The 70,371-nt window shown below is 33.5% G+C and overlaps 1 protein-coding gene across 1 annotated transcript; it reads left to right on the top strand.

Moving 5' to 3' along the window:
- Positions 1 to 12,449: 12,449 nt before the first annotated feature.
- On the top strand, positions 12,450 to 41,303 carry LOC115879176 (probable cysteine protease RDL5). The gene is given in 7 exon segments (XM_030895868.1): positions 12,450 to 12,642; positions 17,232 to 17,573; positions 23,700 to 23,994; positions 30,715 to 31,049; positions 35,102 to 35,437; positions 39,133 to 39,424; positions 40,970 to 41,303. Coding segments are annotated over 7 exon segments (2,004 nt in total). The 5' UTR covers positions 12,450 to 12,567; the 3' UTR covers positions 41,299 to 41,303.
- The last annotated feature ends 29,068 nt before the right edge of the window (positions 41,304 to 70,371 follow it).

Here is a 70,371-nt window from a genome sequence, read left to right as displayed (position 1 = left end):
CAGTACGTAGTCAACCTCCGATTGTTTGATCGGGTTAAAATGCACAATGTGATATCTATTCTTCCTAAATCTATGGTGGGAACAATTGCTTGTTGGCCTGAAGGGTTTATGCTCAAAGATATCCAAATGGAAATTTCAAATTTGACAAGCGTTCCTTTGAAAAATTACTTTTCCTATTTCGTAGAGCTGATAGTGTGGTATATGAAAAACCTATTAGGCAGAAACCTGTCCTTGGAAGTGAAGAAAATGAATTTGTCTTAATTGGTTCTTTTATAGAAAATTCAATATACATATCTACAAGTCATAGTAATATAAATCAAAGAACTAGGTACTTCTTTATTTTTCTTGATAAAATAATAAATACTTAGGGACCTATTAAACTATTGTGGGTAAATTAAATAAAAGTAAACTGCCAAATAATAAATAAAATTTAAATAAAGTTTATAAAATAATGTCGATTTTGAAAATAGCTACTAAATGTCACTAGCAAGTTGTCATGCCATTTTATTGAAAAATCGCTATTTACTAAAAATCTGAACCAGATAGGTATAGGAAATCCTAATATAGTTTGAAAGAGCATTTAAATCTGCTTCGAATTATTTAAAAAAATACATAGTGTTGTGTTTGAAATAACGAAGTTTTAATGTAAAATAAATATTTAAAATAGACCAGCAATTTTTGATACCACTGTATACATTTAAGGAAGCGATACAATTTTTTAGTAAAGTTTATTTCTCTGGCCTCAAAGTCAGCACAAGAATTAACTCTGAAAAGTAATGTACAGGGTGTTGTACACTTTTTTATTATAGCATGCATATTTAAACATCTTTAAATATCTCAAAAACCAAAGCATTTAAATATATTAAACCCTTATAATAAATGCCTTATTTTATGCCCAAGAATCCAAAAATGAAATAAAATACTGGGTTTTCCATAAGAAAAAATATAACTTTGGTATGGATCTTAGTTCTGACACGTCCTGTACATTTGAAAATAATTTTAAATTATGCACATTGCCTCTCTACATATACCCATAAAAACTTATTTCTACATCTTTCCATTTTCGTATAATCAACCGAGGCGAATGAGCGGTACATTTATGAAATCAGAAATCAGAAAAAAATGAGCTATTTAATACACGTTTAACATACAGGGTGCCATATAAAAAACAAACAGTTGATATCAATAACTGTGACATTTGACATCACACTAAAAATGTATCAATACTTTTTGTCTGCAAATGTTAATTTTAACATTAAAATTTAAAATAGTTCATTCAAATAATTGTTTTATTGGTTATAATGAATTTTATCACTATATCTTGTATCCTATTAATGGCAAGAAGGTGTATTACTCCTGGATTAATCATATTAATCTAATAAATAACCAAAAATACATTACTGTTCAATATGAAAATTAAATAACTGGTTGTATAATAAATCTTACACGAAAAAAGAATACCTATCTGTTCGACAAAATTGATAGCAAACAATGATAGCAAATCTAAGATAAGATAATACGATTTCTTATAGAAATAAACTGATTAAAACAATGCTTTTATATGATTCATTAGAGATAAGTCCGCAGTTTTCCCTGAAATTGTTTATAATATTGTTACGGATTCCGTGGGTCCACTAATTTAAACTCACGATAAAATACTTAACGAATTATACACACAATAAAACTAACTATTTAAAAAATTCCTGCACCAAATTGTCCGATTCGTAATAATTTAAAGCGCGGTATATTCAAACTTCAAAAACTGCCAACTGCTAAAGCGCGGGCCTTTATACACCCTCTGGCGAGTTTTTCTGGAACGTTCTAAAGAATTCTGTAATTTTCTTTTACTTTCTGGCGAATTCGCCAGGTTCCTCAATGCACGTTGCGGTTATGTAGCAGTAATGCAGTTATGCAACCAGTAATACAGTTTAGCGCTACATACACCTTGACATTGCCCCCTTCTCAAATTTGATCGTCGCGATCAAGGTTTCCTGTCCGGTATCTCTTCAATCGATCCAGATGTACTACTTTCATCTTACTTCTAGGGCTGCGTTGAATCCGGTACACAACATCATTTATCTTCTTGATGACTGTATAAGGACCTTCCCATGCTGGAGTTAACTTTGGGGACTTTTCTTTCTTGCGCTGTGGGTTATACAACCATACCCTATCGTCCTGTTGAAATCCCGTAGAATTAGATCTGAGGTCGTAACGAGCTTTCATCCGGTCACTGGCTAGCGCAATCTTCCTTCTAACGGCCTTATGAATGTCCAATAATATTCGATAAGGACAGTCCAACACTATCCTGTTCCACTTCTTCCTCAGATCGAGTACTTGGTCTTTGTCTAGCTGCGCAAATCTTACAACGTTGACACCATTTCTTAACATCTTCGAAATAATCCACCCAGTAAAAACGGTCTCTCAGCTTGTTCAAAGTCTTGTTTACTCCAAGATGGGCTCCAGTTTTACCACCGTAAATTTCTTCCAATACCTGGGTAACTGTCTTCCTTCGTACCAGTAACTGAGTTGTTACTGTTCGGCCATCCGCACTTTCCCACGTGCGCTTTAATAATCCATTCTCAATCACCAGTAAATTCCACTGAGCCCAGAGAGCTTTGAAAACCAGCCCTCTGTCCACAATATCCTGCCACGATGGTCTCTCGCCGTTACTCTCCTTGAGCCGTAGTATTGCTCCGATGTCTGGATCTTTCATTTGATGTTTCCTCAATTGTATCGTCGTCCATTGTTCATCAGTTCTCAGTTTAAAATTCCTTACTCTGATAGTGCTTTCGAGATGTTGCATTTTCTTGTCCAGGTTAGCCCGTCGTCGATCTGGCTCGGTGTCGATAATTTGTACCCGTCCTACACGGCACCCAGAGGTTTTCTCTATTTTCCCGAACACAGTCTTCTTGGTATCACCAGGTATCATCACAATTTTCGATGATCTTGCTTCCATATTTCCTGGTCTCTTCTTTTTAGATACTGCAAATTTTTCATTTCCGATTTTGAGGGTGTTTCTATGGTGATCGAACGAAAAACCATATTGACTGATCACATCCATACCCATGATAAAATCATCTTCAATGTCTGCCATGCACTAAAACGCTATGCCGAAACTTTAAATTCCCTTACTCCAGTTCCACGAAAGCCTCTCCCTGTACAACGGCCATTTCCCCCGTAACTGTACGTAAATACACTCTTCTTCTAAGAGGTATCATCTTCAATCCTTGCACTGAGTTAGTTCGCACCAACGATACCACACAGCGCCTGTATCCACAGTCATTCGAGTACTTCTACCATTGACCTTCCCGTTGATCACCAAACTGTCAGCGGTTTTTCCTAGACTCCTAATGGAAAACATCCTAGAGGCTCTATTTTCTTCAGCCAATACTCGCTCATTACTATTTATTTTCTGGTGCCTATGTTCTCTGAAGGGTAAACGGAATCGCATTTCAACGCGGCGATCCCGTTTGATGTGGCCATTCCTACCACATCTCTAGCAACTTATGTCCTGGGATGTTCCGATGTGCCGATGTTCTCTTAATGATGAACGGAATGGCATTTGGATGCGACAATCCCGTTGGATATGGCCATTCCTGCCACATCTATAGCACCTAATATCCTGGGATCTTCTCTGATTCTCTGTCTGGTTGTTGTTGACTCTCTTGTTCACTAGTAACTCACATACTTTATCGAATTTCTTATACATCTCCTCCAGACCACTGTGAGTACTTTCGGGCTGTTCCTCGACCGTTACCGATCTTATCTTCTGTCTAGGGATGGCGCCAAAAGCAGCTTCAATTTCCAGCGCCCTGGCCAGTGCTTCGCTGCTGGTAGAACACCGGGATATTTGCAGCGCCCTCTGTAACTCGTTGTTCTTTAATCCACTAATAAAGCACTGAGCAGCGAGTTCCTCCATAAATCCTTCCGGTGCTTCAGGATACGCTAGGTGTACCAGCCGACGTAAGTCTGCTTCGAATTCCTGCAGACTCTCTCTGGACCTCTGCAGGTGTGTCTTGATCTGGGCCTGGTAAAGTTGACGTCGATGTTGGTCGCCATATCTTCTGTCCAGTGCAGCGACCAAAGTCTCATACTCCTGCTGTTGGGCTGCAGGAATAGTTTGCAGCAGTTCCAGGGCAGGGCCATGCAGCGCGATGACAAGTGCCGCTGCTTTCTCCTGATCGGTCCATCCGTTGGCAGCGGCGCGGCGGCTGCTTCAAATTGGCGGTGGTACATTGTCTAGGTGGTTTGTCCATTGTAAGTCGGTGCCTTAAGATTCGCAGTTCCTTGAACGCCAGGTGTTCTTACTTGTGCCTTGGTCTTCTGTAGGTCCATCTCTAATTTTTCCATTTTCTGCTGAAGGCGTTCCTCAAGATCTTCTACGGCTTCTTGAAGGTGATTTTCCTGCCATTTTTCCAGGTCTTCAAAATTCTTCTGTAGTCGAAATTCCTGATTTTCCAAAGTTTTCTTAAGACGATCCTGATCTTCAAATTTTTCTTTCTGGCGATGCACTTCTAAATCTTCAACAATTTTCTCCAACCGTTCTTGTCTAATTTCTTGATTTTCTAAAATTTTCTGAATACGGTCCTGTTCTTCTTGCCTTTCTTTTTGACGTGGCTCCTCCAAACGAATTTCCAAATTGCCTAATATTTTCTCAAGCCTGTCCTGTTCCTCTTGTTTTTCTTGTTGTCGTTGAATTTTCAAATCTTCAAAAATTTTCTCATGCCGGTCCTGTTCTTCTTGACGGCGTAATTTTTCTTCTTCTTTTTCTTCTGCTTTCTCTCTTCTCATATTCTCCATAAAATCGCCCAATAACTAAATAATAAAATTTGCTTACTTCCTCCATTTTCTTCGCTTGGTCCCTTGTACCACAGAATATCTAGCTACGCAACAGAAAAATACTCGAAATGAAAGAGCTAAAATTGCACAAATAAAATACTAGATGGCGCGACAATATCATAATCAGAATATAATTGGAAATTTTCAACTTTCGGGTTTGGATCGTCTGCACGTCGACGGCCTTGAAGCTTGGCTAAATATGCACAGTTGCTAGATTCAAAAAGACTTTAATTGACATCCCATTCTTTTTCTGGTGTATATTAGTTTCTTTCTATTCTTCGTTTCTTGTCAGATACACTTATATTAATTATTTGTTTGGCTTTTAAAATAGTTTTAAGTTTAAGTATATTATTAGGGAATGTTTTATTTATGCTCACAAAATACATTTTTAATATACACTACTTTAATAGATATGTTAACTAAGAAAATAACTTTAATTACCTTTAAAATTAATAATATACAGGGCGATTGATAGTGAAATTTATTAATGCTGAAACGTTAGTTAATAATAATGAAAATAATTTATTAAAATGCACTACAAAAAATGTTAATTGACTAAAAAAATACTATAATAACAAATTTCTTCTGTTTGCCGTTTGCCACGTTATTTATATAGTTATATATTATTCCATTTTAAAAAGTGACACAGTTACAAATAATAATATATTAGTGTGCGAACACAGTGCAAGCAGGTTTGCCGCTTTCTGGTAGCCAGCGCCAATCTGGGTACCTATTCTTGACATCGTTCGCAACTTTGCGTATACGCATCACGTGTATTGTTATAAACAGGGTATCCCAGAAATAAGTGCAAGTATTTTAAAGGGTGGTAGATCTCGATAAAAGAAACATATTTTCTCTTTATCGTTTTTCAAATAAGTCCAAAATAACGGAGTTATTTTACTTTGAAAATTTCCAAAAAAAATGATTTTTTGCTCAAATTTTGAGAACCTTCTTCATGTGCCTTCTCCTCATCGGAGGTTGGCGACCATCAATTGGAATTCCTCCCTGTCTTGAGCCAAACGGATAATTGCACTTGCCTCTCCTATATTAAACCATGGCACTGGCGCAAATTCCGCATGCAGGAAAACCGTTTACGCCCGATGCCTCGTCGTCCTTCAATCTTTCCCTCAACGATCAGCTGTAGGAAACTATATTTGTTATTTCGAAAAATATGACCAAAATATGCTGCTTTTCGTCGTTTTATTGTAGTCAATAGTTCTTGGTCCTTACATATTCTTTCCAATACTTCGAGATTTGTTTGAGAACCACTGGATCTTTTCTGGATTTTCTTTCTTATAAATTTAATCTACTACCTATGTTGCCATATTATCAAGAAATTATTTTTTTAAATAAAAACTAAAAAAAATTGCAAAAAAATTCCAAAAATATTTTCAAAAAATTCCGAATTTTCAAAAAAAAATATTTAGAAAAAAACCTCATAGGCGTGTTTCTGGGGTTGAACTATACTACCAGTTAAGTTAAAATACTTGCACGTATTTCTGGGACACCCTGTATATGGTTACATAGTAGCGCCGCGCCGCGCCGCCTCGCGCTTATAACCTTGAAAAATTAAAGCGTGTTATCAAATCGGCTAGTTCACAGTGAAAGCAGGTAGGAGCCGTCAACCAGCGTTCATCGGCGTTCTCGCTTTTACCGGAACGAAAATTTATTTATTTCTGCTTTTGCAGGCGCCGACGGCGCACAGAGGGTATTAAGAACTAAAAGTTGGCCAAAATTATGTTTTATGATTTTTTTGCTTTTTTGCTAGTAATATTAATTATTAGAGGAGAGGGTGCTAATATGGAACCTCATTTTGTTTTTCCTACACAATATTTTTTCCTCTATTCTGAAACCCTTTCCACCGATCAAATAGGGCCATTCTGTGCAAAACCAAGCAATTGGATGAGGATGCTAGAACAAGAAAGTAATTTGTATATTATAGACGATATTTGAGCGAGGATGGGTGTTATAGGGTAAAGACTATTTCCTTTAAGAATCTATTTAAATCAATGTTTTTTTTGGCAGTGGCAAATATTGGCAAGATTTTTGTACATATTCCAAAGCTGGAGACTTTAAGCATTGAACGGATACTAATTTCCATGCGGAATATTGCCGAATAGTCTTACACCTTATAAAAATGCCTCTGATTTTTTAAATATAAAACATTATAAAGAAATAGATAGAAGGAAACGTTTCAAAATAAAAATATGGCATAAAACAGAACAGAGCCAACAAACAAAGCTGGCTCTGTATCCATCATGACAGTTATTATGAACAATTTGCAAAAAAAGCACTACAAACAATTCCACTATTTTTATAATCTTAGAAATATTCAGAATACACTCAAGATAATTCATACTTTTAACTGAAATATATTATTTATTTGATAGTCAACTTACGACTTAAAAAAGCTAATAACTAATAAACGTGCTTACATTTATATTTATAGATTTGTGTTCAGTTAAGATAAAAAATGAAAATAAAAAAATATCACTTTTGGCCAGGTTTATAGGACCAAATACACCTATGTGTGGCCTCGGGCGGGAGGCGAGGCGCGGCCTTTGAATATGGTTTGATTAGGTTAGGTTAGTTAATCAGGTAAATTCCTCTTAATTATCTACTTCCGAATCCTTCTCTCTCCGAAATAGCCATATACAATACACGTGATGCATATACGCAAAGTTACGCATCTGTGTATTGTTATATGGCTTTTTAGGAGATGCGAGATGCGAGCGATATTTGAAGATGCGAGTGGTCAAGAATAGGTCCCCAGAGACGGCGCTGGTTGCCGGAAAGCAGAAACCTGCCTCCACTATGTTCGTACCCTTAGTTCGGCATAAAAGTTGTTGTCGCGACACCGTACAATAAATTAAAATTCGTAAAATAAATTAAAATTATTGATTAAACAAATCTTTATAAAGAAACGCAAGTATAGGAAATGATATAATATTGTACTATATTATGGTACCACTCGATATGCTTCATAATATTGCAATGTCACCGAAGATCCGTAGTATACCAAATTTAAGCACAATCGAACGCCAGGAAATAGTATCGTAATATGATACTATATTAAGGTAGGTACCACTTTATATGCATCATAGTACCATCATATTACAATTTCATCGAAGACGTAGTATACCAAGTTTAAGCCCAATCGAACGCCAGGAAATGGTATCGTAATATGCTACTACATTATGGTACCTCTTGATATGCTTCATGGTACCATAATATTGCAATGCCATCAAAAATACGCAAGTATAATCAAATATGAGTCCAAATCGAACGTCAGGACGTGGTATCGTAATATGGTACTATATTAAGCTACCACTTATATGCATCATAGTACCATCATATTACAATGTCACCAAAGATACTTACTATACAAAGTTTAAGCCCAATCGAACGCCAGGAGATGGTATCGTATATGGTATTATTATGGTACCTCTTGATATGCCTCATGGTACCATAATATTGCAATGTCATCAAAAATACGCAAGTATATATCAAATATGAGCCCAATTAAACGTCAGGAGCTGGTATCATAATATGGTACTATAGAAGGTACCACTTTATATGCATCATAGTACCATCATATTACAACGTCAACAAAGATACGTAGTATACCAAGTTTAAGCCCAATCGAACGCCAGGAAATGGTATCGTAATATGGTACTACATTATGGTACCTCTTGATATGGTACCATAATATTGCAATGTCATCAAAAATACGCAAGTATAATCAATTATGAGCCCAATCGAACGTCAGGAAGTGGTATCGTAATATGGTACTCTATTAAGGTACCACTTATATGCATCATAGTACCATCATATTACAATGTCACCGAAGATACTTACTATTCAAAGTTTAAGCCCAATCGAACGCCAGAAGATGGTATCGTATATTGTACTATTATGGTACCTCTTGATATGCCTTATGTGGTACAATAATATTGCAATGTCATCAAAAATACACAAGTATATATCGAATATGAGCCCAATTAAACGTCAGGAAGTGGTATCATAATATGGTACTATAGAAGGAACCACTTTATATGCTCCATGGCACCATAATAATAATGTCTCTGAAGATACGTAATAATGTCTCTGAAGATACGTAGTATACCAAGTTTAAGCCCAATCGAATACCATGTATCGTAATATGGTGCCATATTACGGTATCACTTGATATGCTTCGTGGTACCATAATATTGCAATGTCATGAAAACTACGCAAGTATATATCAAATACCGAAAATTTACATATAAAATGACAGCGATTTTCATTTCATAGCCATCGCTAACGCCGTTTTTTCTCGATCGGTATGAACGGTATGAACCTTTGGTATGAACACAATCAAACGTCAGGAAGTGGTGTCTTGGTGGTGTCATAATAGTAGAACAATACTTATTATATTGTCGCCGAATTATAATCAAAATTCAGGATTTAATTACAATCAAAAGTCAGGAACTGATTGTAATTCAGCTCGAAAGATTTAACTCCAACTAACATGGCAAGTTAAATACTTAAACGTATGAAAAAAGAGTTCTGATCAATTTTAATATGTTTAAATGATGTAGCAAATTTGCAGGTAGGTTTTATCAGGAAGTATTACAATATAAATTACACAATGGCAACACTGCATAAAATTCTTTTACATTTCGTTTGTAGAAAACTGTTTTCTTTTAAATTTATTGCCCTCTATTATGTAGTAGCGAAACTACCGCATCAAAATATCTTATTTGGAGACAGGCTTTAAAAGCCTGTCTTCTTTTGATACCTATGATTTTATACATGTAACGAGGCTTCTGTTGCGTAGCTATATATTCTGTGCTTGTACCAACCATAAAAATACTCTAATTCGGTCTAAAAATCTTCCAATCCACTTAATTTCTTCTTAAAATCCTCTTGAATCGCACTTCTGACACCAATTGTTACGGATTCCGTGGGTCCACTAATTTAAACTCATGATAAAATACTTAACGAATTTATTATCTCACTTTATACACACAATAACTAACTATTTAAAAAATTCGTTCACCAAATTGTCCGATTCGTAATAATTTAAAGCGCGGTATATTATGGGTATATTTAAACTTGAAAAACTGCCAACTGCCAAAGCGTGGGCCTTTATATACCCCCTGGCGAGTGTTTCTGGAACGTTCTAAAGAATTCTGTAATTTTCTTTTACTTTCTGGTGAATTCGCCAGGTTCCTCAATGCACGTTGCGGTTATGGAGCAGTAATGCAGTTACGCAACCAGTAATACAGTTTAGCGTTTTTTATATACACCTTAACAATATTTAAAATTAAAAATAGGTGTGTATTAATAATATTAATTTAATATATCCTAAAACTACCGATATTTTATAACTCAAGAACGGCAGGACCAATTTTAATGATCTCTGATTTGTTGCATTTGTCTCCACCTCGAATAGCTATTAAAATATTAGAATAGCTATTAAAATATTGGAAAAATTTGTGGGAAAAAAATACACAGAAATTTAATTCCTAAATAAATCAGGTTTGGAACTGCCGCAATTGACGGCTCACATCACGCCCTCTTATAGCTTATTTGTAATAATTGTTTGTAATAAAAAGTTTACCAACAGTCAGTAAAGAAACACTCTTAGAGAAAGTTATTTCATATGGATTTGAAAGTTACATCAATAGAGTAAAAATTATTTTAAGTCTATTTCACTAGTCTGAAAAAGTAGCAAAATAAGCGTTCGGCATTTAACGTTTTATGTAAAACTGGTTAGGTGTTATTACACCAAATGAAGAAGGATATTAAAGATAATGGATTATACCATATCCCTATCGTAGCACGTTTTTAGATAACTTCTTTATTTTTAAGATTTCGATGGTCAAACATCAACCAAATATTCCTTATGTTTGGACTAAATTTTCTCGAAAATAGACATAATTTAAAATTCCTTTACAATACGGAAATATACTGCAGTTTCGTGATTACAGTGATATATAATTTATATCGTTTTGTAACAAATTGCTCGCTATTTTATGGCAAATGTTGAAGCTCGTCAAACCTTAATCAAGCCTTAATCAAAACACGTGTGTTTGGAATTCTGAGCGTGGCTTAACATGACAGGATTGGGCTAAGCCTTAGGCAGATTTCTGAAATATAATACATATTTTCCTTCGACCACACACCAGACCCCAGAAAACAAAAATTAGAGACATAGAAAGCAATTGTAGCATATCTCCATATGGGCTACCATAAGGTAGCAACTTGTCACCACTGCTATACATATACATTCTTTATCCAAAAAATCCTATATGGGTATTTCGCCAATGCAAGACAATCTACAAAATAAAACAGTTATTTTTTGTAAACACTTCTGCGTTAATACCAAACGGAAACTACTTGTCAGAAGTTAGGTTTACAGATATAAAAATTTGCCTAACGAACAAAAAAATGCTTAACGTTTCGGAAAGTTTATCTCTTTCCATCGTCGGAAGCAAAAAAAATATAAAGAATAAAGAAAAAAATATGTTTAAAATATTTCAATTCAATAACTACTACTATATTTAAATTCGAGAACACTTTAGTTATTTTAATTAATTTAAGTATACAGGGTCGTTCATAAAGTCGTAGCACATCAAAGTTTCATTTTTTAAATAGAACCCCCTGTATATTATTGCATATTTCGGTTCTTCCTTCAATTCTAAGCAAAAATCGAAATACACATAATGTACTTCAAACGAACCGTTTCCGAGTTATTGACTTTTGAAAATATCACTTAAACAATTTGATTTAATTAATTTCGATATGTTTAGTTTCATTTAACTGTGTCATTCTGCCGAAACTGTGCTACTTAATAATATTTGACATTAGTTCCCAAGTTAGCATTTATAGATGTATAAAATGAGAGTATATGAAGTGTGGAAATTACAAAATTTTCGTTTAACATTTCAATTCTTCAATTTATGTACATTGTGTATTACGATTATTGCTTAAAATTGAAGAAAGAATTGAAATATGCAATAATATACAGAGGGTTTCATTTAAAAAAAATAAAGTTTGATGTGACACAACTTTATGACCGACCTTGTATACTTAAATTTATTACCCGCTAATAGATATTTATACTCTATAACTTTTATATTTAACTTTTTGCGGTACCTCCTATATTTTACCTAATAATTAATCGACCGTTTCCATAGATAACAGCGACCCTGTATAGTAGTACCAATAGATCCCCCATTTTTATTGACAAGAACATCTAGAAAAGGCATACACATACAGTTAAATAAAGGCAATATAATATATAATAAAATGTGTTAATAAGCCTAGTGGTTTGGCTTCCAGAAGCACAGATAATGAAAAATACTCCAAAAAGGGACATTTCACCTCCAAATATCCTTAGCTAATCCAAAATAATCAGATTCGCATCGACTTCTGAATTAAAAATCTTTTAGTAAACAAGTCGTGTGAAAAACCATATCACGTTTCATATTATGCTTAATGTTTTTTCAATAATTTTCAGAGAAAAATATGACAAAACACTTCAGATTTGTAGTAAGACAAAAATAAGTATATGAAAAAAAAATTCTCTGAAAGATTACAAGAAAATGATAGAATTAAGGATTGATTTGGAGATATGATCATATATTAAATATAAATACGTTAGACGTGGGTTCTATTAGTTTGTTCTAATTAATTTTTATTGAAGTGAACACAAACAAAAGTCGAAATTATATCCAGAAAATGAATTTATTCATATATGGTTGTTTGCTTGTCCTTGCAGTGTCAGCAGATGATGATACCTGGTCAAATTTTAAGGTAAATTAAGTTAATTTTTTTAAATGTCTCTCATAGCTTTGAATAAAAATATCTACTAAAGGTGAGTTTATATGCATCCATCAAGCAGCATCCGTCTTTCCGTCACTCCAATCATGTTCAAGTATTAGCTGTCATTTTTGAAGTAAGCCAATAAAATTGCATAAAATCAACGACGGATGATGCGTGACGGATGCATGTAAACCCGCACTTAGGAAGAAGCATATCAACCTATGAATAAAAAGATTAAGAAAGGAGTATAATGCTATCCATGTATTCATGCGTGGTAGACGGAGGTAGCGCCCTAGGGTGGGGATCCTTGACAGTTTTGTTTGACACATTTGAATTTAATTTAAAATTATGTGGATTTGTCAGTCTTTACTGATCTTATTTTATGTTATTTAGTATTTATTGAACTACTGATAGTTGTATAAAGGTAGTAAATCTGGCAGAAATTAAATTAACAGTGACACTATTGCGATTTATCAAAAAAAGACTGTAAAATAGTTGGTTGTATAGCGTACGCTAGATCTCGGTCAAAAATCGAGGGAAATAATGGAATAACTTTCCGCTAGTAGATGACTATATAATATACTCGTACATGCGTGTAGTAAACCGATCATGTATGAAATTCACTAATTATATAGTGAGTTTCCTACGATGTTCTCTATGGGCATCTCTGAAACTACTGGAGATAGAGAGTCGATTAAATGGGGAAAGAATTGCAGTTTTGAAGGGTCATAAATATGCGCCTTTCAGATTTTTGAAAAAGTTCATGGCTTACTAGATATTTCGAAAAAAACAAATTTTGGCTATTTTAAAAATTGTCCCTAATTCCATTATAATCTATTTTAGACAAAATGCGTTCAGATAAAAGTTGTAGATAATCACATTCCTAATGAGTTCGTATTCTCCGATTTTTTCTAAAGCCTGTCATTTTTGACATATGACACAAACATATGTTTTTTTAAATGGAAACCATAGTTGGTCATGACTTCATAAAAAGCGCCATTTTTTAAGCTTTTCAGCGATATAAGCTATACTATGTTTTTTCACAAAATTATTGAGTTATAGCCAATTCATATCTTTCTTGAAGAATTTCACTTAGTTAGCCATGGAAACAAGTTCAATCGTCGTTGCTCTCAGAAATGTGAAATTGTCACATTAAATCTTTCTAAATTAAAATAAACAAAAATTGTAAATAAAAATTTTTCAAATGAAGAAAAGCGTGTAGGATTATTGGTTCAAATTTTTTGGGCCATACAGTTTCGAGGATACGTTGACCGATAAAAGTTACTTACGTTTTTTAGAGAACGGTTTTCAATTTTGTTATGACTTATAACTTATAAAAAGACAAAATATATTATTAAACGGCTCTTTACAATTTACATTACACAAACTAAAACTTAAAAAAATTATATCACTACATACACTTTATGTTATTTTAGAAAATGTTCAAAAAATCCACAATTGTTTTGAGTACATAAATGCATCTTTTTAAAACTGAATTTCTAGCTATTCTCACAGAACGACCGGTCGCCAGTCGACTTAATTAAACTTCTCCTGTTCCGCCTCTTCGAGTGCCTCTCTTAATTCATAAGTTCTTTTGTAAACGTTGTTGTTAACCATACCACATAAAAAAAATCTAAAATGGATAGGTCAGATGACCGAGGAGACCCATGCAATTGGTCCACCTATTTCTATCCCTGAGTCTACATAATTATGATATAAATAATTTTTAACACTTCTTTCATTGTGGGGGGGTTTGGTGTGTCATAATGAAAATCATATTGGCGCCACTCTATTAATGCGCGAGTATCTAAATTTATCTTTTCTAACATGTCTTGAAAACCGTTCTCTAAAAACGTAAGTAACGTTCACCGGTCAACGTATCCTCGAAATTGTATGGCCAAGAAAAGTTGAACCAATAATCCTACACGCTTTTCTTCATTTGAAAAACTCTTTAAAAAACTTTAATTTACAAAGATTGGATGTGACAATTTCACATTACTGAGAGCAACGACGATTGAACTTGTTTCCATGGCTAACTAAGTGAAATTAGTCACGAAAGATAAGAATTGGCTATAACTCAGTAATTTTGTGAAAGAAACATATTATAGCTTATATCGCTGGAAAGCTTAAAAAAATAGCGCTTTTTATGAAGTCATGGCCAACTATGGTTTCCATTGAAAAAAACATATGTTTGTGTCATATGTCAAAAATGACATGCTTTAGAAAAAATTGGAGAACACAATCTCATTAGGGATGTGATTATCTACAACTTTTATCTGAAAACTTTTTGTCTAAAATAGATCATAATAGTCAATTTTTAAAATAGTCAAAATTTGTTTTTTTCGAAATATCTAGTAAGCCATGAACTTTTTCAAAAATCTGAAAGACGCATATTTATGACCCCACAAAACTGCAATTCTTTCCCCATTTAACTGACTCTCTATCCCCAGTAGTTTCCGAGATACCCATAGAGAACATCATAGGAAACTCACCCTGTATATTTTTTTGAATTTTTGCTTTTACTACTTGTCAAAGATTAGATGTCAAAGAATTTAGATACGTCAATTTGACTTATCCGCTTCAGTAGCGTATCGGATGTTTGTGTTAATAAATAATTATTATAAATTATCTATTTTTATTAGGCTTAAATATTTTTATAACAATTTTAATAACTACCAACATTTATTCACAACGTAAAATAAAACAACAAATTATTGAGTCTACGCCATTGCGAGCGAAACTAAACTAAGCCAAGCGAAGATAAGATTTGTAAAAATCAGCTCCCATACTTTTAAATTCATCAGCGGCCACTTAAGCGAAACTAAACGAAAATATATGAACGAAGATTCGAATCGTAGTTTAGTTTCGCTCGTTTTAGTTCGTGACAGGTTCCAGCGAATTTTTCGCAGCGGTTAGTTCTATGATAGCAGAGATACAGTACGAAAACGCAGCTAACTTAGCTGACTACTGAGCGAAAATCGTTCCGAGTGGTCGATGAAACTTATTTTCGTTTAGTTACCGTTTGTTTTTATATTCTTAGCTTAGTTTAGTTTCACTCGCAGTGGCCGCTCGTCTTTATACAGATGGTGCACTTATTTCATCTTGCTGATAAACGCCGCTCTGAACTTGGACATTTAAGGCAGACTAGACTAAAAACGGTAACTAAACGAAAATAAGTTTCATCGGCCACTGGGAATGATTTTCGCTCATTAGTCAGCTAAGTTAGCTGCGTTTTCGTATTGTGTCTCTGCTATCATAGAACTAATCGCTGCGAAAAATTCGCTCGAACCTGTAACGAACTAAAACGAGCGAAACTAAACTACGATTCGAATCTTCGTTCATATATTTTCGTTTAGTTTCGCTCAAGTGACCGCTGATACATTTAAAAGTATGGGAGCTGATTTTTACAAATCTTATCTTCGCTTGGCTTAGTTTAGTTACGCTCGCAGTGGCCGCTCGCCTTTAATAAGGCTATGGCGTTGTCAGACTTCGTTTTTTTCCCGAATGCATTGTTGCCTTTTGTAAAAAAATGTATTCCCAATTGAAATAATATTTAATCTGTGGAACAGCTTGTAACGATTTGTCATACGTATACGCTTTAAATAGGTTCATATGTTTCTCCGTCTTACCGATAACTAATCTGTGTTAATCTGTGACAATGACTGACAGATTTCGTCGATTCCATTTCTAAAGCCTCGTCTATACGTGTCGTTTTACCTGTCACGTATGACGGATTAAAAACTAGCGTATACAGAGGGTACGATTTTGATTTGTTTTGTAGCTACAGGGTGTTAGTCTTAATATTCTTTGGATTTATTATAATTTCCTTCCTAATACTTTGAGCGATTCGAATGCAATTTTGAGGGTAAAAGTTACAATAAGTGCTACATATTTTAATGCTAAAAAAGTGGAGATAAATTCATCAGGAACGTGCATATGGGTTATCACTGGAATATGTTTAAAAAAAGCATGTGCGCCACTGATTTTTTTCTTTTGATATAAAAATGGAGACTAAAATTGACTAAATGTCAAGAGAAAACTTTTAATCGGCATTAAACTGCTTACACTATTTCGCTAACAAGATAAAAAAAAAGTCAGTGGCGTACATGCTTTTTTTAAAAAATTATTCCAGTGATAACCCATATGCACGTCCCTGGTAAATATGTCGACACTTTTTTAACATTAAAATATAAAGCACTTCTAGTAACTCTTACCCTCAAAATCTCATTCGAAACGCTAAAAGTACTTGGAAGAAAATTATAATAAATCGAAAAAATATTCAGACTAACACCCTGTAGCTACGAAACAAACCAGAATCGGACCTATGTTGATATGAAAAATAAACCTTATTTTTACATGAGGAATCTCCCCACGAGAGATGGCACATGTTTTTTGAAACACCCTGTATATTGGAAGTTTTAACTGCTGTTTTAAGTTTTAACATTTATAGCAATGTGTTTAGGGAAGTTGAATAGAAGGAAACGTGAAATTTTACTATAAAATTTTATGTATAGTACAGTAAAAATAAAAAACAATTGTAGTTTTGTTTTCAAGCCATAAAATATGTTAATTTTTTCTAGGTAAAATATAGCAAAACGTACAACCTTACCGAAGCAACTCTCAGAAAAAGCATCTTTGAAGCCAATTTACTGAAGATTCAAGAGCACAATAAGAAGTACGATCAAGGCTTGGTAACCTACAAATTGGGCATCAATAAATTTGCAGACTTAACAGCTGACGAGTTTTCTGCCAGACTTGCCACGAATATCATTAGTTTGGAAAGCCTATCACTTCCTAACGGTACTTTGTACACACCTAATGAGAATTTGAGTGTTCCAGAGTCCATTGATTGGAGAACGAAAGGAGCTGTGACAGGTGTCAAAAATCAAGGTCTTTGTGGTGGTTGCTGGGCTTTTAGTGCGGTAAATATTACAATGTTTTTTGTTTTAAATAGTAAATGACAACTGGTTGTTTACTTCTTCTTGTTTTGCTAGTGCAGATCCATTAATGGATGTTTGCAATAACATTTTCCATTGCCTTTCTGTTCCGGGCGGTGTGTATTAACGACTGTACATCGTGTAGCCCTCTCCACTGTTTAATATTCCTCAGCCAAGAAATCTTCTTCCTTCCGATAACCCTCCGGCCTTCGATCAACAAATGTAAGAATTGATATTTGGGGTTTCGCATTAGGTGCCCCAAGTATGCAGTTTTTTTCTTTTTAATCATTTCAAACAATTCACACTCTTTGTCAACACGTCTGAGAACTTCTTCATTTGTCAACCTAGCCGTCCGAGGTATCTTCAGGATTCTGCGATACATCTCGAAAGCCTCCAATTTGTTGATGGTAGCTGCTTTCAATGTTCAACCTTCCATACCATAAAGAAGCACCGACCACACAACACTTTACGAATCTTAATTTATGATTAAGGTCAAAATCAGAACAGACAAGTACTACTCGAAACCTAAAGAATGCCTACCGAGCTTGTTCGATGCGACATTTAATTTCCTTGTCTGATGTCCAATCTTCGGAGAGCCAGATGCCCAAGTACTTAAGTTTATCTACTCTTTCTATGGGTCTTGTGTTAAATTTTGGGATGAAGTTTATAAACACATCTGGATTTCTGGATATTATCCTAAATTTGGTATTCTTGATATTGATGTTTAAACCCATTGCTTTGCTCTGTTCTCCTACCTTGTTGACCAGTTGTTATAGGTCGTGTATAGTGTGCAATTAAGACCGTATCGTCGGCGTAGCGGATATTATTAATCCGGTTGTAATTTCCTGGTATTATTAATTTAAACAAAAGCTTTTATTCAATATTTCTAAGGTCTGTAACTGCGTTCGTATTTATTAGAAATTTCTTGTTAAGTGAGGCCAGACATTTAGATAGGCATTCTTAACACTGCCACATGCCGGATACTGGTTGCAGTCAGGGGAGGAAACATCCCCAAAGGGGCGACCATGACGGTCTTTCTGCCGAGGAGCAAGTGGAAAGGCAATACCTACCTGTTGAGTCTTAATCAGGCTCAGAACTTTAATGTAAGGATATCGAGTTGGCGAGTTATCCCCTCAAGGTTCGTGGTCAGATTTTAGGAGATAATATAGAAAGAGGGATATATGCTTTATTATAAACTTGAGACAACACCGGTATCAGGTCTAAGGAGAGACCAAGTTAAGGAGATAGAGACAATGAAGACAGATCCTCCAAAGCTCCTCGACTGTGAAGGTCACGAAGAGCCAAACCCCAACCGTGAAAGGGTGTATATCCTCGTATAGGAGGTAGATGCCGACTCCTCGTAGGATGAACATTGTTGTCAACAGTGTTGTTGAAACAATAACTGTTGATAGATGAGATTGGGAAATACCCTGTCTCCCCTGCAACAGGAAGATCTCCATGTATGATGAGTTCTAGACTGTATGATGAGTTATAACTCAAGAAAGAGGAACACAATAGATCTTTAAGATCGCGGTGATTCACCCCTCTTTCATTCATTCTAGATTCTGACAGTGCCACATTATATAACATTTATTAAATAACGTTTACAATATTTTCTAAAATGACAGTACCAAGCAGTGGCAGTTCTTCAATAAGTTCAGATGTGCACTTGAACCCCAAATTTAATGTCTCTTTTTGAGATAAAACTAAATTTTATCATTGTTTATTAATTCTATTTATATGAAAAATGGTTCGTCATAGACTTGAAAGTAATATATATAGAAATACTTGAAAGTAATAAAATAGATAAAAAATTCTGAGAATGTCTTATCTGGATTTAATTAATTAAACATATGTATGTATCTATCACTTTCTAAACAAAATTTTCAATTGCAATAATATGCTGGCTATACGTACCGTACCAATTCCGCAAGGGTTATCTTTTATCAGATCATATCTATAATATACAGGGTGGTCCAAACTGTATTCCGGAAACTTCGGCCCAGCATATTCTGCAGATAAAAATCAGTAAAACATTTCTCGTATTATAATATTAATTCGTATAAATGTATGTGCCTAAAATGCTTAGTTTCGGATACAGGGTGTCTCATTTTTATTTCGATTTTTTTTCAAATAATTTATGAAGTAACGTCAATATTTGGATGAAAATTGACATTTGACGAAATTGACGAGTTTTTTGATATGAGAAATTTTATTTTGATGTCAATGTTACTCCTACTTGTAGAGGGCGCCACCTACATATTTTTTAACAAGTTTGAAAAGTAATAACTTTTCGTCCGGACCTGTATAAAACTACTTAGTAAAAAAACATACATTTACGACGTTTTTTACATAAAAAAGGTCTCTTGGTAAAAACCGTTACGATTAATGTTTCTCCAGATATTTGGAATCGAAATTATTAATACCTATGATCATTGACATAAGTTAAACATGTTGACTAGATAGTTATTAAACTGAAATCATAAATTTGAAATGTTTTTGTGCCAAAAGTTCAACAGAAACTGTTTTTATCATCATTTCTTCGTAGAAAAATTTATGATTAATTTAAAACAATAAAAATTTCCCAAATTTATTATTTCAGTCAAATAATGATCTACTCAACGTGTTTATTTGTTGGCAATAATGACATGTATTGACTATTTCCATTCTAAATATCTTGAGAACGGTTCCTCGTAGCGATTTTTACCAAGAGACATTTTGTACGTAAAAAGTCACGGCAATGTATATTTTTCCACTCAGTAGATTTATACAAGTACGGACGAAAAGTTATTACTCTTAAAAACAGTTAAAACACATGTAGGTGGCGCCTCCTACAAATAGAATTTTTAGAATTTAGAATGAGTGGGAGGGGGGTTAATCACTTCGACCTTACAGATCCATTGTGTCCCCCTTTCTTGAATCATAACTCATCATACAGTCCCAGGGCTTTGACAAAAGCCAGTATCTGGGACGGTTTTATAGAGGGTAGTTCTCCATCTCCAATATCAGTCGTACCAAAATTCATGGCACGAATGGTTTGTCGTCTCAGCGCACTCAGTGATGAGGTGTACTGGTGTTTCACCATCTTCCCCACAGAATCTGCATTCGCCGTTTCTTCTTAGTTTCAATCTACTGAGGTGTTCATTGAGGAGACAGTGTCCTGTTAAAAACCCCGTGACAATCCGAAGATTGTTCTTACTCAGACCTAGGAAGATCTGTGATTTTTATTGATCATAAGCCCTCAGAAACTTCTTCGAGTGTCCTAGACCATTGCAAGATTTCCATTCCAGGTTGCGGATGGAATCTTCCAAGTTCTTGAGTTCCTCCTTGAGTTGGTTACCACTTGGAAAGCAGAACGGTTCTGGTCCAGTTAGTGGAGTGTTCGCTCCTTTTCTACCTAGATTATTTGCTTTTTCATTGCCTTTTATCCCTTGGTGAGCAGGCACCCAGTGTAGGAGGACTTTGTTTTCTTTGCCTAATTTATTCAGCTTCTCTATGTATTCTTTGACCAATTTCGAATTGATTGAGACTGAGTTGATCGCCTTTAACGCTGCTTGACTATCAGATAAGATGGCTATTTCTTGTTTCCGATAGTTCCTATCTAAGATAAGTTGTACGCATCTCTCGATAGCGTAGATTTCTGCCTGTAGGATACTAGGGCCCATTGGTTCGGAGTAATTAGCTCTCGGCCCAAACACTCCGATCCCTGTTCCCGTATTGGATTTGGAAGCATCAGTATACCAAGTTATGGTATGGTCTTTTAACTGATGGGCAAGCGTTTCGCTCTTCCAATCCTTCTTATTGCTCAATACTACATTGACATGTTTGTCAAAGTTGTACGTTCTTGGCATATCGTCCACTGGGAGTTGCAGGAGTGGTACTTCCTTTTTGAGGGTGTTCCAAGCCCCTGATCTGACAATTCTCCCAGTACTAATTCCGTTAGTGACCATTCTAATCATTTCGCATGGGCATCTCTACCAATGACAATGTGCAGTGGTGTTAGATCTAGAATGACCTCCATTGCTGCTGTTGGACAGGTTTTCATGGCTCCTGTGATACAAACGCATGCTAGTCTCTGGACTTTGCACAAGTTTAGCCTTGCCGTCCGTTGCTCTAGTTTTGTGAACCAGGCAACTGCTCCATAAGTAATCATGGGTCTTACTATCATGGTATACATCCAGCGCAAAGTGTTAGGGGAGCAGCCCCATCTATTTCCGGCCAGTCTTCTGCATATCATGAGAGCCTTTATGGCTTTGCTGGTAGTGTTCTTAATATGCCTGTTCCACAGGAGTTTACTGTCCAGGGTTATTCCCAGATATTTAACTTCCTGTGTTGGCAGTATTACCTTTCCATCTAGTTGAATTCTTTTCAAGTTTTTCAGACTTCGCTTTCTGGTGAATGGCACTATCGCGGTTTTGTCTGAGTTGATACTCAGCACGACAGTCCTACACCATCTCTCAGTGATACGGAGTCGTCTTTGGATAATATTACACAGGGTGCCTTTTCCCCCGAGCGATGATGACTATGTCATCTGCATACCCAATGCAGTGTATTCCCGCTAGAGTTAATTCGTCTAGTAGTTCATCCACTACCAAGCTCCACAGCAAAGGGGAGGTTACTCCACCTTGTGGAGTTCCTTGCGTTGTTTTAACAGCTACAGTTTTGGTGCCCATCTGAGCCTCTGCTGTTCGTGTTACAGCATTTCCCAAAACCAGCGAATAATAGTTCTGTTCACCCCTCTTGTTTCTAGAGATCGCCTGACCACCTTATGTGGTATATTGTCAAACGCCCCCGCAATATCCAAGAAGGCACAAATTGCTGTTTCTTTGCTATCCAGACTTGTCTGTATTAGCTCCGTTAATTGGTACAGAGCAGTTTCTGTGGATCTGCCCGTTCTATATGCATGCTGACTATCATGCAGTGGTTTAACCTTTAGATGATTTTCTCCAATATGGTTGTCAACTACTTTCTCCAGCGTTTTTAGTATGAACGATGTGAGACAAATAGGCCTAAATGACTTGGGATTTGTCCAGTCAGTTTTGCCTATTTTGGGTATGAAGATTACTTTTGCCTCTTCTCCATGTGGTTGGTATATATCCCATCGCTAGACTGCTTCTTGTAATGCTTAGTAGATGGTGAGTAGCTATTTGCTGACCCTCCTTTAGAAGGGCAGGAAAGATCCCATCCACTCCTGCTGCTTTATAGGGCTGAAAGGTGTCGATCGCCCATTTCAGCTTTTGTTCTGTTATTACTAGCTTGGCCACTTCCCAATCTTCCCTACATGGATTGTGAGGTTCAGTGGGAGCTACATAAGTATCAATAGGTATGCTACCTGGAAAGTGTGTATAAAGTAGGAGATTTGCTCTCTCTTCCTCTCCTCCTACAAATAGGAGTCATATTGACATGAAAATCAAATTTCTCATGTCAAAGAATTCCCAGGCACCAATTTTTATCCAAATATTCACATTACTTCAGAAATTATTCGGAAAAAATCGAAATAAAAATGAAACTTCTGCACCCTGTATCTCCCAAAATAAGCATTTTAGGACATACCTTTATACGAAATTTTTTACTTATTTTTATCTGCAGAATATGCTGCCGAAGTTCCCGGAATACAGTTCGGACCACCCTGTATTATATTCTACAGCGAAGCCTGAGCGCTTCGTTCACTGCTCATCGCAATATGAGAAGATTCAATTGGTGAAACCTTTGACGCCCGCATCCTTTGTTCTCCGTGACACTCCAGCGACGTTTGATGTATTAATCTGGCCCGTGTGCACATGTATTCCGTGCACTGGGAACTCGCGATTGGTATTATCAGCGTCGTATTGGATGTTCGAATTTCCCGAACTACACAAATGACATTAGCGTGCAATAGATATTTAAATTTCATTGAATGATTATGTCAAATGAAATACTTAGCAATGCTGTTGGTCAAAATTAGAAAAAATCTTTTACGTAACATGATGGGGGGGGGACATCAAACAACTATTTTGTGTAACTCCATGTCCATTCGGTATAAAATATAGCCTGTTTCCCAACTAGTTAGTTGCATAAAAATAACTATTCAATAATGGAATATTTAATTTCTTCTTTTATTATTTACTATAGACCGGTGTGATTGAAGGACAAGTGGCTATCCAAACTGGTAACTTGGTATCCTTGAGTGAACAACAACTCATTGACTGCGACACTACGAATTATGGTTGTTCAGGTGGCGTTGTACAACTTGCCTTCCTCTATGTCCAAGATAATGGACTGATGACAGAAGAGGTTTATCCCTACAAACAAACTGCAAGTTCCTGTAAAGCCACATCTACAAAGTCCAATAAGGTATTTGTGAAGGATTATGTCAATATTAAGCAAGGCAGCGAGGATGATTTGAAATCAGCTGTTGGGTCAATTGGTACGTATTCTAGTCTAATTGAAGGTGGGTCTATTGTAACCTGGTAATATGGTTGCTTAATTTTTGGGTGAAATGCAACAAATACTAAAAAAATGCAGATTGATTATGATTTTGATTGTTAATTTCTGGACGCTATGTTCTTTGTCTGCTCTTAATGTTTTTTTTGCAGTCTGTCTATAGCTATCCAATTTGTTTTGAACCCCCTTTTGTTTTATATTGAAAATTTCTATCACACCGGTATTTTTAACCCGTCAAAATTGTTTATTTTGAGAGGCACCGTGCCAATGCTTGCATCGAAAATTTTTCTCTCTACGATAACCAACGGCGAATATACCGGGCGCGTCTCAAAAATGGCTCACCCCTATAACTTTTATATTTTTTTAGATAAAAAAAAACGAGATTTAGTATGTTAGTATATGACATAAATTAGGATTGATTGACGTATTCAATTGTTTTGGGTTACTTCCTGTTCACCGGAAATCACCACAATTTTTGATTTGTAAATGGCACACTCGAAATTTTTTAAATTTTTTCGATAGAGAATGACACTCTGAATAGAATGACATATCATGTTTGACATTACATATCATCAACTTTTGACATTCTTTGCTTAAAAAATTCGTATTCTAAATTTCAATTTAGAGTGCCAGTGCAACTAAGTAAAATACACCAATTTTTAATCAAGTAGCCTTGGAAAAATAGATTTGATCGTCTAGTATTTTTAGTGTCTTGTCCTGGCCGAATAAAAGATGCTCAAATCGTATTTTTAGTCATATCTCAATTTTTTTTAGGGTTCCGTACCCAAAGGGTAAAAACGGGAACCCTATTACTAAGACTTCGCCGTCCGTCCGTCCGTCCGTCCGTCCGTTCGTCCGTCCGTCTGTCACAAAGGTCTATCTTATGAACCGTTATAGCTAGACAGTTGAAATTTTCACAGATAATGTACAGGGTGGGTCAAATTCGACGCTTTTAAATGGAAACATCCTTTTCTATAGGAGATAGACAAAAACTAATATCGGTGTCTGGAGCTCAATTTTTGTCAAAAACATGATGGTGAAAAACGCATATCGATATCTGTTACCGTTTCGGAGTTACGGGGTGTTTTTCAAAAATATGCATTTTTAACAAATCGCTATAACTTTTTTGCTATGGAAAATTTTGTATTTTTATGAAAACATTTCCAAAGCAACTTTTTACGTAGAATTTAATGGTTTAAGTAATTTTTTTTTAAATTAATATTTTAAGAATTATCAACAGAAAATTTGTTTTTTTATATGGGACACCCTGTATATTTTTAATTTATTAAAAAGAATTTAAAATTACCTTTCCAAAAATATAACACACTTGATATTTTGCTCGATTCCTCTTCGAGATATAGAGTATATAAAAATTCGCCCGCTTTAAATAAGTAGACTTTGAACGACACCGGCTGTAATGCAAAAAAATTCTAGCTGTGAGCATCAATTAAAACGAAAATAATATTTGCTATGAAAGATGCAGAATTTTATAACAATTTAAAATATATTTAACCAACATCAACACATTTAAACTATATCTAATAACAATAAAAATAAATAGCACACCAAGACATGAGATTTTGCTACAGGTGTTCGACATATCGACCGTCTTCTGTTATAGACAGACGGGACAGTTTTTGAACATTTCTCGCGGAATTCATTAACTCATTGGGGGTGAAAGATACCCTCTCATAACTGCTAAGTATTTCTAATTCTTGTCTAGATTATACGGAAGAATAAGGAACCTTTATTCTTCCGCAAATATATCCATAGGATTAGATCCACGGGCACTAAGTCAGGCGGCCTCGATGGCCAACGGCTGGGATCTTGATTAGCTATTCAATTATTCTTGAAATTGGCTGCAAAAATTTGCTGATAACTTCAGCGTTCAGAGGCGGTGCGTCGTCTTGCTGAAAAAATATGTTTTCGAGTTCCATTAACGGCATATCATCAATAAGGGGTCCAAAGCCTACTAGTTAAAACTGGCGAACCTTTAAAAATTCTGTATTTGGAAGGGGATTATAACAAAATATCAAGTGTGCTATATTTTTGGAAAGATAATTTTAAATTCTTTTCAGTTAATTAAAAATATAGAGGGTGTCCCAAATAAAAAATCAATTTTTCTGTTGATAACTCTTAAATTATTAATTTTAAAAAAATTATACTTAAACCATTAAATTCTACGTAAAAAGATGATTTGGAAATGTTTTCATAGAAATACAAAATTTTCCATAGGAGAAAAGTTACAGCGATTTGTTAAAAATGCACATTTTTGAAAAACACCCCGTAACTCCAAAACGGTAACAGATATTGTTGTGCGGTTTTCACCATTATATATTTGATGAAAATTGAGCTCCAGACACCAATATTAGTTTTCGTCTATCTCCTATAGAAAAGGATGTTTCCATTTAAAAGCGTCGAATTTGACCCACCCTGTACAGTCCGTTTGCTGGATCTGTGTCTATGAAAGGAATGCGGACAAAAAACATTTAAATAAATAGCAATATATTTTATACGTCGACTTGACGAGTACGTCACCGCAAATCGCTCCGTCCACTCATTTTATTGGCTACTTGCAAATTTGTCGAATTTTTATTGATGGGACGCGTCGTCTAATTTTTTCTAATTTCTCTCACGGATACCCCGTAGGTACAGAACGGACAGACGTACTGTATCTATGTTGCCGCTAGAAAGCTTGATTTTCATGCATTCATTGTCCGACGATACGTTGATACGTTTATTATACTGATTGGTTAGAAAATAACGCAGTTTTTAAATTTATTGCATTTTCATGCCTCCGTTTATCGGATATACGTTGGTGTCATTTTATATTTTCGTTTCCATAACGATTTTGCTATTTTACTTATATTTTTATTATGGTTATTAAAATTTGTCAAAAAAGTGCCAAAACGTCGGTTATCATATGAACGGGTCCGTTGACGGGCTGAAGTAAAATATTTACGGATGAAAAGTGGCGCGAAAACACTTTGACCAATCAGAGCACCGTCGGACCATCGTATCAACGTATAACGGATGCATGACAATCAAGTTTAAGAACAAATACTAAAAACAGAATTAAATAAATGTTTATAAATAAAAAAGTACTTTCACTAAACATTATCTTTTAAGTAAGAATTTTACATAAAATCTTTCAAGTCCTCGCACGGTGGGGTATTAGTATGAAAAAGGTGAACGAAATTCGAAAAAGCAAATGTGTTTAAGATTTCCCAAAAAAAGATAAATGATAAGTTAAATCATGTCTGCCATGAATGGCGTTGCTATGGGTGTGTTTAGTTGCATTCATTTGTTTCAACGTCAATGTTGTTACTTCTCACAGATAAGAGGTATAGTCTGTAAAACGAATAACTTTGAATTTGACAGTTCTCGCGGGCTTTTCTAGTGTTAATTTTATTAGGTTAGCAACTTGCGGCCATGCTGACACAATGCCGTCTCTAATAGAACAGCCTCGGACCGAGATTTATGACGTCACGCTAGTTAGATACTACGGATTAACAAATATGTTGTAGAATACATGGATAACATAATTATTCCTCGTATTTTTGGTTTGTATTTTAAAAATGATATAGTTTACATAAAATATACATAATATACAGTTAATAAATACAATATATATATACCTATTTATAGTAATAAATACTTTGGCAGATAAACTATGAACCATACAAATGCAGCAAATGTTTTACAATATGGCTGAAATCGTACTCCATAATCAATGTAGATAGATTTTGTGTTAAGAATAATAATTTAAAAAAATATGTGGTCATCTTTTGACAAGTTTATATTAGTTTATTAATTGCAGTAAACATTATAATATATAAATAAATTTTATGAATGCAAATAATAATACATCACTATTAGTAGATATTGAATGTTTTTTGTTAAATTAGATCGATTTTCAAACCCCAAAATTTAAAATATATTTTACATTTTACCAGATTTGTTAAACTACACGTAGTAATTAATAAACTACATTTACTACATGTCACAAGTAGTTTTTTAAATGTCGAGTAGTAAATGTGTAGTTTATGTAACTAATGTAGTTTTTTTAAATAACAGTGAAAACATAACCTAAAGACTTTGTTTGTTGATCAATTTAAAGAAATAAAAAATCTATAGTTTGTGAATTTGTTCCTTATTATTTGATATTTTTGATATTTATTAGTAGTTAAAAATGCTTGGAAGACGTCGATGTCTCCATACCTTGCTCCATACTTTCTGGGAAGAGGGGTATTATGAAGTTTGTGCCTTTAGATGTAAAAAATCATATATTCTCTGGAGAATGTCTATGAAGAATTTGTCCATAAGAATTTATAGTTTATTTTGTGTTCAATGTTACTTTGTATTTCGTAGAAAATACACTTTTGTTGAAAAAAAATTGTCTTTTTTTCTGATGTTGTTTAACTTATACCAAGTATAATATAACTTCATACTTCCATCAGCTTCCATGATAAGAATTTGGCTTGATTTTAGTTTAAAGTCTAAATTGTTTATGTTTTACTATATTTTTGGAGGTAGTTTTTAACGTAGTTTTTGTGTAGTTATTGAAGGTAGTTTTTAAAATTTTAAAACGTAGTTAATACAAAAAACTACGCGTAGCTTTTGACGTAGTTTTTGCTTCATAAACTACTTAACAACCCTGCATTTTACCCATTACCTTATGCACCGCCTATTCATTATTTGTATATTGTAAAACATTTGCTGCATTTGTATGGTTCATAGTTTATTTGCCAAAGTATTTATTACTATAAATAGGTATATATTATATTGTATTTATTAACTGTATATTATGTATATTTCATGTAAACTATATCATTTTTAAAATACAAACCAAAAATACGAGGAATAATTATGTTTTCCATGTATTCTACAACATATTTATTAATCCGTAGTATCTAACTAGCGTGACGTCATAAATCCCGCTCCGTAGCTGTTCTATTAGAGACGGCATTGGTCTAATATTTAGAAATGTCAAAAGCTGATGACATTTTACTTTTGTCAATTATGACATTTCGTGTTGATTTTTGCAAGAAGATGAAGAACTGTCACTTGTTTTATTATTTTCCTTTTCTATTTCACGAAAGTAAAAAGAGTTACCTATATGATTCGTTCAGGCACTCAATTTAAAGAATATCAGTAACTTTTTTGATAGAGGGATTATATATTTGCCATGTTGGTAAAAAATAACGGTCAAAATTCAAAGTTATTCATTTTATAGACTATAAATGGCTAAATTTTATGTTTAAAATTATAAATTGATGTTGTTCTTGTGCTCTTTTTACGTTTATATTATTGTTTTGATTGAAAATGGCTCAGCAAGTTGCAGGTATGTATTCTACAAAAACGTACCTATTATTTATTTTGATATTCTCTATACTAACGATTTTTTTTGCAACTAAAAGTTAGGCGTTCAGAAAATTTGATTAAATCTGTGACATTTCTATTATACTTAGAGATTTAGTTGCGCATTTCGAAGAATTCAGCATATTGTCTATATACGTTTTACTTAGTAAACATTGGGCTTTCATACAGTAAAATAAAATACTGCGACTTTGCTGATAAAATGAGAAAAACATTCTTGGTTTCCTCTAATTTGCCAGACAGTGATATACTAATGCGAGGTGTAAACCGCGATGGCATTGTTGTGTACAAAGCGATCGCATTAGTGCCATTAGCAGTATAGCACAATTTAGCATTAGTAGCGACTTTAGTGGTATGGGCATTGCTCGCGGATCAGTCGTAGCATTAGTAGTATTAGTTGCGATATTACTACTGGCATTAGTAACATTGACCGTGGAAACACTGGAACAGTGAATTTTCTTTATTTTTTAGAATCGACAAATTATCCTTTATTTTGTTCATATTATTTCCTCTTTAATTGAAAATAGCAATAATTTATATAAGGTCTACATAAAAAAATTTCGATCAACTATCTGTGTCAAACACCCCACTGTGCCTCGGTGGCCGCGTGGTTAAAGCGTTAGGACTTTCCGCTGCTATGACGTTGGAGCCGTAGTAATGCAGGTTCGAATCCTAGTCAAGGCGACTTTTTTTTAATCGTTTTTTTAAATTTTTACATATTTATTTTTACTTTTTACATATTTATTATTGATTAATACAATTTTTAGTAATGTGTTAAAAAAAGTTTATAATAATATAGTGTCTAATGTTGTATAGATAATGAATGGTATGGAATCCTTCGTTCCCGAGTCCGACTCGCACTTGACCAGTTTTTTCAAATTGAACGAGGCTGGCTTATTAGCATATTTGGAAAAATAATTTTTTTACGAATAATTTGGTACCACACACTTGATATCTCGAGTCAAATTGTCGTTACATTTATGGCAATGGCTCTCTAAATTAAAATTTAATGCTATTTTTTTTTTAATTGAAAATGTCAAAAGTTGACAGATGCTTTGTCATTTTCTATCCACTGACGTAAAGAAATACCAAGGGTGTCATTTAAAAATCTAAGGTTGTAATCATTTCCGGTGAAACAGAAAGCGATGGAAAAGAATTGAATAGGTCAATCAATCGTAAGTTATGTCATATACTAACATACCAAATCTCGTTCTTTTTATCTAAAAAAATATAGAGTAGAGTCACTTTTTAGACGCATCTTGTACAGAATAATAATATCGGCAAAATAAAACACTAATTTTTTTAAATGTAATTTGTTTTTTAGGACCGGTATCCATTGCCATGCAAGCAGATTCAATTCAATTCTATGAAAGTGGAATTTTCGAAGGAAGTTGCACTGGTAGTTTGAATCATGGAGTTTTGGCCGTTGGTTACGATAAAGACAGTACCACCGGGACCTACTACTGGATCATGAAGAATTCTTGGGGTACCAGCTGGGGGGAGAGTGGTTATTTCAGATTAAAAATGGGGAGTAACCTGTGCGGAATTACTACCCAATCCTGTTACACCACCTACTCACACTCAAATAACTTAGTAAAAAATAATTTGCTAGTAGTTTTTGGCCTAGTCGCAGCAGCACTCAGGTTACTTTACAAGATTTAAAATGACGGTGAATTAAAGAAGTATTTAAAAGATACCAAACAGAAAACCATGAGATTTATAACTAGACAATATTATACAACTAAATAAGTGTTAAAATTGTGAAGTTGTAAAGTGAGACTGAAATATGTATGAATAAATGTTTTTTGTAAGATATAAAGAAGTTTAAATTTTCTATATCTAATGTGTACAGCTGTTGACAAAAATGACAAAAAATCCAATTTAACTGTGAATGAAAATGACAGACAAAACTGTCACTAGGTTGGAATTTCATTCAGTCAGCAACTTTCACTTGCAATTTATATTATTTGAGGCATAAGGCTAGTATCTTTTCAAATTTCAATCCTTCATATTTTCTCAATGACTCGACCGATTTTCAAAAACGAAGCGGGAAAGTATAGAGAATAAAAAACCCTTTTCATTGCGGTACCACTTGCCCCCCTTCCCATTTGAAAAAAGTTGGGGGCTGACACCCCCGCTTAGAAGGTTGAAGATTTTGCAATAATTTTTGGGGCAAAAGATGCCCCCCTCACAAACAAAATTGACGTGTTTTTGGATTTTTTGAAAAAAAATTATCCTGGCCGTTATGCCTTGCGGAACGTTTTCGATGGGCCACCCTATATAAGAGTGCATTATTTATGTTGTATTATATCAAACCAACAAAATAAATTCATTGTTTACTAGACTAATATTACTATTATTAAAACTAGTTAACCATTGTTAAATTTGATAAATTTTAACTTAAAAAATCTTTTACGTTACTGGTGAATACCCATATCAAAGGTGACAATTTTAAGGTAATAAAATTAAGCTGTGTATTTTAGTGATTGCGGGATTTAGGAAGAATTTTAAAAATTATATCTGTTTGAAAAAGCTATAAATTGGAATGATCGATAAATTTAACATTATTAATTCGTAGCGAATTGACGTAAATAGGTGAAGCAGCAGTGTCGAAAAAATGAAGCAAATATTTGTTATTTGTTTAGTAATTTTAGGCGCAACCGGAAGTGAGAAAGAATGGACACTCTTTAAGGTAAGTTAGTTTCTAATATTATTGAATTATTATTTAATAATAAGTTTATTTAACTGCTGTACTACATTATTATACTATACAGGGGGTTCCATTATTCCATGGACATAGAACTACTACGTATTTTTGGAATTATAAGTACCATTGCGATCAAAAAAAAGTAGTACAACAAAATATGATTTAATCTGCTGGTCTATAATAAAAAAAATTTTAAATTTGAAAAATTGACCATTATTAAAAAGTAGGTAAATTTATTATACTTTTACTAGCGTGTACCAGCGACTTCGTTCGCGTCGAATTAATCATTTGTAATGGTGATGATAAAGCAAAGCAAGAATTTCCATTAACATACAAACTCGATAAAATTTTCTCACATTTATGTCAACATGAGAAAAAACAATATGGCGATATTATTATATAACTTGGTAATATTTGAGAGGTAGTTTCATCTCGTTGGAATTTGACTTTCGAAAATTCCGTTTGCCAAAAATAAGCTTTTTACGTCAAGCAGTTTAAGCAGAATCGTGGTTAAGAAATTACCCATCTTTTTGGAACACCCTGTATGATTTTTAAAAAAATTTCAAAATATGTAAAAAAAACAAATAAATTATGCTTGTCCAAGCGTTTTCCCGAAAGACTAACCGTTTTTTAAATAACAAATATTGTAATATTTGAGGGGCGTTTTCACCCTCTTGTAATTTGAGATTCGAGAAACCCCTCCTTATCGAACCTCTACACCCCACAGTCAATCCGTTTGCCAAAAATCAGCTTTAAACGTCAAGCAGTTTAAGCAGAATCGTGATTACTCAATGGTCATATTTTATGAAACACCCTGTAACCCTGTGGTTAACTTTATAAAAAATCTTAAAATATGTAAAACAACAAAATAAAATATACGTGTTTAAGAGTTTTTCCGAAAAACTCACCGGTTTTTGAATAAAAAATATGTTAATATTTGAGGGATAGTTTCACCCCCTTAGAATTCGAGTTTCGAAAAATCCCTTCTTATCGAACCTCTACACCCTAAAGTCAATCTGTTTTCCAAAAATCAGCTTTTTACGTCAGGCGCTTTAAGCAGGATCGTGATTAATCAATGACCAGATCTTTCGAAACACCCTGTATACATTTTTAAAAAATCTTAAAATATGTAAAAAAACAAAATAAAATACACATAGTTTAAGCGTTTTTTCGGAAACTTGACCGTTTTTCAAATAAAAAATATTGTAATATTTGAGGGGTGGTTTCACCCTCTTGGAACTGGAATTTCGCAAAATCCCTTCTTGTCGAACTTCTACACCCTAGAATCAACCTGTATGCCAAAATTGAGCTTTTTACGTTGAGTGGTTTGAGCAGGATCGTGATTAATCAGTGTCACTTAAGGATTTTATATATTATAGTCTATAAAACGAATAACTTTGAATTTGACAGTTCCCGCGGGCTTTTCTAGTGTTAATTTTATTAGGTTAGCAACTTGCGGCCATGCTGACGCAATGTCGTCTCTAATAGAACAGCCTAGGAACGAGATTTATGACGTCACACTAGTTAGATACTACAGATTAATAACTATGTTGTAGAATACATGGAAAACATAATTATTCCTCGATTTGTTGGTTTGTATTTTAAAAATTATATAGTTTACATGAAATATACATAATATACAGTTAATAAATACAATATATATATATATACCTATTTATATTAATAAATACTTTGGCAGATAAACTATGAACCCTACAAATGCAGCAAATGTTTTACAATATGACTGAAATCGTACTCCATAGTTAATGTAGAGAGTTTTTGTGTTAAGAATAATAATTTAAAAAAATATGTGGTCATCTTTTGACAAGTTTATATTAGTTTATTAATTGCAGTAAACATTATAATATATAAATAAATTTTGTGAATGCAAATAATAATACATCACTATTAGTAGATATTGAATGTTTTTTGTTAAATTAGATCGATTTTCGACCCCCAAAATTTAAAATATATTTTACATTTTACCCATTATCTTATGTTCCACCTATTCATTATTTGTATATTGTAAAACATTTGCTGCATTTGTATGGTTCATGTTTATTAGCCAAAGTATTTATTATAATAAATATGTATATATCATATTGTATTTATTAACTGTATATTATGTATATTTCATGTAAACTATATAATTTTTGAAATACAAACCAAAAATACGAGGAATAATTATGTTTCCATGTATTCTCCAACATATTTATTAATCCGTATTATCTAACTAGCGTGACGTCATAAATCTCGCTCCGTGGCTGTTCTAATAGAGACGGCATTGGTCTAATATTTAGAAATGTCAAAAGCTGATGACATTTTACTTTTTGTCAATTATGACATTTCGTGTTGATTTTTGCAAGAAGAGGAAGAATTGTCACTTGTTTTATTATTTTCCTTTTCTATTTCACGAAAGTAAAAAGAGTTACCTATCTGATTCGTTCAGGCTAGTTCAGGCACTGAATTTAAAGAATATCAGTAACTTTTTTGACAGAGGGATTTTATATTTGCCATGTTGGTAAAAAATAACGGTCAAAATTCAAAGTTATTCATTTTATAGACTATAGTATAGATTTCGCCACGTATACCTACCAATTATTACCAAATGCATGGTAACGTCTAAAAAGTTAGGTGGCATAATTGTATTGTTTGCATAGTGACTACGATATCCACTTCTCTATATCCTTATAGATCAGGAGTTCTATCTGGGACTACTAATTCTTGTACTACTTTTTTTTATCGCAATGGTACATTGGACACAATTTACCTCTATACAAAAGTGCTTCGATTGTCCGTTAGAGGGCGTCAAACTTTAAAAAAATAAACACATTTTTTAAGATATTTTAAGAACCGTTATTCCGATTTGAATGAGATTTGGGGTCTTTATGTTTTGCTAAGCTCTTTAACAATTAACTTTCACAAAAAAAAAACAGGAAAAAGTACGGGAAGGGTGTGATAAAAACTAACCCCATCTAACATATTGTTTTAAATTGTTTTTTAGTCAAAATACAAGAAAACTTACTTAACACAAACCGAACAAACACTAAGGGAAGATATTTTCGAAGACAATCTGCTTAAAGTAGAAGCACATAACGCAAAATACGCACAAGGACTTGTCAGCTACAAATTGGGTATCAACTAATATGCTGATCTGACAACAGAAGAGTTTTCAGCCTTATTTCAGCCTATATCCTATACTAAAACTAGCACAGATAATTCTAATGCACGTCATAGTTTTGTCGGTGATATTCCTTCTTCCATAGATTGGAGATCATATGGAGTGGTGACTGATGTTAAAAATCAGGGATCTTGTGGAAGCTGCTGGGCTTTTAGTGCGGTGAGTTTTAAGATTTTGCCAGGAACTCAAGCAAATCCTATAATATATTTGTGCTAAGAACTTAATTCCTTAATTAAATCTGATTATTTTTTATCAAAGTTTATTACGTTTTTATGTTAAGCCTTTTAAAATAAAAACATATCCGGCTGTATTATTTACTTTAGGGTTATACAGGGCGTCCCAGGCTGAGCGTGCATTAGAAGTTTCTAGATAACTACAATATCTAGATCGGAGGTTTTTTGCTCATCATTGTTTTACAACGAGATCTATCAATTAAAAATATTTTCAATATGGCGGCACTTACTATACCGGTTGACAGCAATTTTTTTATTTTAAATGAGTGCCCCCATTTTTTATTACATACTTAAATTCTCTGTAAAATTCTATGAATATTGATGTTAAACACTCCATACCTAACATTAAATGTTTTTGAGAAAAAAAATATTTAAAATTTTTGGACGAAAACAACTACCTGTCAAAAAAATGTGTATAGCCTAAAAGTCAAATTTAGTGATTACCATAAAATAATAAATACAAGAAGAAGTGTCAAGTCAATGTTAAATTATGGAAACAGCGTGGCTGCCTGGGTAACTAATTTTCAGATATGGCGGCTGGGACATGTGACATGTACATAGACATGACAATTTCAATTTTATGAAATTTATTTCCGTTTCCGGTTTTTAATGGCGGGCTGTTCAGGAGGTTTAAATGAGGGTTAATATACTTTTTACTCTTTCTAGTAGTAAATAATACAACAAAATTACTCAAAAATATTTATTTGGAATTTAGAACAATGTAAATATGCAAATCAACACAATTAAAGAGCTATAAACCAATAAACTACTGTATCAATATTAAATATTTAAATAATATCAGAGATGCTGTGTTAAAGCGAATTAGTAAAGTAACAGTGCATTGACTTACAGAAACTTGAAGATAAATAAATGTTTTCACAGCTTCACGGATAAATAACTGGAAGCAGGAAAAAGGCAACCGGAACCCACACAAAACCTGGAATCAAAAAAAATATGTAAAAAATATAAATATAGGTACCTACATAAGACTTTTGTGAATTAAATCAAACAGGACTTGAATGAAAATAAAATGAATAAAAAATATGATACATATACATCTAATACCTCATTTGTATTTTAAAAATAATCTACATACATAGATTTATAGCATTATTGCTATGAAAATACATAATAGGTACCTATGTGATATGTAATTACGCATTTCTGTTCATCTTGTAGAAATTTAACGTAGGCTAATAATAGTTCAATAATCATAATTTACCTTGTATAACTTGCTTTCAATTGCTCAAAATCACCGATCAGTCTTTAAAGTAGAGATACGGAAAAATCCTTGAAAGAATATCCCAAGATCCTTGGGTTTAAAGCTAAAAAAATATAAAAACAGTTAATATATTACCTATTTTTACCTATAATATGGCCCATACCTGCTACACGCCGAAACGTCGATTTCATCATTTTCTTCATGTAATTAATATCATATATACTTTATTAAAGTGTTAACAAGGAACTTTATATCAAAAAACATCTTTGTACTTATAAATTTCAGCCGAAATATCAGAAACAAACTTCCAATCAAATCTAAACGGCAAAAATTAAAATGGCGCCCGACCTTGCCAGAGGCCTCGGGGAGCTGACGCTGACACACAGACAAAAAAGAACAGGACGCCGACGTGCAAAAAATTTTCCGTAGCAGAAATTGACAGAAATCATATAGAAATATTCAGATTTTTGTCTAGGACAGTCTAGAAGGCCATGCTTTCTGCCTGGGTAGAACCGCGCCACAACTGTTTCCAATTTTCCGGTTTACTGTCACCCCCCTGGTGATTACTACAGCCACTGTGACATAATGAAAAGACATGTGGCTATCTATTTCAAAAATTAAATTTTTCCAATGTCATATAATAATGGCGGTAGCTGTCATGGAATTGATCGTTTAAAAAATTATCATAAATCATTTTTTTCAAATGGAAACCCACTTTTTTATTTCATCAGTGAAAAGGGTTTTCAATTCGTTGCGTTTCGACTATTTAAGATTTAGTTTCTTTCAAAACGTATATTTTTCTTGATTTTAAATAGCTTCCTTGGACATTAAGTGATTTGACATCAGACAATTTATTTCCATCTGTCAGAAAACTAATTATTTGAATGTCCTGTATTATAAATACTGATGCCTTAAGAGTTTAAAAAGTGTATTTCTAAAAATATATCGTATGATCGAAAAAAAAACGGCGCAAAGATGGCTTGGAAATGATGATCGATGACATACTGTTTTTTGAATCTATTGTTTTACATTACTTGACGTTTACAGTCATAGGCTACTGGTTAACCTGCCTTTAGCGCTGCTTGGCTGTCTATGAAGATGGCTACTTACATTAAGGTTTATTTATTTATATTATTTTTCTGCATAATAATAATTGAATTACTATTGAATGCCATTGGAATGCTTATTTTCACAGAAAATGACACACTTATATACTGCGTTTTTGGCTTCCTTTAAGATCACTTTACATAATCTTAATATATGAGTAAATATATTTCGATAATTTCAGAGATATTAATAAATAAATAAAAAATATATATTTTTGAACCTTCAATAAAAAAAAAATATATTATAAATACGCATAAAAACTGCCCAAAAATCAAAACTATATTAGGTATTTACTTTAGATAGTCTGTACTTACTTTGCTATAAATATCGTAATCTAAAATCATACAGGATGTTCAAAATTCTACGCCAAAATTTTTAAAATATGAAATAATTGTACTTAATGAATTCTTCTTTGTTTTTTCAAATGGAACACACTGTATATTATTTTTTTATTAGGTGTAGAACTAAAAAATTGACATTTTTTGTATTTAATGTATTACAAATTTTTTAATGGTTTCGCAGATACACGCAGTATTATTTCATATGGCACTATCAACGGTAAAACACGTAGGAAAAATCATTGGGTAGCTTTGATAAAAATTTACCTTGGAAAATGCCATATAAAATATATAACCGCGAATATCTGCAAAACCGTTAAAAATTTTGAAATACTCTAAATACAAAAATGTTCATTTTTTAATTCTCCATCTAATAAAAAATAATATACGGGGTGTTCCATTTGAAAAAAGGAAGAAAAATTATTTTTTATTTTAGAAAGTTTGGCGTAGAATTTTGAACTTCCTGTGTAATTTACGATTACCATATTTATAGTAAAGTAAGTGCAGATCATCTAAAGTAAATACCTAATATATTATATTTTTGATTTCAGGACAGTTCTTGTATTTTTAATATTTTTTTTAAGAAAGACTGAAAAAAATATTTTGTTTTATTTATTTATTAATATCTCTGAAACTATCGAAATATATTTACTCATATCTTAAAATTATGTATAGTGATCTTAAAGGAAGCCAAAAATGCAGTAATATACAGGGTGTTCTGTTTAAAAAAAATCATCCCGATCCACTCACATTTTTTTGAGCCACCCTATAGAAGTTAAAATAATTTCCTGAAATACATCCTAGAACATAATTTAGATTTGCACTTAATCAAAATGCTCAAGTTTTTTATTCTTGGAGATACAAATGCCCGAGGTACTATTGCCGGACCCTGTATATATTAACTTATTTCTGTTTTAATTACTCCCAAATTTAACACTAAATCAACTATTTTAGGCTGGAGTTATCGAATCACAAGTTGCGATAAAATCAAATAAACTAGAAAGTCTCAGCGAACAATATTTGGTCGATTGTGACACTGCAGTAAACGTAGGATGTGAGGGTGGTGTAGTCCAATACGCTTTTGACTACATAAAAGAAAACGGGATAACTATCGAAGACAGCTATCCTTATACAGGTTCTTCTAATTCCACTTGCAAAGCTTCTTCCAGTAGTGTTTTCATTGATGGGTACGTGGACATTCTGTATAATAATGAGACTGATCTGAAAGCCGCAGTTGGTACAGTTGGTATGTATGCAATTATATTAAAACTTAATAAGTAAATTATTTTTACATTGTCCTTTATGTCTCTTAAGTGCTGTTAAGGAGATGAGTTTTGTTGATATAAATAATAACTGTTTATATACAGGGTGAGTTTTCTACAATGTTATTTATGGGTATATCGGAAACTACTGGAGATAGAGTATCGGTTAAATGGGGAAAGAATTGCAGTTTTGTGGGGTCGTAAATATGCGCTTTTCATATTTTTGAAAAAGTTCATGGCTTACTAGATATTTCGAAAAAAAAAACAAATTTTGGCTATTTTAAAAATTTTCCCTAATTCCATTATAATCTATTTTAGACAAAAAGTTTTCAGATAAAAGTTGTAGATAATCACATCCCTGATGAGTTTGTGTTCTCCGATTTTTTCTAAAGCCTGTCATTTTTGACATATGACACGAACATATGATTTTTTAAACGGAAACCGTAGTTGGCTATGACTTCATAAAAAGCGCCATTTTTAAGTTTTTCAGCGATATAAGCTATAATATGTTTTTTTTACAAAATTACTTAGTTATAACCTAAGAAAGATAAGAGTTATCTTTCTTGACTAATTTCACTTAGTTAGTCATGGAAACCAGTTCAATCGTCGTTGCTAATTATTGGTTCAACTTTTCTTGGCTATACAGTTTCGAGGATACGTTGACCGGTAAACGTTATTTACGTTTTTTAGAGAACGGTTTTCAAGACAGGCTAAATTTAGATACTCGCGCATTAATAGAGTTCTATGTGAATAGCTAGAAATTCAGTTTTAAAAAGAGGCATTTATGTACTCGAAACAATGGCGGATATTTTGAACATTTTCTAAAAGTGTAATGTAGTGATATTATTTTTTTAAGTTTTTTAGTTTGTGTAATGTAAATTGTACAGAGCCGTTTAATACTATATTTTGTCTTTTTATAAGTTATAAATCATAACAAAATAAGAACACCAAGCCAACTAAGTGAAATTAGTCAAGAAAGATAAGAATTGACTATAACTCAGTAATTTTTTGAAAAAAAACATACTATAGCTTATATCGCTGAAAAGCTTAAAAAATGGCGCTTTTTATGAAGTCATGGCCAACTATGGTTTCCATTTAAAAAAAACATATATTTGTTTCGTATGTCAAAAATGACAGGCTTTAGAAAAAATCGGAGAACACAAACTCGTTAGGGATTTGATTATCTACAACTTTTATCTGAAAACTTTTTGTCTAAAATAGATGGATTATAATGGAATTAGGGAAAATTTGTAAAACAGCCAAATTTTTTTTTCGAAATATCTAGTAAACCATGAACTTTTTCAAAAATCTGAAAGGCTCATATTTATGACCCTACAAAACTGCAATTCTTTCCCCATTTAACCGACTCTCTATCTCCAGTAGTTTCCGAGATACCCATAGAGGACATCATAGGAAACTCACGCTGTATATAATTACTTGAATATAATTTATGCAAATTTTATATAACAACATTTGTCAAGAAATGGATAAAGTTCACAATATATTAAAAAAATAATTTGTATTTCTAGGTCCAGTCTCTGTGGCGATCAAGGCAGATTCATTTCAACTCTACGAAGAAGGCATCTTTAGTGATGTCTGTAACGGTAGTTTAAACCATGCTGTCATAGCTGTGGGTTATGTGCAGAACGAGACAACCGGAGAGTCTTATTGGATCATGAAAAATTCTTGGGGCACCAATTGGGGAGAGAATGGTTACTTTCGAGTAAAATTAGGTGACAACCTGTGTGGAATTACAACGCAGTCATGCTATGCTGTTTACAGTTCTGCCACTTCAACCGGTGTTAATGTTTTGTTTATGTTTGTATTGGTGAAATTAATTATTTGTATTTATAAATAAATATAATAAAAATTCATAAAATAATACCGTATGATTGAAAAAAAACGGCGTCCAGTTTTCTTGGAAATGACGATCGATGATATCCCCCATATAATTTTACATATATAATGACAGACATCTCCATTTCTTAGCCATCGCTAACGCCGTTTGTTTTTCGTAGGTAGATTTTTATATTGTATTATTATTGTACCAGTGCTTATTGAAGATCATATTTTTGTTAATATTTTATACATGTTTAATTTTTTATCTCAGTAACTTTGAAATGGAAGTAGTTTCGAAGAATGTAATAGTGTTTCAATTAAAATAAGAAATATGATACTACTTTTAACATGAAGCGGCAATACACAGTAAGCTGAAAATAATTTAGACAGTTGGAACAGTTGCCTTGATGTAAAAATCCTAATACTCAAAAAAAAATCTACCACTGATTCCACATTTCTCGAAATACTTTCAGAAGTAAACTCAAATATAAGCCCGTTTCATAAAAACTAGTTCCCACGTTTCCTGAAATTGATCGAGACGCGCCGTGATTGGTTGTTTGTTTTTTATTTTACCCAGATTAACAATAAAAAACAAACAACCAATCACGACGAAATATAAAATTATTTATAAATTTTTCTTCGAAAAAATGATGATAAAACAGTTTCTGTTGAACTTTTGGCACCAAAACAGTTGAAATTTATGATTTCAGTCTATAATAACTACACACACCGGAAAAGTCTAGGGATATTACAGTTTTATCCAACCATCGTCAGTAATTTTATTATTTGCATTTCTGATATAATAAAATTAAAATGAACATATATAGTTTACAGGACGTATTGGAAATAAAAATGCGAAATTTACCGAATTTTTCAAATTTACCTTGATTTTTATTGAACTCAAAAAAATACACACATTTTTTTTAATTCTAAACTGTGAATTAAAAAAAAAAAAGATAAAACCAATTTTACTTAATAAAGGGTATGGCCTCCTCTACTGTCCATTACAGCCCTACGTCGTCTCTCCATGCTCCTGATCAGGTTGTCGATCTCTTCTTGAGGTACAGTCTGCCACGCTGCATTCACGGCCCGAACCAGATCCCTATGAGTTCCACGAGGCATACCCATTCTTAAAATTCTTCTTTGGACCGCGTCCCATACGTGCTCGATGGGGTTGAGGTCAGGAGATTGTGCCGGCCAGGGTAAGATGTTTAATTGATGAGCATTGATAAACTCACTTACCACTCTGGCTGTATGAAGCCGTGCATTGTCATGGATGAGAATGAATTTTCTCCCAAAATCATTGGCATATGGTAACACGACAGGCTTAAGAATTAAATCACGATATGTGATTCCTGTTAGAAACCTTTCAAGAAAAACGAGATAGGTTTTTCGGCCTAACTGGACTTCTCCCCAGACCATAACTGTTCCACCTTGATAAGGGTGCACTTCCTGAACACGATCCAACCGAATAAGATTTCCCGGTTCTCTCCATACCCTAAGCCTTCTCGAATCCGGATGAATTCCAAAGCGTGACTCATCCCTGAAGGGAACATTGGCCCATTGTTCATTCGACCTCTGAACATGATCTTGAGCCCACAAATATCGTACCTCTCGATTTTCTCTCGTTAAGGGCTGAGCTCTCCAGGGGCGTCTGCTTCTTAAGTTGACCTCTCTTAATCTATTGCGAACAGTGTCAGGACTAACGGTTACATTATGTGTTTCCTGGAGAATTAAACTAAGCTCTGGTGCTGTAAGAGTCGGTCGGCATCGAGCATTTAATTGTAAAAAATGATCTTGCTGAGGGGTAGTAATGCGATGTCGCCCTGTGTGCCTTTCAGCAACATCACCACTTTCACGGTGAACTTAATCGCGATACTTAGCATACAGCGTGCACTTAATCGCGATATTACACTTTGCGTTGCATTTAATGCTCTAGCTACGTCGATTTGGCGCAATCCAGCTTCGAGCATGCCCATGGCCCTGATCATTTCGTCTCTGTTAAGATGTCTACGCTCCGTAATGTCGTTTAATACTAAACAGAGTTATTTGAATGAATTCTGGCCAGTTATCATAAAAACATAGCCAGTACAGGTTAAATTCGAACAACTGATGCTAGGTGCTTTTTATACATTTGACAAAAAATGCACAAACACTTTTGCAAATATCCCAAATTTAGAAATAAAAAGTGTGACTACTTCGTTTCAATCGAAGTAGAAGGAACCGGCCTACAGCTATGTGGTTGTTTATTCAAAACATTTATTTTTAACTTTAATAAAATGATATCCCTAGATAGTCAACATGTTTAATTCACGTAGAGGCTGTAAATGACGTAGGGCTGTAAATGATGACAGGTATTGATAACTTCGATTCCAAATATCTCGATAACCATAACTCGTAGCTATTTTTACAAAGAGAGTTTTTTACGTAAAAAACGTCGTAAATGTATGTTTTTTACTCGGTAGTTTTATACAGGTACGGACGAAAAATTACTCTTCAAACAAGTTAAAAAACATGTAGGTGGCGACCTCTACAAGTAAGAGTCATATTGACATCAAAATCAAATTCACTATGTCAAAAAACTGCCAGACATCAATTTTCATCCAAATATAGACGTTACTTGAGAAATTATTTGGAAAAAATTAAAATAAAAATAAAACTTTAACACCCAGTAGTTGAAACCTCCGAAACTAAGCGTTTTGGGACATACATTTATACGAACTTTTATACTTATTTTTATCTGCAGAATATGCTGCCGAAGTTTCCGGAATACACAGTTCGGACCACGCTGTATATTGTATGTGAATATTCTTCTAGTAGTATATTAGTTTAATGGCCACAGCTGCCAGGGCTATCCGGCCGGATGGTAGAATTAACTACCTACGGTTGAGCGTTTATATAGATGACACACAGACGAGGATCGCTATAAAGCGAGCCTGGGAAATCCCATACCCCGACTGTTGAGTTAAAGAAAATGTTGGCAAAGGAAGATCCTGCAAAATAAACAAATTTAATAACAATTTCATTTAAAATGTCAAAGATTAATTCCACAACTATCTAAGAATTCGCCTATAATATAACTACAATTGGATGAGTATGCAAAGCGGAGGTAAAATTATGAGGGGATGTTTTGTAAAAGCCAATAAGTGATTTATATAGTTTATCTACTAAAGCGGGAAATTTATTGCATTCAAAAAAGATGTGGTTTAACGTTCCAATTTCTCCTCACTCACATAAGGAATCTGCATTTACACCTATACGATGTAAATGGGACGGAATTAGACAATATCCGCTTCTTAATCTGAAGAAGGTTGTCAATCTTTTCTTTGTAAAATCTTTACATGATCTAAACCATATGCTTTTGTAGGGAAAAGTAACAATTTCTGCATAATTTGTCCCTTTTGTACAAGAAATCTCCTTCCATCTGCCTTTCCATAACGACCAAAACTTTTCCTTAAGAATTGGAATAAAATCAGTAAACCAACATTTAATCTCAGCATCTCGACCATCTGTCTTTCCAATATTTGCTAATTGATCAGCTTTATCGTTGCCTAAAATATTCGTGTGACTGGGTAGCCATACCAATGAAATTCGAAATTGTTTTTCTCTTAACTCAAATAGTTTACGTTTTGTAGCAAATGTAATTTGACTGTCCTTAAAATTAGGATAAGCTGCTAATGCTCGTAAAGCACTTTCACTATCACTAAAAATTACAGAATCCTCCAATTCTTTGCTTTCAATTACATTCAATGCCATCATAATAGCAAACATTTCTCCAACAAATATGGAAGCATATCCAGGAATCATATAGGTGGCTTCCAAATTTAAATCCGGGCAAAATATACCCACTCCAACATTTTTATTTACTTCCTTAGAAGCGTCCGTAAAAAACTTTATTTTTTGCTTAAATTTTAACTCAATAATTTCTCTAAATTTAATAGAATTATTATCACTCTTATTTAAATCCAATCTTAAATATTCATTTTTACTAAAATAAAGAGGAAACTTATAATAATGATGCATATTAACAACATCAACATCTTGAACATGAGGAAAAATTTGATCAATGCCTTCAATAAGAGGAGGAACATGATAATATCTTGACCAAAAACCAAATGATTGATTATATGCCCCATAAGCTTCTGTAACAGACTGAATAATGGGATTATCCTGAATAGAGAATGCTTTTAAAAGCAATTTAGTGGCCAAAAAATTACGTCTAATATTAAGGGGAAGTTCTGCCGATTCTGATAAAATGATATTAGTAAAAAAAATGTGACATCAATGTGACATCAAATTTGACAATGACAAACTTTAAAGTCTCTTTAAAAAAACCTAATACAATTTTTTCATAAAATTGTGGGATCGCGCCTGAATACGCCCCTGGCGTAGACCGCGCGCGCAAGGTCAAGCCGACGACGACGAGTGCAGCGCCGCGCCGACGCGAAAAGAAGTCAGTTGAGTTTGAGTTTGATGGTGATTTACCATGTCGGGAGCTGGCGCACGACGAACGACGAAATTACGACGAAAATACGACGCGATTATTAATCTATTTCCTTTATTTTATTTTGTTTAAATAAATAGTTAAATTTATAAACTCTTTAATTTCCTCTCCTGCCAGTATCCCACAAAATCATCCGGGGAGATAATTTTGACCTGTTCAAAATTTACGTGGGATTTTATATGTCCCGTGTTCCTATGCATCACACGGTATATTATAATATTAAATAAAATGTATTCCACCATATAGGATAATCCTATTCAACTTTTTTATTCTCCTTCTCCCATATACCTTACAAGACCTTCCTCGCGGCCTCTACGGACCAAAGTCTGGTCGTTAATCAAAACCTGGACCCGAACCTCGTACAAGAACGAGTAACAGAGTAAAAACACATCTCTCTTCTCTATCGGAGCCCTCTACCGCCGCCCTCTAAATAACTAAAAACGTATAATAAGTGGAAAAGTTCGGCTAGCGCGTCTCTAAAACAACAAACGGCGAAGATTTATATCGCTTATATAACTTTTGACGCCGTATTAATCATTAGAGAGAGCACCCCAGATAGAAGAGAACGGTTTTTTTTCGAGCAGGATAAACGGGAAGCGGGCTTGGAGCGCCATCTAGTGGAGCGCTCTCGTTACAAAGTTTCCGCTCTAGTTTTTGGTGGGAAAACCGCGAGATCTTAAGTTGGGAAGTTTACAGTGGAGAAATTTCTAGATAATCGGTGGAAATATGAAAAATTTAACTTCGGGCGGTCTAATTTATTGCTTTGAAGATCAGTGACGGCTCGTGGTTATTATTGTAGGGAGGTTAATATCTAAAAATATTTCTTCCTTTTTTTTCGAAAAAATAATGATAAAACAGTTTCAGTTGAACTTTTGGCACAAAAACATTTCAAATTTATGATTTCAGTCTAATAACTATTTAGTCATCAAGTTTAATTTATATCAATGATGACAGGTATTGATACTATTGATTTCAAATATCTCGAAAACCATTACTCGTAGCAAGTTTTACCAACATACCTTTTTTACGTAAAAAATGTCGTAAATGTATATTTTTTACCCAGAAGTTTTATACAGGTACGGACGAAAAGTTATTACTCTTCACACCAGTTACACTGAACCAAAAGTCGACATAAATATAATGAAAAAGTTCATTAATATAATGAATTAAATTAATGCTCATTAATTTTGAGCCGATGAACGATTTCATTGGCACAATGAAAAGTAATTCATTAACTCTATGAACTTTAAGTTCATTAAATCAATGAACAGTGTTCATTAATTTGAAGAACACATTCATGGGTACAATGAACAGATTTCATTAATATAATGTACCTAAATCCATATATGAATGAACCCTATCATTAATACAATGAAATAATTTCATCGTATTAATGAACCGTATCATTAATACAATGAAATTTATTTCATTGTATTAATGAACCGTTATCATTAATACAATTAAATAATTTCATAACCTATTTAGTTATACATTTAAAAGTCGACACTATTAGTAACTCTTGTTACACCGTATAATCGATGATGAAGATCGCTGTCATTGATATGAAATGTCATTGATAGTCATTTCCCAGCCAACTACCTGATATAATTCTACTATAAATAGATTTCCATTTGAACAAGCCCTTAGCTACAAAGGTAACAAAATTACCAATAGTGTCGACTTACTTACGACCACAGTAAATTTTTGCGTTAGGGATTGTTAATAAAAAACAAGTGCAATAAACTAATAATAATTTATTAAACTCGATATAGCATATACAAATTAAAAATAAAAAAAATCGAATCGACGAAGAGAATAGTAATGTTATTATTAATTTTAGGGTAAATTATAATAAGAAAATTAATTTACCAGTTGATATCCTGAGGGATTTCTATAAAAAGACCATTTTTTCATTATATTAGCTGTATCCTTGTTTATATATTCTTAAAGTTGCCCAACCGACTAGACAAAATGTGCTGCCAACTGGAGGACAAATCGTGAACCTTTCGGGACGGAGTCAAAAATATCGATTATTTTCGTTATTTTCCTCAGAGTAATGTAATAATATAGCCCAGGGTTTCCGCGAACTTTCATAGTGATCAGCTGATTAAGAAATTTAAACGAAACTTTTATTTTATTGTAAATTGTGGATTATTTTTGCCTGTTATTTGAAGAATTCTAAATCGTATTAACAAAGAAATTATTATTTCGATATGTTGGTACATTATTTATAATTTATGATAATGCTAATTGCTGTTAATTAATATTTAAAAAAAAGTTACATACCTATTTTAATTTGATTTAATGCAGGTTTATAAAAGAATCATTTCATTCTTAGATTATTTTATTCTAAATTGAGTGCTTTACGAATTTTGTGATATTTTTTTTTTTGAAAACATGAAACTTTTTACATTTTTGATGCCAACTAATTGGAAATGGCCAAGAAAGAAAAGAATTGGCTATAACTTGTAATTTTTCGAAAAAAACATTATACCTATATCGCTGAAAAGCTTAAAAATGGCGCTTTTTATGAAGTCATGGTCAACTATGGTTTCCATTTAAAAAAAACATAATGTTTGTGTCATATGTCAAAAATGACAGGCTTTAGAAAGAAAAAAAACAGAAAACACAAACTCATTAGGTATGTGATTATCTACAACTTTTATCTGAAAACTTTTTGTCTAAAATACCGTATGATCGAATAAAAACGGCTTCAGCGATGGCTATGCAATGACGATTGATGATATTTCCCATATAATTTTACATAGATATAAAATGACAGCGATCTTTATTTCATAGCCATCGTTGACGCCGTTTTTATTCGACCATACGGTAGATTATAATGGAATTTACCGGAATTAGAGACAAAGTTTTAAAATAGCCAAAATTTGTTTTTTTCCAAATATCTAGTAAGCCTTGAATTTCTCCTAAAAATCCGAAAGGCGCATATTTATGACCCCACAAAACTGCAATTTTTTCCCCATTTAACCGACTCTCTATCTCCAGTAGTTTACGAGATACCCATAGAGAACATCGTAGAAAACTCACCCTGTATATTATTTAGAAACTAACTATTATTATTATTTGACTAGATTAATTTGATTAATAAAACTCGATTAGTTTAATTTAAAATAAATTTGATCAGATTTTTTTTTGTATATTCTACTACCAGAAAACCAAAATTATATGATGAGATATAGTGTATCTATCACAATACTTAATAGAATTACAACAATTAGAAGAATAACAAAAAGAAAAAATACCCAAATACCTTCACCTACTACTCATCTACAAAATAAACTAATATAATCTCTTATAAAAACACTACACAACTACTTCTTCACTACTTCAACCACTTCTACACTGAAAAAATTATCAAACTTACTAATTAACCAAACAAAAAAAAAATAACCAAATTATCCCTTCACCTACTACTTAACTGCAAAATAATAAACTATAAAAACACTACTAAACTATTTCTGGTATTCTACACTAAACATTATAATTAAACTTAATAAAATTAATCTAATTTTACACTACAACTACAAAGAAATAAGAACATTTTTTAAAACTAGAAAAAACAGAACCTCGATACGTGCAACCAGCATAATAGATCAAGCGGACAAAGAATATAAAATACTTTAAAATGTGCATTCAGAAAGAAAAATATCTCGAAAATTATCTAAACAAACATTTTTTTTTCTTATCAGTGAAAAGCATCGGCCTCGTCGGCCTTGCGAAATTTGTCGGGTATTTACAATGGTCGAATTGTATAATTACCAGCTTTTATAGCATATCTAATAGACAAAAGTATCTGGTCGATTAGTAACCAATTGGCACAGTCCGAAAATTATCGATTTTCATTTTCTCTGTTTTTATTGGTCGCTTCAAAATTCAGAGTAACAAAAAATATTTTTCTGTAGTAAAAGACTGTGAAATACGCCCCGCCATCTGGTGCTTTACATCCATAAACGTCTTAGGTTGAGCTACTTTAAAAATTCATATACAAGGGCTGTATCCTTAGACTTGGTAACGTCTAGACGAATTTGCAACAGGCTTTCCAAGTCGCTTCAAGTGGGTCCGATGTTAAATTGTCGAATTTGAGGGCTTGAAGGCAGGTCTCAACATCTTCTTCCGGTTCTAAAAGACGTATATCAAAATAATTAAAATGCCAAATATTAAAAGAACATTTGAATTTACCATAATCAGTTCCATGCCTCGACTTGTTACTATGTTTTTCTTCTTTTTGTTTTTTATCTTCTGAAACATATTTGGAAACCGCTGTTTTAATGAATACCCATACCAGAGATCTCACACAGCGGAATTTGATTTGACAACAGAACAAATTAACAACAATACGATAGGACTTTTATTTAAAATATTTAAAATATTGAAGAGAATACTTACCGCTCTAATGAAACTAAAGCCTCACTGAACAACTCAAACAGAGAGACGTTATTAAAGTGCCAAAGTAACCGATCAACATGGCGGACATTTAAGCGCTAATATTTTATTCATGATATTAATAACCGCGTACATTAATATAATGTAGTGTGTTCGTTGTATTAATAACATTGTTCATTGTCACAATGTACAACTCATTAATCAATGATTTAGTACATTAATATAGTGAATATGTGTTTATTAAAGTTTCAGCACTAAAATAAAGAACGCGTTCATTGGGACAATGAACGCGATCATTATATTAATGAAAATCTTACATTAATTTAATAACCAGATTTTCATTATATTGATGAAATTAGATTTATAGTATTAATAAATCGGACATCGATCTATGATTACCAAATCATTATATTAATGAAAAAAATCATTGTTCCAATGAAACAACAGTTAATAATCAATATATATGATGTTTATTTTATTTATATACTCAATAAATTACAATGTATCAATAAATATACAATAAACATAAATTTACCTCTGAAAAAACTAAAAGTTTTTTGTGCGAGGTTTTCTATGTGATCAACAAATACAAATTCAGTTTACATTCATACATACACCCTAAAAATATAACTAAAATACAATATGTTAATCGTTTCCATAACATAATTCTGACCACTACTTATTTTTTCTTATTTTTCTATAACTTGCTATTGCTATCTTTATTAACATTTTTCTATAATACTCAATAAAAATAATTCACAGAATAATTATCAACAAAAAAAAAATATAAATAAAAACATATTAATCTTAATCTATACTTAAAAATATCCTAATCTTTTTACAACGGTTTCACAAAAAAATAATTTATGAAGATTTGTTGGAATTCGCTCGCGTCCGATACGGAGGTGCTCGTTTCACATTCGTTTCAGGAAATATATTAGATATGTCTTGGGGGCACCTTGCGTTTTCTTTCGGAACCCGGTATATCTTCTCTTGGCAGATCTTCGTTATTTCCAATATTATTATGATTTAGTAATTTTCCAGTTTTTTTAGTTTGCAGTTTTTCTACCTCAGTCTTCGATTGTGGATAATTGTATGGATTCATTTCTTGGAGTAATGACAACGTTCTGGATCCGGATGCTTCTTGATAATACTTTTCTTTAAAATTGTCAATAGTATAACTAATACCATCAATTACTAATTTATTTCCTTTTAGCTTAGCGTTTCTGTTTTGAGCTTTTGCTTCTTTCAATTTTTCGACTAAAACCTTTTTGTTCACTCTGTCTTCTGCTACTAAATCTTCGTCTATAAATATATTTGTTCCTCTGAGTTTTCCCTTATTTTTAAGGAGTTCCGTCCTTTTTAAACAAGACACTAAGCTTATAAGGATAGGTTGATCTTTGGTTATATTTTTTCCAAGTCTAAAACGCTCCGATAACTCTTCTATCTTCAAATTTATATCGAGTTTTTCTTTTACAAGATCTATTATGGATTCCACAAGATGTTCACTATTTCTCTCTGGCATTCCATTTATTATCAAATTGTTTTTCTTTAAAAGTTTTTGCGTAAGATATACTTGATGTTTTAATTCCTTATTTTCTGTTTCTAATACTTCAATTTTACTTTGAAGGAAAAAAAGCTGCTCATCAACTTTAGAGCTGAGATTATCTCAGTCTGTCTTAATGTTCTTAATCTTATTGCAAACATTTTCGTTAATATTATTCAAGAACGTGTATAAATCCCCTAATTTAATTTCTTTGGTCATTTTATCGATAAACAGCAGTAAATTTTGAGACACTTGACAACACCGTTGGGATGGCTTGTAAGGTTGCTTGCTAAATATTGCAAATTCTTTAAATTCTTCTATGTGATAGTATTTTAGAGATATTCAAAAACTACTTTTCGTGAAGTCTGAATCAACTGATTTTCACTCACCCGTTCTATCTTAATATACTTTATAACTTGTAATTTGAATTTTCTAATTTATTTCATAGATAACTCCATTTTTTGAATATATTTAACGGATAAAATTCTAATTCACATTAACACTTGACCTGCGACGTTGCCATATTTAGTTATGGTCTAATGTAATAATGTTCATTAATATTATGAACAATATTTTTTTCAGTGTAAAAAAATATGTAGGAGGTGCCCCCTACAAGCAGGAGTCATATTGGCATCAAAATCAAATTTATCATGTCAAAAAACTTCCGGACACCAATTTTCATCCAAATGTTGGTGTTTATTCGGAAAAAATCGAAATAAAAATGAAATATCTACACCCTGTAGAATATTGTAATTATACGAACTTTTTTACTTATTTTTATCTGCCAAATATGCTGCCGAAATTTGCGGTATACAGTTCGGACCACCCTGTATACCGAAGTATTTTCAATTTATGCAAAATTTGAATATTCCCTTCAACTTGGTACAACTCGAAAACAGAAACTTGGCGAGCCGCAGAACTAAAACCTCGGTCGTGTTATCGACATTGTTATCGGGGCGGCCGGACACTGCTTGCCGGGCCTTGGATCAGAATCCACCCCCCGCCATCTTTCCAACAAAAGATTGTGATTATCCCTCGGGAGTTTGCGACAGGACTTTCTGACAGGATATCCGAGAAAGTTGACTTTACGCTCGAAGGAGTTCCAGTTTCTGGAGAGACCGATACGATGCCCGCTGCCGTCTTTCTTTTTCCGGCCGGTCGTCGTTCTGTTCGAAAAGCTTTTTGTTCGAAAGTTTCAAGCAACGGGAGGCGATGTGTTTGACCGTTCGTTTACTTAGAGTTTATCAAATATTTCTTGTTGCTAAAGTTATGGTGTCATCGTTATCCGTATGGGTATAATATAAGATTTGTATTATAAAATAAATAAATGGCTTTATTGTCAAAAAATTTGTAGACAAAGGTAAAGTAAACAAACAAAAGAATACAAAACAAGTATACAAATTACATTGTCAGTCTTATTGTTTAAAATAAACATTTATAAATGTTTACAATATCAAAGAATAAAAATAAGATTCAAAAATATTTAGTAAGTTTATAGTAAATACTAGTGATGGGCAAAACTGTTATTTTTAGATAACAGTTGAAACTGTTATAGTTATTTATAAAAAACAGCTTAAAATAACAGCTTAAAAATAACAGGTTTCTTTATTTTACTGCTAAATATCTGAAAGAGTATGAGGCGGTCACCGCCAGGCGTATTAACGCATTTGCAAGTTGCCACAATGACGTGCTCGGTGGTAGTATTTCCAGGATGTCAAAACATTTCTAAATAGCGATTGTTATCTAAAATACCTCTCTAAAAACGGTGGTTGTTTACAAATAAGCGCTATACATTCCGAACTACCTACGCCCTGCCCCTCGATCCGCGTAGATCCTGAATTGCGTAGCAGTGTACAGGGTGCATCTCACTCAACGGGCGAGAAGCTCTTAGTTATGATTTTACCATTTGCGGTCAAAAAAGAGCAATATGAGAAAATGTGTAGTATATTCTTCATAAGTAAACCAACTACACACTAGAGTTCGAATTAATTTTACACTTAAACTAGCGTGTACCGTGACTTCGTTTGCGTCGAATTAATAATTTCTAATGGTGATGATAAAGCAAAACAAGAATTTCCATTAACATACAAATTGGATAAAATTTTCTCACATTTGCCAAAAATAAGCTTTAAACGTCGAGCAGTTTAAGCAGAATCGTGGTTAATCAATAACTCAACTTTTTGGAACACCCTGTATGATTTTTTAAAAAATTTCAAAATATGTAAAAAACGAAATAAATTATGCGTGTCCAGGTGTTTTCCCGAAAGACTAATCGTTTTTTAAATAACAAATATTGTAATATTTGAGGGGCGTTTTCATCCTGTTGGAATTTGAGATTCGAGAAACCCCTCCTTATCGAACTTCAACCCCACAGTCAATCCGTTTGCCAAAAATCAGCTTTAAACGTCAAGCAGTTTAAGCAGATTACTCAATGGTCATATTTTATGAAACACCCTGTATATATTTTTAAAAAATCTTAAAATATGTAAAACAACATAATAAAATATACGTGTTTTAAGAGTTTTTTCCGAAAAACTCACCGGTTTTTAAATAAAAAATATTCTAATATTTGAAGGTAGTTTCACCCCCTTAGAATTCGAGTTTCGAAAAATCCCTTCTTATCGAACCTCTACACCCTAAAGTCAATCTCTTTTCCAAAAATCAGCTTTTTACGTCAAGGGCTTTAAGCAGGATCGTGATTAATCAATGACCAGATTTTTCAAAACACCCTGTATACATTTTTAAAAAATCTTAAAATATTATTCTGAAAATTTTTCAGAATAAATAAATACCTAAATATTGAAACTTAATAAGTAAGTACTGAAACATACATCGCCATAATATCTCGACCTACGCCCGTTATGCTCGTAACAGGTTGAAAAACAATGTATCTAAAACAACTGATGCGTTATTCTCCAACCTGTTTCGAACCTCCATCGACAATCGACCGATGCAGCAGCGTTCCTTTCCCACTCCTGTTATCTCGACCGCCAGGCGTTATGCCCGCAACTGTTTCAAAAAACCTGCTTCTTTTATATACTATTATTTTTAAGCTATTGCAAACCCAATACGACCATCGACGGTATCGACCGAAGCAGCTACGTTCGCCGTAGCGCATTCCCCACTCCATCTCGCCGTCTGTATCGATGGTTAACGAAATAACATGTTTTCCATCCATACTAGTTGTTTTTTGGAATTGCTTCGAGCAGCACAGAATTTCGTGGCGGTGCAGAGCGCTGACTTCGTTTTTCGTTTCACGAGCGGCCGATCTCTACGTGTCGTTATTTTATATCTGTTATATTTTAGAAGTAGTAACGGTTGCGTTACGTTATTTATAAATAATTGTTATAAAATAACAGATAGTTAAATAACAAACCATCACTAGTAAATACCAGTGTTTACAAGATCAAATTCGATTATCAAAATATAAGTCATTTACGGCGTAGAAAGCCTTGTCTAGTAAATAAGATTTCAATGCTTTGCGATATGAAGAAAATGATGTTATGGATTTGATTTCAAATGGCAGGTGATTGTGCATTTTTTTCGAGTTGTATAATATTGAACTTTTAACTAACTCTGAGCGTGGGGCAGGTAGATAAAGATGTTGCTCCGCGTTCCTGAGTGGATAAGTGTGAGATGGCCTTTCTTGAGAAGCTGATTCATGCTTACGTATTAGGCAAACGGATTCAAATATAAATAAGGAAGGAAGAGTTAATATTTTTAATTTTTTAAAAAAACCCTGGCAATGAGTTCTGCTGTTTAGTCCCCTCAATATCGAACAGCTCTTCTGGAGCTTTAAAATGCAGTCGCACAACACGTATCCCAGAATGGAAGGGCATATCTGAGGTGCGACTCAAAAAGTGCATAATAAACAGTTCTAAGTTAAGCTCCTTATAGAAACAGATCTTAATGCAAAACAGGCAGAGCTTAATTTTTTCGACAAAGCGTCGATATGCAAGTCCCATTTCATAGAATTGTCTACAACAAGCCCTAAGAATTTTACAGATTTTACGTCAATGGTGGTGTTGTTAAGAACAAAAGGCTGCAGCGAGTTTTTATACGACAAAGCTTTAGTTTTAGAAATGTTGAGACTCAGGAGGTTCGAATCGCACCAATATTTAATGGTGATTAAGTCATTTTTGATAGAATCCTATGAAGTGCCGTTACGTCTTTGTTGCTCCAAGTGAAGTTAGTGTCGTCCGCAAAAAGACATATTTTACCACTGATGTTTATGTTAGCAATGTCGTTAATAAAAAGAAGAAACAAAATAGGGCCTAGTACTGAGCCTTGAGGTACTCCACATTCTATTGGCTTGCTAGAAGACAACGTGGTATCCATCCTCACAAGTTGACTTCTGCGTTTCTCAGATACGACTTAAACCATTCGAGAGATGTTCCCCTGAATCCATAGTGCTGCAGTTTATTAATTAGGATCTTATGATTTACACAGTCGAACGTCTTAGAAAAATCACAGAAAATTGTTGCTGTGGAATGATGGTTATTTAGGCTGGAGTAAACTTTATTAAGGAGCGAAAACATAGCGTCATTTGTGCAATTGTGGCTTAGAAATCCAAATTGATGTTCAGTAAGTATTTTGTACTTAAACAGAAAAGATACCAGCCTTCTTTTAACCAACCTTTCTATGATCTTAGATAGCGTTGGAAGGAGTGCATTTGGGCGATAGTTAGATTAGCTTGATCTTTGTCTCCTCTATTATATATTCCAGAGGAATGATTATTGCCGTCTTAAGACATTTTGGAATAACATATTTTCCTTGCCAAAATATTCTTCGCTGACAAACTTTTATTTATCTTGGATCGCTCGTGTGTAAGTGATCCATTTCATGTTTTGCAAACACATTTTTCATCTACTTCATTTCATGAAGCTTAGAACTTCTATTCAGTTTGCTTGAAAATGTAATACTAATACTTTTTAACCACACCTTTATTTTCACCAGAGCAACCAAGCATGTATTTTATCGAAAAAACAATTCTCTAGAGCCGCGTAGAGATTTGAGCCCGAATGTGTTGAGCACGCATGTGTGCGCTCTCAACTCATGTGTGTTTACGTCATGCGAAGAAAAGCACTGACAAAGGCATGCGTGCGCTTTCAGACCATTAATGGTCTGACAATAGATATTTTTAACAATGTTGCAATTTTTGCAGCAACCCAGGCTTTTTCAAGAGTATTCTGGTGCAAAAAGTGAATTTAAGTGCTGTAAATTCTGCCGCAAAGATTTAACTATATGTGCCTAATGAAAGTATTTAAACAATATAAAAGGAAAGTCTATAAAGGACATATATTAATGTTAAACATTTGTTAATGATGTTTCTAGTAAATTAGAATGTTTAGCATTTTTTGTAAATTTTACAGTTAGCCCTTAAACAGATAAGAAACCGTATTTTCTCAGTAATCTGTCTTTTTATTAGTTAGTTAGAGATATAAAACCTGTTTAAATGGGCCCTTTGAGGCCTCTTAACTTAACAAAGTTCATTTGGAAACTCAGAGAAATAACTTAACTTAGAGGGGTATTAAAATGCTCTTAACAGGCAATGCGTCACGTTTTTGTTGTGCATCTAATGTTGCCACATTTTTGTGTATTGGGGCACGACGATCACAAGAACAACATAAAGGCAGGTGAAATGGCCTCAACAATGTTCATCAATGCTATTCGTGTAATCAATGCTGCAAATATAATCACAAAAATGGTTACAAAACAGTGATTGACCAAAAAATCTCTAGAAAGATGGTAACATTTACTAGACTAGAGTTGAGTGTCCAGAAACTTTTACCTCGGAATTCAATTACTGTGAATGTATTAATGAAACCTTCTGTATTGCGTTTTATAGATAAAATACTAAAATATTTACTCATTTTTTTTCGTGGCTTTTAATTTTTTATTTTAGTAATTTGAGTCAATTCTTAGTTATTTCCTTCTTAATATTTTGATTTTTTTAATTTCTTTTTTTTAAATAAATTTATTGAAAAAAATGAATCTAATGCATAATCTATACCTATTCTGCTTATATTCTAATCGTTGAAATTTTGATTGAAATTGAATTATACAGGGTGGCGCGTCATATATGACGCAGTTTTTGTAAAAAGAACAAAAGTTTATATTGAAGTGAAATTTTGTGAGCTTTAAAGTATATGACTAGATAGACGCGTCCTTTCTCGATAATTTGCTTTTTGGTTCATCTCATTAGCTTTATTCTTGTTGGAGATCTTCGCTTTTGAAGAAGACACTAACATTTTTTCGTAATTTTTACATGAAAACCATGCCACTGCTTTTAGTTCCAATCAACAGATCTACTAAGTTCTGGTCCCGGAGCAGGCCTTCTTGACATAAGATTTGCTTCATTTTTAGTCTTCTTCTTATAGTCCCTTAGTTAATATTTACGTTCCTTAGGAGCAATTCATTAAAAAAAGCTGGCAAGCAGCGGTTTCTTAGCGATAAACTTACAATAAGTCGATCGTCTCGATTAGAAGTTCTCATACGAAGGTTCCTGGATGTCTAGATTGACGTTCTCATGGACGTGGTCATAATTCAAAAACCACTCAGTATACTCTATGGTATTAAGGTATTTTTGGAACCGGAATTTTATAGCAAATTCATTGCACAAATATAAAGTATTTCATTTGAAAAACTAAAACTTAAGTGTAAAACTATATTTGACTCGCCCTGTATATCTATAAAAATATACCATTAAACACATATTTTGTAAAAGGTTTGGAGTGAAAATATCAAATAGGAATTCTGACACAGAATTTTTTCGGAACACGGAGCCATCTTGTACGTATGCATTTGTATATTATATGTGTTTATTTAAATACGAAAATGAAGCAACGAATTTAAATGGGTAAACTTTGTAATATATCTTATTTACAATACAATGCAAAAAGCTTTATAAAAATTCGTTCACAGTAAACGAATTCCGAGGTTTGTATCCCATACGGCCTTAAAGCACTCTACTAAGAGTGAAGCAAAATAGTTCATAGTATTTCTAGCAATTATGGCTGACCTGATAAGTAGAGACAATAATACTTGCAAAACTATGGTGAGGTCCATTAACTAGTCCAGAGTTACAGTCACTTTTGAATGTCTTCTATCAAAGTCTTCCCTGATTTGTTGGAGAGACTATCAATAGGCCATCAGAAGAACATACGACAGAACTAAGCTATTTGAAGCCGTTTCCGAATCAATAATAATTGTAAAAGGAACACGAACATTTTATCTAAAAATCTCGACACTATAGATCTGAAAATACATACATACCATACCGCCATTACTCGCTGACGAGTATTTGACACGCATCAGAAGATGGTCACGCAAGGCGTTTTCTTTCATGAACTTTTCTGTGACTGAAAAGCCCGATACGTGATGTTATCTGTCTACCGTACTCCAGACATTCCAAAATCTCATTGCTTTGTTGCCTCTTTACTTTTTGGTTGTCGCTCTTAACTGACTTTACAATTCTTCTCCATTCCGTTCTATTGTGAGCTGCCTCTTCCCACTCATTCTGCTTGTTAATTCCCTTTAAGTTTTCGTGGAAAATATCCTTGAACCTTTTGAGTTGTCCACCCGGCCTCCTCTTACCGTCTACAAGCTCACCGTAAAGCAGAGATTTTGGTATGCGGTTTTCTTGCATTCTGCATACGTAACCAGCCCATCTTAAGCGGGACTTTGTAATCGTGACTTCAATACTCTCGCAGTCAGCTTTTTTAAAGGACCGATACGTTTTAGACTTGATGGAACCATTTTATTCTTAAGAGTTGTCTAAGATGTCTCAGTTGCAACTTGTTTAATGCGTTCATGTGTCGGCGGTACGGCACCCAGGTCCATATAAGCACCCGCTTCCATATAACATGGTAGGAATTATTATCGCTCGGTACACCGCAAGTTTCGTTTTTGTGCTGAAGTCATGACAGAATGCTCTTAACGCGCTGCTAATCCTGTGCTGAATTTCAGAGTCGATATTGGCCATTTCTGAAATGAAACTGCCGAGGTAATTGAATTCCGCTACATATTCCAACAGCTCATCTCCGATTTTTATAGTATTGTTGTGATCTTCCGGGGGAGTGCATATGATTTTAGTTTTATCGATGTTCAGCTTAAGTCCCAAGGCCTCGTATGCCCATGTATATGTGTTCAACATTTTTTGCAATTGCTGTACCGTATTTGCAACTAGAGCACAGTCATCAGCGTATTGAAGTTCTGCGATGAATTTTGTACGTGTTTTTGCCCTGAGTCTTTTTACGTTGAACAGACCGCCGTCGTATCTGTATCTAATGCCCAAACCTCTCTCCTGCAGTTTGCTGTCAACTATAATGGAGAGCGCTGCCATGAATATATTGAATAGGAGAGGCGCTAAGACACATCCCTGCTTAACGCCTGTGTTTGTTAGGAAGGGATCGCTCAGTGATCCATGATATGACACTCTTGATTTGTTGTTGTTATGGAGGCTCTTACACACTGTAAGAAATTTGATGGGTACTCCGAACATTTTCATAATTGCCCAAAGTGCATCTCTGTTCACAGAGTCGAAGGCTTTTGTTAGATCGATGAATGCAACGTAAACTTTAGACTGCTGCTCTTTTACTTTTTCCTGTAGTTGCCGGATGGAGAATATGGAATCGACGCTACCGCGGTTGGTGCGAAAACCCGTTTGCGATTCTGGGAAGATTTTTTCTATATGTGGGTGCAGGCGGTTTGACATAATTTTTGCAAGAATTTTTCCTCCGATAGCCAGTAGTGAAATTCCTCGGTAGTTTCCGCAGTCTGATGCACTTCCTTTGTTCTTAAATATATTCACTATATTTGCGTTGCAAAAGTCCTGAGGCACCTCTCCGCTTTCCCATATGACATCAAAGAGAGCCTTAAGATGACCAATAAGTTCTTTACTTGTACACTTATAGATTTCCGCCGGAATCGCGTCACAGCCAGCTGATTTGTTGTTTTTAAGCTGTTTTATGGAGTCCTTTATTTCCTGTTCTGTTATTGGAATGTCTAATACATCGAGGCTGTTATACTGAGGTATTATGTTGAGTGCTTCTATATTGGGGTTGTTTTCTTGGTTAAGGATATGGCTGTAATGCTCTTTCCAGCGGTTTCTGATTTGCTCTTCCTCTTTTAGAAGTTCTTAGTTGGACCGTATACTTCTTTTACAGCCTCGAAGAATTTACGATAGTCGTGATGCTTGGCATACTCCTGAATCTGACTAGCTTTTTGCGACCACCAGTTATCCTTTAGTTGGCGCAGGTTTCTTCGGAGCGTGTTGTTGGCTGCCTTAAAGTTGTCTGCTAGTCTTGGATTGTGTGGATTTGCAGTGACGGCTTGATGTGCTCTATGCTTTTGTTCCAACAAAGCCTGTATATGCGGTTGATTTTTGTTAAACCAATCTGTTTTTCTTTGTGTTGGATTTTCCCAGTACTGCTTCGCTGGTTTTGTGAATCGAATCTCTTAGTTGTGTCCAGCCATGTTCAGCATCCACGATTGAGATTGAAGTTATCGGTGGAAGTGATTCTTTGATGGTTTTCCGGAGGGCGTCGGCGGTATCGTTGTTCTCTATACCCCGTACGTTCAATCTGGTCATGTAGTTTTGCTTTTTACAGTGTGGATGATTGGGTTTTAACTGGATTTTCATTTTTGAGATTAAAAGTCAGTGGTCAGTGCCGCATTCGGCATTTACTCTGGCTTTTGTGAGACTGATATCTTTTAGGTGCGTCCTTCGAACGAAAGAATGGAAGATCTGAAAAGGTCATAGTGTAATAGACCAAAAGCCCCATCTAATAAAATCAAAATGTAATCTAGGTTATGGTGCCTCTGTCTTTACTTATTTCTTTGATGTTGGGAACGTTTTTTTCGCGGATAATGCCATGTTTTCGTTTACTTTTCGGCGTCGCTCGTTTGTTTCACATCTGTGGACGGTTTCATGAATATTAAGCGATTTTAAATGGTTCATTGTGGATTCGCTAAAGATTAAGTTAAAGCGGATTTGGGTTAATGAGCCGTTTTTTCTGAACGAACTCTATAAAGATACGGTTGAAAAATATAAATTTAATCTGTACAGATTATTCCCCATTAAGTGCTGGTTTTATTTTACTTCTTTTTTGTGTAGTTTGGTTTTAAACTCAAGTTTGTATTTTGCTTTTATTTTGCCGGAGAAAATATTTTTATGACATTTTTTATTGTTTGTCTATTTGAAAATATGAAATATGAACTATGCAGGCAGCATAGTTAGGCTTAGAAAAAGTTAAAAGTTTGATAACTTTTTCTACTAATTGAAAATGTCTACCACTACTTTTGACGTTCTGAATGCTTACATTGAAATTAAAGGAACAAACTTTTACTCTAATTGAAACCTCTAATTTTTTCCACTAATTGCGAAGTTCTGAATGAAGCTTAAATAAAACGAAGTTACAACACTGCTTGTCTTAATGTCATGACTTATTAACGACACATCCCTTAAACTTCAACCCCGTTAGACGAGCAAAAGTAACAAAATGGAACGAAACCAACGTATTGCAAAGCGTCGGCGAGGTCGTAAGGGCAAAACGATAGAAAAAGAATTAATTGAAGTGCATCCTCGTATTAAATTAATTCAATGGTTCGAAGACTCTCACACAAATTAAATGTAACAAGATCCTTCAGTGCTTAATGGTCGATCACTGTGATAAGGCTAGAAGCGTCTTCTACGGGAAATTCTCTTAAAACAGTTAAGAAGTCATAAAATTGGCAATTTTTTATAAAAATACTAGCGTGTATACCCGCGAGTTCATTCGCGTCGAATTAATCATTTGTAATGGTGATGATAAAGCAAAGCAAGAATTTCCATTAACATATAAATTGGATAAAATTTTCTCACATTTATGTCAGCATGAGAAAAAAACAATATGGCGATATTATTATATAACTTGGTAATATTTGAGGGGCAGTTTCATCTCGTTGGAATTTGACTTTCGAAAAATCCGTTTGCCAAAAATAAGTTTTTTACGTCAGACAGTTTAAGCAGAATCGTGGTTAATCAATTACCCAACTTTTTGGAACACTTTAAAAAAAAATATTCTAATATTTGAGGGCTAGTTTCACCCCCTTAGAATTCGAGTTTCGAAAAATCCCTTCTTATCGAACCTCTACACCCTAAAGTCAATCCGTTTTCCAAAACTCAGCTTTTTACGTCAAGCGCTTTAAGCAGGATCGTGATTAAACAATGACCAGATTTTTCGAAACACCCTGTATACATTTTTAAAAAATCTTAAAATATGCAAAAAAACAAAATAAAATATTTACGTATTTAAGCGTTTTTTTTCGGAAACTTGGCCGTTTTTTAAATAAAAAATATTGTAATATTTGAGGTGTGGTTTCACTCCTTTGGAACTGGAATTTCGAAAAATCCCTTCTTATCGAACCTCTACACCCTAGAATCAACCTGTATGCCAAAATTGAGCTTCTTCGTTGAGTGGTTTGAGCAGGATCGCGTGATTAATCAGTGAGTCAGTCACTTAAGGATTTTATATATTAGTATAGATTAAACTCCATTCTTCTAGTTTGGAAACTGGAAATAAAATCAACAGTATTCGTCAGCGAAACAGAGACGCCAAAAACTTTCCTGATCTGCAACCTGCGACTATAACAAAACAATTATTATGCGAGCATGCATAATGTTCCGTGCATGCATTTGCCGGGAAAGCAGCTGCCGAATCCTGCCGAATCGATGTGTGGGTAAAGGCGGGTTCTCACTTGTCAGTTTCGCTGACGCAGTCTGACTGATTCAGTGATACTGAACAAATAATGAACGTCAGAACACATTTTCATGTTAAATGATCAGTGAATTCGTACTTTCAGTTAAAGTGAAAACCAGTTCTACTTTTTTCATTTTTGACTGATCATTATCGAATAGTGAATAGAAACTGAAGCGTGAGAACTACATTTTCGTGATTTGTTCAGTTTACAAGTTAAAGTTAATTAATTATTTTAATATATATCTCCAAAAAAATCCTTTATGGGTATTTCGCCACTGCACTGCAAGAAAATCTACAAAATAAAATAGTTATTTTTTGTAAATACTTCTGCGTTAAACATAAACGGACACTGCTTGTCAGAAATTATGTTTACAGTTATACAAATTGGCTTAACAAAGAAAAAAATGCTTAACGTTTCGGAAAGTTTATCGTCGGAAGCAAAAAAATTCAAAGAATAAAGAAAAAAAACTATTAAAATATTTAAATTCAAACTATTATGAGAACACGCCTTTTTTTAAAGCAGATACGTCTACAAGAAACCGTTGACGTTCTGTTAAAATAGAACGTCAACGGGTTCTTGTAGACGTATCTGCTTTAAAAAAACGTTTTCTTCTTTTCTGATTCACCAGAATATTCTGTAATTCATTTGCTAATTGTAAACAAACTTTGCGAACACCTGGTTTCAATTTTGTTTTAACCATTTTCATGTCTGCGAAATCACCACGTTAAAATGTTTGGACCAACTGAATACTGAATGTAGCAAAACATGAAACGTGTGAATACAATCGTTGATTTTTATTTTTCATTGATAATGAATTAGTCAGACTGCGTCAGCGAAACTGACAAGTGAGAACCCGCCTTCAGTGCCGTCGACGCGCTTAGTATACGCGTACAGTACGTCTGTCCGTTCTGTAGCTACGGGGTATCCGTGAGAGGGGAAACAATATTCTCTCGATGTTCTTCGTAAAAAATTAGACGACGCGTCCCATCAATAAAAATTCGACAAATTTGCAAGTAGCCAATAAAATGAGTGGGTGGAGCGATTTGCGGTGACGTACTCGTCAAGTCGACGTATAAAATATATTGTTGTTTATTTAAATGTTTTTTGTCCGCATTCCTTTCATAGACACAGATCCAGCAGACGTACTGTATCTGTTGTGGTTGAATGCACATAATAATAATGTATGCAGTAATTTAAAATTAAGTATTTCCGTATTTTGATACCGATTATGGGATTATGTGAAACAATATATTATTTTCCTATACGAATAGAAAATATTGATAATAAATAGTAGATTTTTAAAGTATTCTTAGGCATGTAGTGCATGCGTTGCATTCAAGGGGGATTCGCCCCTGCCGCAACTTCTGTAGTTGTTGGGTTTACGACAGAATTGCTACTGAACCAAAATTTCTGGACACGCAACTACTACGACACAGGGTGTCAAACGTCCCTAGATAAGAATATTTAATGGTACCACCGTTTACGTCCAATGAATATTTTAACGAAATTATTAAAGTTGCGGTAAAACATTTAAGATGCGCCCGCTCGAGGGTTAATTGCGATAATGATATTATTATATGGTTTCCCTATTTACCACAATACAACAAAACGCTTTAAAATTAGATTTGAAGCTCCGCCATGAATATAAATTCAACAAAAAATAGTGGGAAAATAGCATATCAAATCTAGAAAGATATTGAAATATATAAATAATACTTGAATAGAAACTCACTCAGTAATACGTACCACAAGATTGATAAAAGACTCTCACTTCAGCTATAGTCTGTTCGAATCATGGAGGATCAAAGAACACCAGCCATAAATGTAGAAACATTATTCTAACGGTGACATATAGTTGGTAATTTTGGTGGAAAGGCCCAACTAATATCGGGCGTTTCTCCTTGAAACCGGAGCGGAAAAAAGAGAGTACCCAGGCAAAGCGATCAATCACTGGGATGAACCGAGACGTCCGTCCTCGCTCCAAGATCTAATCCCTCTTTTGCTAATGATTTGCGCTAAGCACGTTCTTCAGCGGATAATTTTTTGCGGTCGTCGAACGACGGCGCCCTATAAAGGCCGATCATTTGTTTCGGATATATACAGGGTGTGAGAGGCGGATATATAGGAGGTTTGGGGGGGTAAGCGCCCCCTCCAGTAGTCTTTCAATGGGCGGAGTAGTCGAGAGATTGGCGTCTTAATTGGGAAATGAAAAAGAGGTTCAAAGTTGGTTCTTGCTCATGTGAAAGAAACAAAAAAAAATATATTCTATCCAACAGCCACTATAAGTAGTGTCTGTATAGAGTAAGTCTGTATAAGTACAGACATTACTCACATGTAGACATGCATATACAATAAATAATAACACACGGGTCAATTATTGGCTTCCCTAATTATTTTAGAGAATAGTTCTATTTAGGTTTATTGAAGAGCACTAAAACTCACATTCAAAAGAATAACTTTAGATATTTTTGATTACCCCGTTTACGAGTTATCGCCGATTTCTTTCTAAATATTTCTCCTTTCTTATGGCCCTGTATTTACTTATGAGCACCAGTCAAGATAAAAGATAACTGTCAAATGAAGTTGTCATTTCAGAAATTTATCTATTTAGTGCTTTATTATTATTATTAAAAACTCATACCTACATCGAAAATATAAGCCATGAATTACACTACCGAAGAAAAAGTATTGATGATTAAATGGTATTATCAAGGAAATAGTTATCAAAATGTGTCGGGCATGTTTGCTGCTCTGTAACCGAATATACCGATACCCGGAAAATCTACAATCGCAAGGAATATCCAGAGATTTAAGACCAAAGGTACCCTAATAAATAACTGCAGATGTGAAGCAAGGCAGGAACAAAGAGAAGATGCAAGAAATGATACCGACTTGGAAGTTTTATTGTGCGTGGAAGAGAACGATGGAAAGATCAGCACAAGGTAGATCACACTACAGCGTTTCGAATTTTGAAACAACATAAATACTATTCCTTCAATTATGAAAAGCACCAAGAGCTACGAGATGGGGAATACAGTGGCAGGCGTTTTGTTTTGATATGATGGAAAGAGCAAACACGGATAGGAAATTTTTAAAAAACATATGTTTTACTGACGAATGCACGTTTACCTTAAATAATGAACCCAATGTTCCAGATCTAGACGAGTTAAAAAATGCTATTTCTGTCGAATGCAATAGAATTTCAGTTTATCAACTAGCGAATATAAGAAGAGGATTTTATGATGGCCTGGGTTATTGTCTATATCAGTCGATGGAGGAATATTTGAACATCTTCTTAAATCCTAAAGTTCTAACAATTTGATAGTACCTAAATTATTAAGTTATTGTAATAATACTATAATTAACCTTGTAATTGATTACTTTATTTTACTATAATTCATATAAATTTGTATTTATAAATACATCTTTAAGATTTCCGATGTAGGAATGCGTTTTCAATAATAATAAAGCACTAAATAGGTAAATTTCTGAAATGACAACTTCATTTGACAGTTATCTTTTACCTTGACTGGTGCTCATAAGTAAATACAGGGCCATAAGAAAGGAGAAATATTTGAAAAGAAATCGGCGATAACTCGTAAACGAGCTAATCAAAAATATCCAAAGTTATTCTTTTGAATGTGGGTTTTAGTGCTCTTCAATAAACCTAAATAGAATTATTCTCTAAAATAATTAGGGAAGCCAATAATTGACCCCATTAAAATTTACATGGGATTTCCTATGTCCCGTCCGACAATGCAACACCCGGTATGTAAGATAACACAGTAGTACCATAAATAACTATTTTCTACGATCGTGCAAAAAGTGGTTATTTTTTACACTATCTAGTAGAGACTCCAATCGCAAGTGAAACTGCTATTGCGATTTTTAAATCGCTGCTACAGTAACCTGCGATTGCGATTTTAATATTTAAATATTGTACTAGGCATTCTATTCAGAGTGTCATTTTCTATCGAATAAAGTAACAAAATACCGAAAGTGCCATATAAAAATCAGAAGTTGTAGTCATTTCCGGTAAAACAGGAAGTGATCGAAACGAATTGAATACATCAATCAATCCTAATTTATGTCATATGCCTACATACCAAATCTCGTTTTTATCAGAAAAAATAAAACAGTTATAGAGGCGAACCACTCTTAAGAAACACCCGGTATATTATGTTCTTGGTCCTTGGAAAAATAATACCTTCTCTATAAATAAATAAATAAAATGAGAGAAAACATTCAAGCGCAGTTATAAAATGCTTCAATGGACCACAAAATTACGTTCGCAACAACATCGCAAATCGCAACTCCTAAAAATTAAGACTCCCAGCTAGAAGGTTATCACGGCACTAGTTTACAAACTAACCTAACCTAACTACAACAAAACCGCAAATCGCAACTTTAGTAGTATTGTTTGCCTAAATGAAAACTCGCAAATAGGAAAAATCACAGTCGCAGTCTCTTATGAGAGCCAATCGCAGGTTGTGATTGCGATTTTAAAATCACACTGGGTACATTAAAAAAATGATTTCTACACCCAGCTTTGGGCGACGCATTGTCAACACATTGCCACTTATGGTTATGTCTTATGTTACAAGTTCTGTAAACATTAAATAAAAAATCAAACTTCATATTTAAAAAAAATATAGTTGATGATTGCACTTCGAAAAAAAACGTCGGATTTTACATTTAATAGCATCATCTTATAAAGAGAAAAATGTGACAATGATGAAATGTAATTTTTTTTAAATATCTGTTCAAATCTTTGAATAAGGAGACTAAGGAAGGAGCATATCAAAAATCTTAGGTACACCGCGATGGGCCTCAAATATGGCCGACTTAAATTCCGGTTTATCAGTGTCGTTCTAATTTTATTTAAAAAATGTAAAACTATGATGTAGGGTAGACGTGGGATAGACTCAATAATTTGTTGTTTTATTTTACGTTCTGAATAAATGTTGGTAGTTATTAAAATTGTTATAAAAATATATAATTCTAATAAAAATAGATAAGTTATAATAAGTATTTATTAACACAAACATCCGATACGCTACTGAAGCAGGTAAGTCAAATTAACGTATCTAAATTCTTTGACATCTAATCTTTGACAAGTAATAAATAAAAGCTAAAATGCAAGAAAAATATATAATTTAGTTAATTTAAGTGAATTTCATAAATGATCGGTTTACTACACGTATGTATATTATATAGTCACTTACTAGTGAAAAGTTGTTCCATTATTTCACTCAATTTTTGCCGAGATGTACCGCACGCTACACAACCAACTATTTTAGAGTCTTTTTCGATAAATCGCGATAGTGTCACTGTTAATTTAAGTTCTGCCACAATTTCCATCTAGATTTACTACCTTTATACAACTATCAGTAGTAGAATAAATAATAAATAACATAAAATAAGCTCCATAAAGACTGACAAATCCACAAAATTTCAAATCAAATTCAAATGTGTCAAATGAATCGTCAAACAGACCTGTCAAGGATCCCCACCCTAGAGAGCTTTTATGGTGCCTTTTCCGCCCACCATGCATGAATACATGGATAGCATTATGCTCCTTCCTTAGTCTTCTTATTCAAAGGTTCAAATAAAGCCATCAGAAAAAAATAAAAACGATTTTAAAATACTTCGTTTTATTCCGTACATCTTCGGAAGTTTTCGGAAATTTAAAATTTTTACTACTAGACACAAGTTTATTGCTCATAAAATACCAAACATTACCAAAATTCGCATCTATTTTAGACAACCGATCAATTATTACATACAAATTTAGCAAACTTTTAATTAATTTATGAAATTAAATAACTTTTAAGTTAATTAATTGTTTTATATTAACAAAAAAATGCAATTTATTTAACTATACTTGCAGATAAATAAGATTTTCTTAGGAATCAATATCAATATCAATATGAAACAACTAAATACCTACCTTATTTTATTTTATTTTAATAAACAATTACAAAATAAATGTAAATGAATTAACATATCATGTTATTTTAGTTGGAAAAACATTTATTTATTCATAAAAAAGCTTAATAACCAAAACTATTCAATTATATTTAAAAAAATAATAAAAATACAATATTAATTGTAACGCAAGTAATGTAAATCAACCCTTAATCTTGAAATTTAGTCTAAACTAGGCTTAATATCGAAATGTCAGTTTGTCAATTCACAGCCTCCCCAAATTTTCGATCGCTCTATCGATCACGCGGATTTCTTGTCAAGCCAAGCGCGTTCCGTTCATGATTTTCGGTTCTTTTCGCGTAGTTTTGCTAAAAATTTCGAAAAAATCGGTACGGAAGTGATATAACTAGTGAAAATAGTTTCCTGAACAGTTTCTGTGGCTGTATAAACCCGTAAGTTTTTCTAAATTTGATTTTTCACGTATTTATTATGATTTCTTTATTACATCGCTTCATGTTATCGGTGGAAGCGTCAGTTATATTGTCGTCAAAGCTTCTATAAAGGGATTATTTGATTAAATTATGATTATATCGATTTAGTATTGGTTTCAATATAGTTCATTTTATAGTTTTAGTCATTTGGATGCATATAATTTTGGTAAAATTTGTTAAAAAAGTATTTAATGAACAAATCAAGAGATTCTGGGCATTAGTGATATCTGGATTAAATTGGTTTTAACAGTGCCTTATTTTTTGGTACAAATGAACAATAACATTATTTTAGTAGGTTTTAGAATACGAGCTTAATTTTTATGTGTTTTTATATTGTCATAATATATTTTATTTTTACATAAATATTACCACAGATTACATATTATGTTACCAGACCAATGATATTAAAATATTTATTTATAAATAGAGCTATGCAAATATCGAACTTAAGATATTTAATAAATAGTTAATTTAATT

Source organism: Sitophilus oryzae, unplaced genomic scaffold (genome assembly GCF_002938485.1).
Source record: "Sitophilus oryzae breed Bouriz unplaced genomic scaffold, Soryzae_2.0 scaffold_1576_pilon_pilon, whole genome shotgun sequence".
Classification (NCBI taxonomy): Eukaryota; Metazoa; Arthropoda; class Insecta; order Coleoptera; family Curculionidae; genus Sitophilus; species Sitophilus oryzae.
This window is presented reverse-complemented; position numbering and strand designations above follow the sequence as displayed.